Source organism: Dipodomys merriami, unplaced genomic scaffold (assembly GCF_024711535.1).
Source record: "Dipodomys merriami isolate MVZ:Mamm:240054 unplaced genomic scaffold, mDipMer1.0.p SCAF_99, whole genome shotgun sequence".
In the NCBI taxonomy this organism is placed as follows: domain Eukaryota; kingdom Metazoa; phylum Chordata; class Mammalia; order Rodentia; family Heteromyidae; genus Dipodomys; species Dipodomys merriami.
The window spans coordinates 4,470,095-4,540,927 of record NW_027206612.1 but is presented as its reverse complement, the minus strand read 5'-3'; the positions used below and the strand labels follow the sequence as shown (position 1 = coordinate 4,540,927).

Below are 70,833 nucleotides of genomic sequence, written 5' to 3'. Positions count from 1 at the left end.
TCTCCAAACGCCTCCAAAGGGAGTGGGTCTAGCACACCCCTGTCTAATACAGCTAATACCTCCTTCATCAATTACCTGGTCTAATGGAATAGAATTGAAAACCCAGAAATGAACCTACAGACCTATAGCCATCTAATCTTCAATAAGGGAGCTAAAAAAAATAGAATGGAAGAAAGACAGCCTCTTCAGTAAATGATGCTGGCAAAATTGGTTAACTACTTGTAGAAAACTAAAGCTAGATCCTTATATATCACCCAGCACCAGAATCAACTCCAAATGGATTAAAGATCTCAAAGTCAAAGCAGACACTCTGAAAACATTACAGGATGGAATGGGAGAAACCCTAGGGCTCCTTGACACAGGCCGAAATTTTCTTAATAGAGACCCAGAAACACAACAAATCAAAGAAAGTTTGGACAAATGGGATTGCATGAAGTTGCAGAGCTTCTGCATGGCAAAGGACATAGCTAGCAAGATCAATAGAAAGCCCACGGATTGGGAGAAGATCTTCACTAGCCATACAATGGACAAGGGTCTCATATCTAAAATATATCTAGAACTCAAAAAATTAAATCCCCCAACAACAAATCCTCAAAGAAACAACTGCCCAATAAATAAGAGAGCTAAATGTTGTAGTCATTAAAAAGGTTTATCCATTTCTGTGAGCCATAAACCCTTTAAATATAAATGCAGTTGCAGGTTTTAGTTTTTTACGTTAGTCGCACTTGGAAGCATTCCTCAAGTCTAATATCACAAGACATTTTTTTTTCCTAGAGCTGAGACTGAACTCAGGGCCAAGCAATTGCCAGGCAGATCCCCTTCCACGGAGCTCCACCCCCAGCCCCTTCAACTTTAACACCACCCTTTCCACAATGAGTTCACTGCTCTGGACCTGGGTTTAATTTTCTCCTTCCCTGTCACTAACATTTTTGCTATTCTCACGCATCAAGTGCCAGGAAGCAAAGGACCTGAGAAGCTAAAGGAATTAGCTAAAGCTAATTGTAGCAAATAGTTTAGCTGGGTGGAGTTTAGCTGTGTTCGTGCTAAATAAAAGTAGAAGGCAGTGGTCTCCAACTGGCGTTTTCTCGGAAGGTGTGGGGCTCCTGGGTGCTGAGGTCTATTCTGGGAGGCGCGGAGTTGCTGGCTGCAGGTTCTCTCGAGGGGAGGACAAGGCCTCGCGGAGCCCGGCCGCCACAGGACAGATGGAGCTGGCAGGTCCTGAGCAGCTCCCCCCGCCCGCCCCCCGGCCCGCGGAGGCTGGACAGACGCTGGACGGACGCTCCACCTGTGTCGGAATCATCCTACAACCTGCACAAGTAGAAGGATGGCCTGGGCTGTCCCCGCAGGGCCGCACCACGGGTCTCCAGGACCAGGACGGCACAGTGCTGGTTCTCTCTCCACTCTCGTTTCTTCCCGAGTGTTCTCAGTTCATGAAAATTCATGGAGCTGGAAACCTGGGCTGTATACAACTTCCTACCTAACTTCCTTTGTTTGCTAAAACTTCCTTGGAAAGTACGCCGGATTCTATCTATGTCGCCTTCCCTGGACAAGAACAGGACAATTTTAGCATCAAAAACAATAATAACCTTAAGGGGCGGTACACCCTTCCATTACATAAGGCATCATGAATGATTAATGATCCTCGGCAGCAGGTAAAATCAAATGATTCCTCAAACCTTTCTGGAGACACTAGAGAAACAACCCCTAATTTTGAAAAGGGAAAGAAGAAAGCATTTATCTATCCTGGCAGAATTGCACCTCAGGGAAACCAAATGCTTGATAAGGAAACATTTTCCCTTTATGGAGATACTTCACCTAAGAATAAGAATATGGTAATATTAAACCCACGGACTGGCCACACACGGCAAATTGATGCACTTCTTCTGTGACTCCCAAATTCTGGATCCCAGGGAAATTGCCACGACAGAAACACCAGGGCCAGTTCGATGAAAACATAAGGAACAGAAAGAAATACTTTAAAATTAAAACCAGAAATGAGAAACACAAATCACCCAGTCCCTCATGAAGGAGGAAACCCCAGAAGAGCCGTAGAGGATGCATCTGTCCAGAGCTTCCAGAAATCCAACCCAGAGCTCACCCCAGAAGTGTGACTTCCACCCGTGAGGCAGTTGTAGGGAGTGAAGAATGGCCGAGCATATGGTATTAGCTTCAAATTTGATAATACACTACTAAGTTTTAAAATCTTGTACAGAGGTAGCCTAGGAGTTCTAATTCAATTAGGTGATGTGCACAGGCTGCGTACCAGAGCATCCCCTGGTACATGGGAGCCGTAAAACCACACTTTTCCAAGTCACAGGAAACAGAGAGTACAATCGCACAGTGACAGAAAGAGGTGGCTCTGGGACGATGGTGGGCAGAGCATTCAGCGGCGGGGTAAGGGGAGGAGCAGAAGCTCCGTCATTTGTAGTCAGATCTAAGATACTCATCCCCGGCTACATAGAGATGGAATTCTCCATAAGAAATTCTGCAAAGCAGAACAACAAAATAAAGACTTTCCTGAGGTAGAGAAGTTATGTGCTTCAACCTTCCAACTGAAAAAATAGAAAGCTGCAAGTTCATCACAGCCAGCAAAGATCCGACCTGGTGCGGGTCAGGTCCCGCAGACCAGGAGCTGGGCGCAGAGCGCGGCCAGGCCTCGGTCACCGCCTCAGGGCGTGTCGGACAGCAGAATCACATGACCCTCAGATGCACATCCTGACTCCCCCCACCCCCCCACCCCTGCACCTAACAAGCGTCCTGTCCGGTCCATTCGTGGCAGCATCTCCATCATTGTCACCACCAGTGAGTGCCTCACAGGGCGTCCATAGGGACCCAGACAGTAGCATCATGTCATAAACGCACCATCATTTGTGGTTTCATTCCACGGTGGGAAGCAGATTTTCTAGGTCTATTCCCTGGAAAATGACTAGACCTAGAGCCATCAGATAGATATTTTATGTAGGAAAGTGGTTTCCTTCCTTCCTTCCTTCCTTCCTTCCTTCCTTCCTTCCTTCCTTCCTTCCTTCCTTCCTTCCTTTACTTTTTCTTTTTCTTTTTTTTTTTTTTTTGCTTAAACTCTAGGTCTGGGTGCCATCCGTGAGCAAAAGCGCGTATATGCAGGGATGGTTTCTCCAAGGACAGACTCAAGTGACTCAAAGAGAATGAGGTACTTTGCATTCATGATCATTTAGTTTGTAACAGTCTAACATCTTTTTTTGATTTATTTTGACCCATGGATGATTTAATAATATATTGATTAATCTCCAAGTCTTTGACAATTTGTAGTTACTTCCATTAGTCTTGAACTTAGTTCTTTTGTGATTGATTACATGATTCCAACATTTAATTTTGGTAAAAGGTGTTCAGCATATGGTCCATCCATATTCAGGTACGCACGTGGTGGTGAGTACTGAAGTTTTGAGTTTTATGGTTTCCATAAATCTCAATTAAGACAGTGGTTTGATAGTCCAACTCATTTTTATAGGTACTGGTTTTGCCTGCATGTTGTACTCTCAGATTGCTCACAGATTTGTTAGCTTTGTTAGTTTGAGTTCTAGCAATTTTTGCTTCCTATGTTTAGAACCCTCTCATGTTAGGACTTTAATTTTGTTGTCATAGTGAATAAATCATTTTATAGTATAGAACAGATATTTCTGGAATACTCATGGATCTCAATGTAGCTACACAGCTCTCTTTTCTTATGTATTTGTCGAATCTTTTTTCTCTTTTCAACCTGTGTCACTTAATAGCATATGTTTGGTTATTATTAGTTATCTAATTGAAAGATCCTTGGTTTTCAATTTGAGAGTTTAGTCTATTTTCAGTTGATACTGTACACTGCACACACTGAAGTCTAGCCCCTACCTGGACATCCTGTTTTTGTTCCTCCTTTCTTTCCCTGTTTGGATTTGATTGTGCATAATGTTTCCCTACCGACCTTTTGTCTGTCTTATTTTTCCCGTGATTTGTCTTGAGGTCCCCGCATTTTTAAAAAATTTTCAGCTTGTTTATTTTTAACATCTTTTCATATGAGCATACACTAATAGTACAAGAGTCTTGCTGTGATAATTCCACCGATTGACGATTCTTGTCTTTGAAGACTCGGGGCACGGAACGTGGGGGACTCTTGTGACACGGACTTCGGTGTGTCCCCACCTGTAATCATGCGATAGTGAAGTGTACTTTCACAGACCGCGCCACAGCTTACATCTTGCCTTAAATAATTTGCTACATTAGAAGAATTTCAAGCGTGAGTGTTCTAACTTTTCCTCTCATGGCCACTGTTGTTGTTGCCCACCCTTCTTCACCGCCGTCTTCCGTCTGGGGCGGTTCGTCTAGCAGATGTCATCAGCTGCAGAGCTGCGACCAGCCAGTGCTCCGACTCACCGTCTCCCACCACGCTATCTGCCCTTCACCTTCCAGAGATCCTTTTTCTAAATATATTCTAAGTTGAATCTTCTTACATTTCCAGTGGCATTTATTTCAGATTTCATTATTTTTGTGACAAAATGTCATCAGTCAATCATATCAACGTCTTCAGTGAGCAACACACAGTTTTTTCCAAACCCGGCTGTTTATAGGATTCCAGCTTGCCTGTCTGAAGCTCTTGCTTCAGTGGTCCTCGAATGGAGATTTCCTGGCTTCCTAGTCAGGGATTTGGTGCTTTCTGGACGTGAGGATTGGTGTTTTGGATCAATTTGGGTCATTTTCTGCAAACAGTTCTTCAGTTTTTATTTTTGTTTCCTTCTGAAATGTGGGTTATCAAGACCTCTCAGTTGTTGACTGCTCTTTCCATGTGTGCATGTGTGTGTATGTATATTTATTTTCATTTTCCTCTTCACATTGTACTGCCATTGAGAGGATGTATACAGATAGCCTTGACAGTTATCTGCTTCTACATAATCTGCTTGCAATAGTGTCCATGGATTCTGGTCCTGACACTTGGTATTTTAGAAGTGCAGTTGGCAGCCGGGCACCAGTGGCTCACGCCTGTCATCCTAGCTATTCAGGAGCCTGAGATCTGAGGATCACGGTTCAAAGCCAGCCCAGGCAGGAAAGTCCATGAGACTCTTATCTCCAATAAAAACCACTAGAAAACTGGAAGTGGTGCTGTGTCTCCAGTGGTAGAGCACTCGCCTTGAGCTGAAGAGCTGAGGGATAGCGCCCAGGCCCAGAGTTCAACCCCCTGGCTGACAACAAAAAAGAAAGAAAAAAAAGAAATGCAGTTGGTTCCGCTTCAGTTCCAGCTCTCAGCTGAAGTTGATCACTTTTTGGCCACTGTGCTCAGCCTGTCTGCTGTCCTCGTGGGATGTAGAGATCGCTCACGTGGGCTGCCGGGTCTCCAGCAGGAGGCAGCCCCGGTCCAGGCGTGGAGGTCTGGGGACTGTGACATGCTATGGGCTTCTGTATCCGGCAGCTGGAGAGTCAGGCTTTTCCCTTCCCACCTCAAGCTCTCTGCTCAGTGCTGTGAACATTCTTGCTTGGCCCCCTCAAAGAAGTCCTGTGTCTGCCGCGTGTGGACGGGGTGGGCTGTACTGAGGGGCTGGTGGACGGAGCAATCTGCACAGAGGGGCTGGTGGACAGGGCGGGCTGCACAGAGGGGCTGGTGGGACAGTGACCAGTGGACCTTCTTTTCTTTATAATTTCCAACAAAACTCACTTGAGAACAACAAGAAAGATATTAGCACCTCTTTCTACCTTCCCAACACAAAGTTTGGTCCAGTGGCGTTGGCCCAGGGCCTGTGTGACCTGGCAGTGGAGCGTGGCCCGAGGCAGGCACGGGACTCGGGGGTGGGAGTCCCGGTGTGCATCGGTCCCCTCCCAGACACGCAGGATGCTCCCGAGCCGCACCGTTCTTACAGAGGCCGTGCAGCCCCGAGGGACACACGGGTTCCTGCTGCTGCAGCCGTACCACTGGTCTCTAGGGACGTACAACGGCGCTACCACGGGTCCCTCACCAATGGGGTGGGAGCCAGGCCTCCACCATGAGTGGACACAGGCCAACGCTTATAGTCCTCCAGCCCACCAGAAGGGAACGTGGAAAAGGACCTGCCCTGGACTGTGATGCCTCTTGGTCTTACTTTAGATAGAGAGTTCACACATCAGGTAAAGTAGGGAACTAATGGGCACCTTTCAATGAAGCCTAGGGCCTGACCAAGCTCCAAAAACTGAGCACCAGGGGAAGGTGGGCCAGAACAGCATGAGCTCTCACTCGGAGCAGATGCCATGATCTCTAAACAGATTTGACAGGGAGTGCTGAACATAGCACGTGACTCCAGCGATCCACAGCCATGCAAAGACGTCTCCACTGCACACGGCCTCACATGATCCACAGCCGTGCAAAGACGTCTCCACTGCACACGGCCTCCAGCATCCACAGCCATGCAAAGACGTCTCCACTGCACACGGCCTCCTGCATCCACAGCCATGCAAAGACGTCTCCACTGCACACAACCTCACACAGCCATGCAAAGACGTCTCCACTGCACACGGCCTCACACGATCCACAGCCATGCAAAGACGTCTCCACTGCACACGGCCTCACACGATCCACAGCCATGCAAAGACGTCTCCACTGCACACGGCCTCACACCATCCACAGCCATGCAAAGACGTCTCCACTGCACACGGCCTCACATGATCCACAGCCATGCAAAGACGTCTCCACTGCACACAACCTCACACAGCCATGCAAAGACGTCTCCACTGCACACGGCCTCCAGCATCCACAGCCATGCAAAGACGTCTCCACTGCACACGGCCTCCTGCATCCACAGCCATGCAAAGACGTCTCCACTGCACACGGCCTCCAGCATCCACAGCCATGCAAAGACGTCTCCACTGCACACGACCTCCAGCATCCACAGCCGTGCAAAGACGTCTCCACTGCACACGGCCTCCAGCATCCACAGCCATGCAAAGACGTCTCCACTGCACACGGCCTCACACAGCCATGCAAAGACGTCTCCACTGCACACGTGGACACAAGCCCTCCAGCCAGTCAGCAGTGTCGGACCGCTGCAGAAATACTTGAGCAGCTTGGCAAAAATAGGTTTTAGTTATTTCGTTGTGAACAACGTGCTTCAAGTTGACGTACTCAATTTAGATTTCCAGTTTGTCATTTGTCACACATTACTGAAAATAAGTTACAACCAAATGTTCTCCGTCTTGGCTGCCTGGGGCACTCTCTGCACAGCCCTGCTTTTCAGAGATATGGCCACAAGACACAAGAACACGGACTCCTAGCTCCGGTTCTGATGGTCAGGCTGGTTCCCCTTTGACTGTGTAGGATGTGTTCAGAGTTCTCAAAAAAGAGATAATTGTGTCTACACCGCAAGGAGCCCCGGCTGCGGGCGGGTGGTCTGGGAGTGCCTGGAGGCCACCGATCCCGCGGGCGACAGGAAAGCACAGGAGCAGGCAGGCACACGCCTCTCAGCCCGGCGTCAGCTGCTGTCAACTGCCTCAGCCTCTACCACGGTCAGCGACTGAGATCCACTGTTGAACAAGAGGGTGAGAGACCCGAAGTGCCGGGGGGAAACCCCCACCGTCAGCGACTGAGATCCACTGCTGAACAAGAGGGTGAGAGACCCGAAGTGCCGGGGGGAAACCCCCACCGTCAGCGACTGAGATCCACTGCTGAACAAGAGGGTGAGAGACCCGAAGTGCCAGGGGGAAACCCCCACGGTCAGTGGGTGAGAGACCCGGAGTGCCGGGGGGAAACCCCCACCATCAGCGACTGAGATCCACTGCTGAACAAGAGGGTGAGAGACCCGGAGTGCCGGGGGGAAACCCCCACCATCAGCGACTGAGATCCACTGCTGAACAAGAGGGTGAGAGACCCGAAGTGCCGGGGGGAAACCCCCACCGTCAGCGACTGAGATCCACTGCTGAACAAGAGGGTGAGAGACCCGAAGTGCCAGGGGGAAACCCCCACGGTCAGTGGGTGAGAGACCCGGAGTGCCGGGGGGAAACCCCCACCATCAGCGACTGAGATCCACTGCTGAACAAGAGGGTGAGAGACCCGGAGTGCCGGGGGGAAACCCCCACCATCAGCGACTGAGATCCACTGCTGAACAAGAGAGTGAGAGACCCGAAGTGCCGGGAGGAAACCCGCCCTGTGCTGGAGTGAAAAGAGGAAATTTAGAGATGTCTGTGGCTCGCCAGGGGCAGAGACAGATTAAAAACCACCTCTTTGTGGCCTCTGTGTCTCTCTACACCTTGACAGGACAAGGTGGTCAGCCCGGACCGTGCTCAGGACCCTTCCGCTGACCCAGCCTTCCCCAGACGGGATGGAGGTCAGCCGGGGAAAGCAGCCCTCAGGACCTGACGTAACCAGATGACTGGACTGGACGTCCCAGGTGGGGTTATGGGGGGGCCCAGGGGAGCCGGGGAGGCCTGCGTCCCACGTAGCCAGCTCCACTCTGAAGCACAGGAGCAGGAGATTCTCCTCCCAGACCTCCCTGCCACATGCAGGGCTTCCGCTGAGCACCAGGAGTGCTTAGCAGACTGAGAGGGTGAGCGACAAGTAGGGCTCTGAGGACGGGAGGCCCCTTTGTCTGCACCACACCCAACGTCCACGAGCCTGTGCCACACCCGCCGTCCACGGGCTTGTGCCACACACACACCATCCACGAGCCTGTGCCACACACACACCATCCACGGGCCTGTGCCACACACACACACACCATCCACAGGCCTGCGCCACACACACACACCATCCACAGGCCTGTGCCACACACACACCATCCACGGGCCTGTGCCACACACACACACCATCCACGAGCCTGTGCCACACACACACACACCATCCACAGGCCTGCGCCACACACACACACCATCCACAGGCCTGTGCCACACACACACCATCCATGGACCTGTGCCACACACACACACCATCCACGAGCCTGTGCCACACACACCATCCACAGACCTGTGCCACACACACACACCATCCACGGGCCTGTGCCACACACACACACACCATCCACGGACCCGTGCCACACACACACACACCATCCACGGACCTGTGCCACACACACACACACACACCATCCATGGGCCTGTGCCACACACACACACACACCATCCACGGGCCTGTGCCACACACACACCATCCACGGGCTTGTGCCACACACACACCATCCACGGGCCTGTGCCACACACACACCATCCACGGACCTGTGCCACACACACACACACCATCCACGAGCCTGCGCCACACACACACACACCATCCACGGGCCTGTGCCACACACACACCATCCACAGACCTGTGCCACACACACACACACACCATCCACTGACCTGTGCCACACACACACACCATCCACGGGTCTGTGACACACACACCATCCACGGGCCTGTGCCACACACACACCATCCACGGGCCTGTGCCACACACACACACACCATCCACGAGCCTGTGCCACACACACACACACCATCCACGGGCCTGTGCCACACACACCATCCACGGGTCTGTGCCACACACACACATACCATCCACGGGCCTGTGCCACACACACACACCATCCACGGGCCTGTGCCACACACACACACACCATCCACAGGCCTGTGCCACACACACCATCCATGGACCTGTGCCACACACACCATCCACGGGTCTGTGCCACACACACACACCATCCATGGGCCTGTGCCACACACACACACCATCCACGGGCCTGTGCCACACACACACCATCCACAGGCCTGTGCCACACACACACACCATCCACGGACCTGTGCCACACACACACACCATCCACGGGCCTGTGCCACACACACACACCATCCACGGGCCTGTGCCACACACACACCATCCACGGGCCTGCGCCACACACACACACACACCATCCACGGGCCTGTGCCACACACACACACACCATCCACGGGCCTGTGCCACATACACACCATCCACAGGCCTGCGCCACACACACACACACACCATCCACGGGCCTGTGCCACACACACACACACCATCCACAGGCCTGTGCCACACACACACACACACCATCCACGGGCCTGTGCCACACACACACCATCCACAGGCCTGTGCCACACACACACACCATCCACGGACCTGTGCCACACACACACACACCATCCATGGGCCTGTGCCACACACACACACCATCCACGGACCTGTGCCACACACACACACACCATCCACGGACCTGTGCCACACACACACACCATCCACGGACCTGTGCCACACACACACACACCATCCACGAGCCTGTGCCACACACACACACCATCCACGGGCCTGTGCCACACACACCATTCTCACAACCCCCGATCTTCCCACACACACCATCACCGTGACCCCCAACCTCTCCAGCGGGATGCCGTGCTGCGCTCCAGTCTTTGCTGCTTTGGTGGAAGTGTGGTTTCTCGGTTGTGGCACTAGTACCATGTGGGTCTTGAGGAAACTCTCAGGCAACTGTGCTGCTTGGCCCTGTCCACTGTCTCGTATGACAAGGAGATTGCCGGTGCTGACTGCTGACCCTTGCCAGCTAGGAAGGCCTTCTGGAGTTGGGAGATCTCTTTGAAAGGTTGCTTTTGCTAATTTTACAGGAGGGCCTGGTGGCTGAGCTCAGGGCTGTGGCCAGTCCGGGGTCTGAGGGTTCTGGTCCTGTGCCTGGTGTGATCTACCCTGCCCGTCTCTTGCAGCCCAAGGAGGAAAACTCCGCAGACCTGGTCTGCTCTCCACAGGGGCCTGGCCTGGCATCGCATATCTCTTTACTCGACAACCGGAGCCTCTCTGTCCATCGCAACCAATTTGTACTGAGCCATCAAGGTGATTGATCACGTCACCCTGCTCCCAACGCCAACAGGGCTGCTTCTAGGGTGGAATTTTGGGCTTCCGGCTCCATCCGGCCCGGTTGCTCTCCGGGGAGACCCACATCCTTGCCCACCAGCTCTCGGCGTCCACCAGAGCCCACGCAGGAGCCGGACACTGCAATCTACCATGGCTACAACTGTCCCACCTTTTTCTCTCCTGGCATTCTGCCTCTCCCTGGTTTCTGCTGAGAGTTCCCCTCCGTGCATTGGCTAAGGGAGTCCCTGCCGAACCTTAGCTCTTAGTAAATGTGACTGAATGACTGGGAATGGCTCGGCCGCCTGAGGCTTCGGCAGGGGCCCGGGATGGCAGGGAGTGTGGGGCTGGCTCCGGGGGCTTGCCGTCACCCCCGCCCCTCCTTACGCACAGAGCTCTTCCTTTGCTGAAAATCTCATTAACTTCAAATCTTGGGAACTTCTGCCTCTGGCATCTACTTCTTACAGTTGAATGCAACCTTTGAAAAACACTCATCGCAGAGAACCAACCAAAGCTCCAGCAGCTTCTCCAGCCCCAAGAAACTGCTCAGCAGAGACAGATCTCAAGACAGAGGACTGAGGCCTCCTGATGGAGGTCTGAGCCTCACCAGGGGGGAAGGGCCTCTGGGATTGTTGAGGCCCCGAAAGGCCTTCCTGCCAGTGGCAAAGGCTGCGCATTTGAGGGGCAAACTGGGGAGGAGGAAAGCATTGCCCAGTTCTACTGAGCCCTGCGTGGCATGCCCCGTCACCGGCTGGGTGTGCAGGTGCACACGAGTGAAGGTATGTGAATGTGAAGGCGTGCAGAAGTGCAGGTGCACAAGTGTGGGTGTGCAGGTGCACAAGTGTACAGGTGAGCAGGTGTGAAGATGTGCAGGTATGCAGTTACACAGGTGTGCAGGTATGTGGGTATGCGGTGTGCAGGTATGCTGGTGTGCAGGTGTGCTGGTATGCAGGTGTGCAGGTACACAAGTGTATCGGTGAGCAGGTGTGCAGGTATGCAGGTAGGCAGGTGTGTGGGTGTGCAGGTATGCAGGTGAGCAGGTATGAAGATGTGCAAGTGTGCAGTGTGTAGGTACACAGGTGTGCAGGTGCTCAGTGCACAGGTGTGCAGGTGAGCAGGTATGAAGATATGCAGGTGTGTAGGTACACAGGTGTGCAGGTACACAGGTGTGCAGGTGCTCAGTGCACAGGTGTGCAGGTGAGCAGGTATGAAGATATGCAGGTGTGTAGGTACACAGGTGTGCAGCTATGTAGGCGTGTCAGTACACAGGTGTGCAGCTATGTAGGTGTGTAAGTACACAGGTGTGCAGGTGTGTGGGTATGCGGGTGTGCAGCTATGCAGGTGTGTAAATACACAGGTGTGCAGGTGTGCAGCTATGCAGGTGTGCAGGTACACAGGTGTGCAGGTGTGTAGGTACACAGGCATGCAGGTGTATAGGTACACAGGTGTGCAGCTATGCAGGTGTGTAGGTACACAGGTGTGCAGCTATGCAGGCATGCAGGTGTACAGGTGTGCAGGTACACAGGTGTGCAGCTATGCAGGTGTGCAGGTATGTAGCTATGCAGGTGTGCAGGTGTGTAGGTACACAGGTGTGCAGCTATGTAGGGGTGTAGGTACACAGGTGTGCAGGTGTGTAGGTACACAGGTGTACAGGTGTGCAGGTGTGCAGGTACACAGGTGTACAGGTGTGCAGGTACACAGGTGTACAGGTGTGCAGGTGTGTAGGTACACAGGTGTGCAGCTATGTAGGTGTGCAGGTACACAGGTGTACAGGTGTGTAGGTGTGTAGGTACACAGGTGTACAGGTGTGCAGGTGTTCAGGTACACAGGTGTACAGGTGTGTAGGTACACAGGTGTGCAGCTATGTAGGCGTGTCGGTACACAGGTGTGCAGGTGTATAGGTACACAGGTGAGCAGGTGTGTAGGTACACAGGCGTGCAGGTGTGCAGGTACACAGCTATGCAGCTATGCAGGTGTGTAGGTACACAGGTGTGCAGCTATGCAGGTGTGCAGGTACACAGGTGTATAGGTGTGCAGCTATGTAGGTGTGCAGGTGTGCAGGTACACAGGTGTGCAGGTGTGCAGGTACACAGGTGTGCAGGTGTGCAGGTACACATGTATACAGGTGTGCAGGTGTGCAGGTACATAGGTGTGCAGGTACACATGTATACAGGTGTGCAGGTGTGTAGGTACACAGGTGTGCAGGTGTGCAGGTACACATGTATATAGGTGTGCAGGTGTGCAGGTACACATGTATACAGGTGTGCAGGTGTGTAGGTACACAGGTGTGCAGGTGTGCAGGTACACATGTATACAGGTGTGCAGGTATGCAGGTACACAGGTGTGCAGCTATGCAGGTGTGCAGCTATGCAGGTGTGCAGGTTGTAGGTACACAGGTGTGCAGCTATGCAGGTGTGCAGGTACACAGGCGTGCAGGTGTGCAGGTACACAAGCGTGCAGGTGTGCAGGTACACAGGTGTGCAGGTACATAGGTGTGCAAGTGTGCAGGTGTGTAGGTACACAGGCATGCAGGTGTGCAGGTACACAGGTGTGCAGGCGTGCAGGTGTGCAGGTACACAGGTGTGCAGCTATGCAGGTGTGCAGGTACACAAGCGTGCAGGTGTGCAGGTACACAGGCGTGCAGGTACATAGGTGTGCAAGTGTGCAGGTGTGTAGGTACACAGGCGTGCAGGTGTGTAGGTACATAGGTGTGCAGGTGTGCAGGTACACAGGTGTGCAGCTATGCAGGTGTGCAGGTACACAGGTGTACAGGTGTGCAGCTATGTAGGTGTGCAGGTGTGCAGGTACACAGGTGTGCAGGCGTGCAGGTACACAGGTGTGCATGTGCTCTTCTCTATGCTTCAGATGCTCACTCCGAGCCACACGTCAGGCAGCCAGAGTGCTAGTGACAGCTATGACAGGTGCAGAGAAGCTGTCTTTGTTTCCGTGTTTATACTGTGTAAACTAAGTCAGTAGTGGTTTTCCATTATTTTGATAGCATGTAGTATTATTCAGGTCTTTCATTTTCAAAAACCAAATTTAAACAGATGCATCTGAGAGTATCTCCAGTGTATCCGAGAATTTATTTAATTTACAAATTTTATTTTAATTCCAAAGTACAAGCCTCAAAAATTCTTGCTGCCTTTTTACTGATCCTTGAGTGCAGCCTGCTCGTGTGTTTTCCTCTCCGTTTAGCAATTGGACTGTGCAATTTTGAAGGAAGAGCAAACAGTAGGAGCAAGCACAGTAAGAACCTACTGGATGCGTAAAGAGTCATCAAGAGAGTGGAGGCGTGCACCTGTGACTCCAGGCTGCCCTTCGGCGTGGCAGCCTTGATTATGAGCAGAAGCAGTTGGTAATATTTCAGCATCATCGTCTTTGGAAGGGATTGAGCGATTCATTTCCTCATAGGAGTCTTGCCCAGACACAGCCACAGTGGGCCTGAGCCATCCACAGGCACAACGCTGAAGAAGAGCATGCAGCTGATGACCAGCATCTGCTGAGCGGAGCATACTTCAGGTTGTGTGTTACACAGCATGACTAGGCAGGTGGCCAGCCCAGAGTGAGCAGGAACTATCACCAAGACTCCTTAGGGAAACGGAGGAACCAGGGGCAGCACTGTGAGTGCTCAAAGCGGTCAGGGGCGCGCATGCCTTCCTCCTTGGTCCTGCCTCCCTGAGCTGCAACTCGCGGCACAGAGGCCTCCCTCTGGCCTGCAGAGGGATTCTGCATCCCGAGGCCAGGAGACCTCGAAGGAGGAGACACCTGGGAAAAGGTCCGTTTGGATTGCAAGAGTGTTTGCCAAGGAGAAATCCTTACTTTGAGATGGAAACTGACACTCGGTTCAAAGGGGTGAGCATGCGGAGCAGAGACCTCCCTCTTGAGGATGAGGATAGCAACACGTCCTGTCTCCAGGCCTGGATGGTCACCTGTCCAGCAGCACGCCCTGTCTCCGTGGATGATCACGTGTCCAGCAGCACGCCCTGTCTCCAGGCCTGGATGGTCACCTGTCCAGCAGCACACCCTGTCTCCATGGATGATCGCGTGTCCAGCAGCACGTCCTGTCTCCCTGGATGGTCACCTGTCCAGCAGCACATCCTGTCTCCATGGATGATCACGTGTCCAGCAGCACGTCCTGTCTCCATGGATGATCGCGTGTCCAGCAGCACGTCCTGTCTCCGGGCCTGGATGATCGCGTGTCCAGCAGCACGTCCTGTCTCCATGGATGGTCACCTGTCCAGCAGCACGTCTTGTTTCCGGGCCTGGATGGTCACCTGTCCAGCAGCACGTCCTGTCTCCATGGATGATCGCGTGTCCAGCAGCACGTCCTGTCTCCATGGATGATCACGTGTCCAGCAGCACGTCCTGTCTCCATGGATGATCGCGTGTCCAGCAGCACGTCCTGTCTCCGGGCCTGGATGATCACATTGAATTAAGCAATCGAAGGCCCCTCCCCCCCATGTCAGAATGAGAGAGACCACTCACACTGAGGCAATTTGTTACTTTCATGCCAGTCCTGGGGCTTGATCTCATGGCCTGAGCCCTGGTCACTGAGCTCATTTGCTCAAGACTGGTGCTCTGTTACTTTAGTTACCAGAGATGGTGGCAGTGGGGGTGGTTTCCTAGACTTTCATAGACTTTCCTGCCCGGTCTGTCTGGCTTTGAACCGTAATCCTCAGATCTCAGCCTCCTGAGTAGCTGGGATGACAGGTGTGAGCCACTGGTGCCTGGCTGCTAAGTTGAATTTAACCAACCCAGTTAGTCCTCGCGAGTACTCCTTGTGGTGCAAACTCGCGCCTCTCCACAGGCCGCACTGTCGGCTTGCATCCACGGCGGCCACCCCAGCTGTTGGAAAGGGAGGAATGCTCCTCTCAGCACTTACATTCTGTCCATGGAAGGTGCCTCTTCCTCTCATGATTGGGTAAATAAATGCCTGGCAGTCAGACTTTCTCTCTGATCTGCCTACTGCACGCCACTTGCCGAACTTTCAGGCCTCCCAGAAGAATTGTGAAACACAATAAAAGTTTATGCGAGGGTGGTAGGCACTGGGCAAAACCAATCTACTTTTTGTTTTTAAACTCCTGGAAATGATATGGTTTGGAGGAACCATCTAAGTGAAAAATGATTTAGGTATCTTTTAATGGAAAAAAAGAACCAAATTTGAATTATCTGCAGTTAATTTAGTGCATGTCTTGCTTTATTTAATTATATACCAAAGCATTAGCATTCACCAAACAAGTGCTATTTTGCCCGAGGTTACAGTAAGCAGTTCCTTTTGTTACAAATTTATTATTACATTTATATTACACTTGGTAATTAGCTAATGGACTGTGTTTCCTATTATCATTAGACACATAATTGCTTAAAAGTAGAATTAACAGGGCTGGGAAGGTGGCTCAGTGGTAGAGCGCTTGCCTTGCATGCATGAAGCCCTGGGTTCGATTCCTCAGCACCACATAAGCAGAAAAAGCTGGAAGTGGCGTTGTGGCTCAAGAGGTAGAGCGCTCGCTTTGAGCTGAAGAGCTGAGGGACAGCGCCCAGGCCCAGAGTTCAGGCCCCACGACCGACCAAAAAAAAAAAGAAGAAGAATTAGGAGAATGAGTGAGTTAGGAATCCAGCCTGCCCGGCCACAGTCACCTGCACTCAAGTTATGAGCTGCAACTCTCCTTCCATGGGAAGTGTTTCCAAAACGTTAATTCTGGAAACGGTTTTTATTATATATAAAGGATTTTGTTACAAATATAAATTACTTATAGCATGTTACCAATTGTAAGTCTATTTGTTTTTGCTGTAAAATTGTAAAAGAGCTGGTGGCAGACTTCCTTAAGCTTTATCAGTCTAATGCACCAGCAGAAATTGATTTCACTGTTACTTCTCCCTACGTCTCTCCAGAGGCTGACAAGAGAAAAAATGAATTAAAATTCTTGATCATCTGCAATTTTCCATATATCACCAAGCAATAAAAACATCAGCAAAAAATTAAGGATTGTAATTTAGTCTAGTTTTATTACTAATGCATGAGAAATGCATTTAAGCAACTTAAATTAATAGCAAATGCGTTACACAATAAATTGTTGCTTTTTGCTAAGCCACATGTATGCATTTTATAACAGGTTGTAGCTTTTTATTATTTTAATACATAACTTTTCAGAGCACTGTGGACCTGCACCCAGACCAGCCACACTCCCATCTCTTCTCAAAAGCTCCACCTAACCTCCTCTCTGGCTACAGGCCTGCAGTCCTCTCTGCCTGGCCTCAGAAGCTCCATGAAGATAAATTCCTCTCTTCTGTAAATTAATAGCTCAAGGAAGAACAGGAATTTTCCAGTCTGAGTGGAGAGTTGTTATGTGCCTGCTTTTCTATGTGCTCTGCTAGTGACCTTCTTTCATACCTACCCCTCCACACACACACACACACACACACACACACACACACACACACAGAGTCAGCTGACCTTCCTCCATACCTACCCCTCCACACACACACACACACACAGAGTCATATCTACCCCTACACACACACACACACACACACACACACACACAGGTCAGCTGACCTTCCTCCATACCTACCCCTCCACACACACACACACACACACACACACACACACACACACAGGTCAGCTGACCTTCCTCCATACCTACCCCTCCACACACACAACAGCTCCCATCACTCAGGTCTGAGAAGAGCCTCAGGGATTTGTCTGAGCAGGTCAAGAACCCTTGTCCAAGCCCGCATTTCTCATCCTTGTCTTTTATGTGTGATCGGGAATCAGGCCGGGTCCATTCTCCTGAGTAGGTGAGACCCAGCTGTCCCTTCTGTAAGGCAAGGACAGAGTCTAGAGCAGAAGCAGAGCGTGTAACGCCTCAGGGCCTCTGTGCTGCCACACAGTGTCAGGCGGGGGCTGCTCCGTCTCAAGATGGCACCCGGTGGGCATTGGGGCCGGCTTCAACCCCCGGAGCGTCTCCAGTCTGTTCCCCAGGGCTCTGCTCTCATGTCTCGATCACGTGCCAAAGCTACCACTTCCTCCTGATGGTGTTGGCCAGCCTTTGCCAGTCACGCAGTACCTGAGAGCCAGTTCAACGGAGGAAAGGTTCATTTTGACGTACAGAGTCAGGGGTCTTCACCCTGGCACTGGGCCCGGATCAGAAGCTGAGGCAGGATTCTCACACTGGAGACGAGGGAGAGGCATGCTTCTCCTGTCACCGCGGGGCGACGCTGGCCCGTGCCCTGCTGTGCTGAGGATGGAGGTGCTCTGCTGGCTTCTGAGTGGCCAGCTCCGTCGCCACGGAGACTTCACCCTCCGCGGTCTCGTGGGAGCGCGGGAAGACCCTCGTGGCCTCCCCCGCTGGCAGCTGCCCGTCCATCGGCACCTCAACCAGAGCCACCACCCAGGAAGTCGGCCCAGTGAGAACGTGTGTGTGTGTGTGTGCGCACACGCGTGTGCACTGTGGGCAGGATGGGTCCAGGAAGTCGGCCCAGTGATAATGTGTATGTGTGTGTGTGTGTGTGTACGCGCACGTGCACTGTGGGCAGGATGCGTCCAGGAAGTGTGTGTGTGTGCACATGCGTGTGCACTGTGGGCAGGAAGTGTGTGTGTGTGTGTGCATGTGCTGCGGGCAGGATGCGTCCAGGAAGTGTGTGTTGCGTGCACATGCATGTGCTGCGGGCAGGATGCGTCCAGGAAGTCGCCCAGTGAGAACGTGTCTGTGTGTGTGTGTGCATGCGTGCACGCACATGTGCACTGTGCACAGAATCCATCCTGGATACCTGGAGCCTTGCGCCCTGTGCAGGCCCGGCTGGGGCTGGAAGCAGAGCGGGGATCCGGCCACCAGATCACCTTCTCACGAGGATGGGGCGGGCTGGCCTTCGGGTCTGTGCTGGGAAGAGGGACAGTGCGCTCACGCTGTGAGTCCACATTCCCCTGAAGAGTGTGCTGTTTCCTTCTTCTCTCGGCCCAGGATCGCAGCTGTGTGTTCGTGCTGCTGTGTTAAGCAGTGTTATAGAAAGGGACCATGTGGGGCCTTTCCAGGGCTGCCGAGCCTGGCCTCGCCGGCGTCTCAGGTCAGAGCAGCTCCTGCTGATGGCGTTGCTCTGCTCTCCGCGGGTGCTCCTCCCCACATATCCCAGAACTGGATACAAATCCACGTGTCAGAACAGCGCTCTGCCATTCCACCCATCCTCCCTCGGGAGCCTCCCCCAGCGCCGCCCGGGTCCACCGGGGCTCACTCACAGCCCCACGATGGCCCCCAGTCGGAGATCAATGCCTGCAAAACGATTTCCTAAACAGTTCCCCGACAGTGCACGCGGGCGAGACGTTCCTGGCAAGTGGAGGCAGGGAGCGCTGTCCTGTCCTTCCCACACCCCGCCCATCTTCCTTCCGTGAGAGAGTTTAGCCCGTTTTCCTTCCTTGACAACTGCTCAGATACTTGGATAGCCGGGGGACACTCGAACCGCATACCTGGGCTCCAATGTGGTATTGTCCTTTTCACACACACTTGCGTCTCCTAGAGCTCTGCACTGTGATTTGTCACAACCACGCTCATTCGTCCTCCAGGAGGAACTGTGGTCAGCCAGGTGCAGCTGGACCCTGTCCACACCAGTCTCACTGTAGAGTGACCAGCTTCCTGCAGGCTCCCTGGGGATCAGGCTCAAGGTCGCCCTAAATTAACCTCTGACTCGTGGGTGCCCTCACCTGCTGGTGTGTGTGACCTCAGTCCCCAGATCCTCCTAGATTTCAAACCTGAGCGTCCCGGGCCGTGGCTCAGTGAGCAGTGCTCCCTAAGCCGGCCTTGCAGGAGTCCCGCTAGCCTGAGCTCAGAAGGCCGAGACAGGGCGCATGCAGGGCTGGCAGCCAGGGCTGGACGCTCACCGGACAAGGGGCGCTCCTGTCATGGCCACCTGCTCGTCTCCAGGAGTGAGCCGGAGAAGCGCAGGCCTCTCTCCCCAGCCCGGCCACTCCCGAGGGTGAGTGGTTTCAGATTTGTTTCTTTTATCCAGCCACGAGGCACGCACACTCCTTCTGAAGGTTATTTTGGCGATTCTGTTCCCGCACTGCCTCTCTTGGGGTTTTCCAAAGCTGGCAACACCGCCCCAAGCCCTGAGTGGAGGGTGTTCCGGCTGCTTCCGCAGCCCGACTGTCTGCGCCCGCGGTGCGTGCGCGGTGCAGCGTGTGTGGCTCAGCCAGGCGCCCCGAGCGCCTCCCTGCCCGTGTTGCCCTCTGTCCATGCCTCGCTGACCGCCTGGGACTGCAGCTGATGTCTGGGATGAGGATATGCCACCGCCGGGCAGGGGTCTCAGCGTCCCCCCCCCCCACACCTCATGACTCACACCACGAGTTCTCCCGGCCGCCCTCGCCCAGCCTGGTATCCTCGGCTTTTCCGATGGGCGCCCATCCTCCGAAGACAGCACCTCTGCGAACACCTCTACGCAGGACTGCCTTGGCAGCCGGGCACCCTCGCACCCAGGCCCCGACCAGCGCCTTCCCTCTGTTCCACGGGAAAATTGTGGCACAGGAACACGGAGGTAAGAGCTGAATTATTCCCACTTGGACGCCAAACCCTCCGCGAGGGGCGGGGCACACGGGGCCGTTCTGTGAGGCAGCAAGCAAGCAAGAAGATGCTGTGACAGGACCAGGGCTCAGCTGGCTTCTTGGGAGCTTTCTTTCACCAGGATCGCCCCTCACGGAGCTGGCCTTGTCTACTGAGTGCACGTGTGAGACCCGACGCTGGGTGAGGCGTGCGCTGGGAGTCGGGGCATGCGGGCGCCGGGAGTCGGGGCGTGCGGGCGCCGGGAGTCGGGGCGTGCGGGCGCCGGGAGTCGGGGCGTGCGGGCGCCGGGAGTCGGGGCGTGCGGGCGCCGGGAGTCGGGGCGTGCGGGCGCCGGGAGTCGGGGCGTGCGGGCACTGGGAGTCGGGGCGTGCGGGCGCCGGGAGTCGGGGCGTGCGGGCGCTGGGAGTCGGGGCGTGCGGGCGCGGCCTCCTACCCTCTGAGTCTGTGAACTCGCCGCGTCCCGTCGCGTCAGGGTGGAGCTCAGGCTCTGCCGGTGAGGGCTGCCAGGGGGTCGTCACGTCTAAGTGTGCCCAGACCCACGCCCTGGCGCTCTGCGACCTCCTCCTGGGAGACTTCATTTCAATGAGCAACAGACCTGTGGCTGTTAACGCGAAGGACAACAGCATTTTTCCTGATGTGTGTAGAACACTCCCAACACGAGGTATGGCGCTTAGTTGAAAGTTGTACAGATCCTCTGTATTCTGAAGCTGGCCTGACTGGGCATGACGCTGGCGTGGAGCAGGCCAGAAGGTGAGATCAGCTCTCCACCGTTGCCTGGAGAAGAAGCTGCGAGCGGCGCCTCCCACAGGGGCCACAGACACAGACAACAACCGGTAAGCCCGCAAGACACCTGTCTCTGGGACTTACACCAGCTGAGCGTACTTGGAGGCCAGACACAGTCAAATCAGACCACCTGGGGCTGGCGGAGGAAGGCCTGACGGACATTGGGCTGGGTGGGGGGAGCCTGTGCAGAGACACACCTCCCAGACCGGAGGACGGGCCACGCTTGTCACCAGCCTGGCCGAATTCAGGTTCCACGCCTGCAGCCCCCAGGGCCTCGTTCAGGGTCGGGCAGCATTTGGGGTTACAGCCCAAGCTGGGTGCTATCCAGAGACCATGACTTTGCTCTCCTAAGGACACCCTGGAGGCAGCTGCCCAGCGCAGGGAGAGGCAGGGAGGAAATCAGCTAATCTCCCCAGAAAACAGCCACGGGCCTGCGGGGCCCCACGCCTTGGCACCCAGGCTCTGGATAGAAGTCTTCCTTTACCAGGAAGAGACTGACTCTGGCTACTCACTAACACGGAGCATCTCTATTCTTTTTACACCTGAAATCTTATGGATGGGTGTGTTTTCAGTGGATTAGCTGGCCATTCTCTAATAGACTTAAGGGAAAGTTTTATTTCAATTTTTAAACTGGTGTTTTGCCTTCCCCCAGACCACTCGGTGCACACATGTGAGTGTGGCCGTGAGCGTTTGTGGCCATGAGCTCCAGGGGCTGGGGTGGGTCTCCTCTGCACCCCTCCTGGGCTCCAGCCTGGACAGAGGCCTGCTCCCCACTGAATCAATGCATCTGGCATTGACAGAAGTGTTTGCAAACTAAGCATCAGAAGCACTTCTTCTGCACATGCCGGGCATCAATTAAATATGTCACCGTTAGAGGCTTCTCACTAAGAAATTTCAGTTCTATTTTTAGGCCCTACCAAAGCTATAGAGAGAGATAAAACCACACAGTGATGACCCATGATTGTCTTCTGTGGCTTTCATCTACCACTGCTGCTCAGAAATTGGCCATTTTCTGGCATTCTCAAGAGACATTAAAGAAAAATGTTTAATCAAAGGAAGGTGGTTACAACTACGGCTCTAATCAGCATTTAAGACTTCCATTTTGTAACCAGGTAAGTAGCTTGCACACTTGTTTCTTTGTAAACGGACAATGGAGCTATTATTTGTCTAACTGCATTCTAGAATTGGCATTTTCTAAACATCAAGTAGTTCTGCGCGAAGTGGTTCCGATGGCTGGTGCTGCATAATGCGTCTGGCCCAACTTCAAAAGTGAAGAGAAATACACACGTGCATCAAGTCTTCAGGAAAACTCAAGTTGCCTGCTCTGGGAACATGGCCGTCTTCTGCTGCAGGGGTGGAGGAGGAAGGCCTGGGAGTGGCTGGCGCTATCATTAGGGTCCGGAACCCTCCCTCCACATCTGCGTCCAGGGCCAGGGCCAGAGCCTCCCTCTGGGCGAATCCTCCCTTGCGTCTGTCCCTGCCAGCCCGGGCTGGCCCGGCTCTGCTCAGAACCTTGCCTGCCGCACACACCTCTCAGCGCCTGTGCCCGGCTCCCAGAGGCTGGCAGTGTGGACTCCACCAGCACCAAGCACCACTGAAGAGAAAGTCAAGCCAGAGGAAAACACATGAGCGGGCCCAACCTCCGTGGTGGCTGTGGGGACTCCCAACAGATCGGTCAGAGCGATCTTCCCTGGGCAGCGGGTGGCCTGCGTCTCATCAGCAGCGCTAGTTCTGCCCACCTTGCTGATCTCCTCCGAAGACCGGAGGCCCTTTGGCGCGTGTCACAAACCAGGAGGCCCGCCCAGGCGCGGGTGGAGTTGTCCCGTGAGCCCTTCCGCAGCCTCCTGAGCGGGTTTGCCCTGCTCTGAGCTCCGTGTGGAGCCCACGGGGGACCAGGACTCCACCCTGCGTCCCGCAGCACCGTGTTCCCAGCTCTCAGATGTGCCAGAGGACCGCCCCGCCCCACACACTTGCTTTTGGGCAGTCCTACGTCCTTACCAAGATGGCTAAGGGGGGTCTGTGGGCACCAGGATGGGCCGGGGCCGCCGTGACCAAGACTCCCGGGTTTCCACCAAGCCACCGCGTGTGTGCTGCCCTGCAGCACCTGCCAACACTTGGGAATGAAGCGCCCGCTCTGACGCCCGGAGCCCGTGTGACTTGGTGAACAGGTCTCTGAGGACAGAGACCAGAGGGCAAGGTGGGGACCTGTGTGGCACCACGGCCACGGCCAGCGAGAGGCTGGGACGGACCTCAGTCGCGGGAGGGGAGCCGGGAGGGGGCCACGGCTGGATTCTGGACTGAGGTTACAGCTGGGACGGCTGGCATGTTCACTGTGGGGGTTCAGAGCTGGAGGCTGCAGCCAGCCAGACCCTCCCGGGGCCTGGGGTCCAGCCCAGGGGACGCCCTGGCCCCTCTGCCTCCTTACTCTCCCTGCTTCGCATCTACCTGTCCAGACTGGAGCGGCCCTGCTTCCTGCCTCCATCCAGCCCCCCGAACAGTTGTTTTCTGGGATCTCGGCTGGATGAAGGGCAGAGTCCATCTGACTGCTTTCAGAGTCCTTCAGAAACTCCGAAGCCACATCTGGACCTGTTGACCATCTTGGGTCAGTTGTGGGCCCCTGGGCCTCACCTCGACCATAGAAGGAAGACAAACACAGAGGAAATGTCCTGTGCCAGGGACCAGCGCCGCACGGCCTGCCTTCTGCTTCCCCTGAAATCCTTCCTGAGGCCCCTCCGTCCCTCCCAGGGCCCATGGCCACCTCAGAGCTGCTGCCTGAGAATTCAACAGCGCCCAAAGCAATGCTACGCGCTCTCCCTTCACTGTAAAAGTTGACGTGCTATTTTCTTTGAAAGTTCTACTTTATTTGGATATTTATAAGATTTCATTTCAACTATAATTGCTTTATGGATTAATTATCACAATGATCATATGAATATTTAATATAACTTTATGTGTTTACCGAGAGTATCTTGGAAATTAGCTACCATGTATCAGTAGATATGTGAATAATTTATATTCATAAATGCAGTTGACTTTCATTAGCAACAACCAATGAAAATATGTGAACATATTACTAAAAATGTCTCTACTGGGAGCTACTCAAAGTGATTGTTTATATAAATATTCAAACAGTCTAAGTGTCTGAAAATTACTTAGGTAAAAATTTCTTTGCTAGGAAGCTCGATATTCTAGGTGGTTTTAAAGTCATCCCCATGTTTTCCATTTCTCTGGCATTTGCTGTTCCTGGTCGCTGGCATTCCGTGGCTTGTGTGTGCCGAAGGCCCTTGGCGTGAGGAGACACCACCCACCGGGAACACTGACTCCATCTTACCCTCTCCCTTCTGCTCCTGCTCCAGTTTGGACTCAGGATGATTCCCAGAGGAAGGCACAGAGGTCGGCTGCCCACGATCCATCCGAGCGACCGTTCTCATACATAGCGATGCTGTCCCGGTGTTCTCTTCCACACTCCTGGGTGTGGATACCACTGGCTATGGTGTAGAATGTGGGAAAGTCTGTGACTCAAGTCACAGCAGGGGGCTGGTGCTGTCAGGAAGGCCCTGGAATGCTACTAGCGTATGCAGGCAAACGAGTCCTGGCCTGAGCTTTGCAGATAACTCCTGTTACCCGGCCTCCAGGTGCCCAGCGCTCCCACCGGTCAGACATCCCCCTGTTGACCTCTGCCACGCGGCGTCTGGCACGGGTCCTGGACTACGGGAGGAGGCTCAGCAGTGCTGGGGCTGCTGTGCCGCCCTGGCCCTCCCTCCTGCTCACGGCACCCGCACTGTCACCCCTGAGGTGAGGTGAGCCAGCGGGCCCAGGGACTGGACAGGGCCAGCGCTGGCCACATGGGGGGCTTGTCCTTTGAAGGTCATGCTGGCTTGGACTCTGGATCTGGGATGTATGTAACATCCATCTTCCTGAAGGAAGCTGGGGGTGGGGGTGGGGGGTTTCCCCACCGAGGAGGTGAGGCCTGGCCCGTCTGCCCTGTCCTGGGGTCAGTGCCGTGTGTCTCCACACACAGCTGCAGTGAACTGCTCTAGTGCACTTCATGGTGGCCGGTCCCACTGTCCAGACGAGGTGAGGAGGATGCCAAGATGCTATGTCTACGGCTCAGCCTGGAATTCCAGGCGGAGAATCTCCCAGGAAAAGGCCACGTGGTGCCGATTCTCCTTCGAAGCACAAACCTCCAGCAATTCCTCCTAGCCTCACCCCTGCCCCACCCCTGCCCTAGCCCCACCCCTGCCCCACCCCTGCCCTAGCCCCACCCCTGCCCCACCCCTGCCCCACCCCTGCCCTAGCCCCACCCCTGCCCCTCCCCTGCCCCACCCCTGCCTCACCCTGCCCCACCCCTGCCCTAGCCCCACCCCTGCCCCACCCCTGCCCCACCCCTGCCCTAGCCCCACCCCTGCCCCACCCCTGCCCTAGCCTCACCCCTGCCCCACCCCTGCCCCGCCCCTGCCCTGCCCCACCCTTGCCCCTCCTCCTGCCCCTGCCCTGCCCCACCCCTGCCCCTCCCCTGCCCCACCCCTGCCCCTCCCCTGCCCCTCCTCTGCCCCTCCCCTGCCCCTCCTCCTGCCCCTCCCCTGCCCCACCCCTGCCCCACCCCTGCCCTGCCCCACCCTTGCCCCTCCTCCTGCCCCACCCTTGCCCCACCCTTGCCCCTCCCCCTGCCCCTCCCCTGCCCCTCCCCTGCCCCTCCCCTGCCCCTCCCCTGCCCCTCCCCTGCCTGTGCCTGGCCTCAGCTCTCGGCCCTCTCTAGGTGTTTTTCCTTTACTGTTCTCATTCTGAGAGATGACGTGTGCTTATATTCTGTCACAGGAGCTCCAAGGAATTCAGACGCCTTTTCTGTGGAGGAGAAGGTAATAAGTAAGTACAAACCCCACGTTGCCAGGAGAGACCCTGAGGCGGTGGAGCGGACTGCTCTGTGTGAGCGCAAACGCCTCCGTTCCGCCCGGCGGTGACGGGCTTCCTCGCGGCTTCCGGAAAGGATTGCTCGTCTGCCACAAACCCCAGGTGCCCCTGCCCTCCAGAGCCGGTCGGCCGGGCAGTTCTGGCTCAGGCCTCGCTCTGTGCCCGGCAGCCCCGCATGGGGACTGTCCTCCACAGCGCTGGGCAGCTCTGGCTCAGGCCTCGCTCTTCACCTGGCAGCCCTGCATGGGGACCTGTCCTCCACAGCGCTGGGCAGCTCTGGCTCAGGCCTCGCTCACTCTTCACCTGGCAGCCCCGCATGGGGACCTGTCCTCCACAGCGCTGGGCTGGGCTGTCTTCCTGCGTCTGCACAGACGACCACGGAGCACTCGCTGTGAGTGCAGCGCTGGCGGCTGAGCAGACCCCGCTGGGTAGGGGAGGTCGGACAGGGCACAGGCGCGTCCCTGCCCTGCTCATCACCCCCACAGCCGTGACCGCCCGTCCCGAGAGCGTGGTGGACCACGGGCCAGGCCAGCTGCGGACAGCCCAACACTCAGCCAAGAAGGAGGCAGGCTGGGAAGGGGAAGGACACACAGGACAGGAGTGGACACAGAGCTGCGGTGGAGAGCAGAGGACAAGGCTGGCAGCACCAGCAGGGCTGTGGATGGCTGCTGGGGGGCACGGTGTGCTGGGGGGGGCTGGGGGGCGCGGTGTGCTGGGGGGGCCGGGGGGCGCGGTGTGCTGGGGGGCTGGGGGGCGCGGTGTGCTGGGGGGCTGGGGGGCACGGTGTGCTGGGGGGCTGGGGGGCACGGTGTGCTGGGGGGCTGGGGAGCGCGGTGTGCTGGGGGGGCTGGGGGGCATGGTGTGCTGGGGGAGGGCCGGGGGGCACGGTGTGCTGGGGGGGCTGGGGAGCACAGTGTGCTGGGAGCTGGGGGGCGTGGTGTGCTGGGGGGCTGGGGGGCGCGGTGTGCTGGGGGGCTGGGGGGCGTGGTGTGCTGGGGGGCTGGGGGGCGCGGGGGGCTGGGGGGCGTGGTGTGCTGGGGGGCTGGGGAGCGCGGTGTGCTGGGGGGACTGGGGGGCGCGGTGTGCTGGGGGGCTGGGGGGCGTGGTGTACTGGGGGGGCTGGGGGGCGCGGTGTGCTGGGGGGACTGGGGGGCGCGGTGTGCTGGGGGGCTGGGGGGCGCGGTGTGCTGGGGGGCTGGGGGGTGCAGTGTGCTGGGGGGGCTGGGGGGCACGGTGTGCTGGGGGGGCTGGGGAGCGCGGTGTGCTGGGGGGGCTGGGGAGCGCGGTGTGCTGGGGGGGCTGGGGAGCGTGGTGTGCTGGGGGGGCTGGGGAGCGCGGTGTGCTGGGGGGGCTGGGGGGCGTGGTGTGCTGGGGGGCTGGGGGGCGCGGGGGGCTGGGGGGCGTGGTGTGCTGGGGGTTCTGGGGAGCATGGTGTGCTGGGGGGGCTGGGGAGCGCGGTGTGCTGGGGGGACTGGGGGGCGCGGTGTGCTGGGGGGGCTGGGGAGCGCGGTGTGCTGGGGGGGCTGGGGAGCGCGGTGTGCTGGGGGGGCTGGGGAGCGCGGTGTGCTGGGGGGGCTGGGGAGCGCGGTGTGCTGGGGGGCTGGGGGGCGCGGTGTACTGGGGGGGCTGGGGGGCGCGGTGTGCTGGGGGGACTGGGGGGCGCGGTGTGCTGGGGGGCTGGGGAGCGCGGTGTGCTGGGGGGGCTGGGGAGCGCGGTGTGCTGGGGGGGCTGGGGAGCGCGGTGTGCTGGGGGGGCTGGGGAGCGCGGTGTGCTGGGGGGGCTGGGGAGCGTGGTGTGCTGGGGGGGGGCTGGGGGGTGCGGTGTGCTGGGGGGCTGGGGGGCGCGGTGTGCTGGGGGGCTGGGGGGTGCGGTGTGCTGGGGGGCTGGGGGGCGTGGTGTGCTGGGGGGCTGGGGGGCGCGGTGTGCTGGGGGGCTGGGGGGCGCGGTGTGCTGGGGGGACTGGGGGGCGCGGTGTGCTGGGGGGCTGGGGGGCGCGGTGTGCTGGGGGGCTGGGGAGCGCGGTGTGCTGGGGGGGCTGGGGGGCGCGGTGTGCTGGGGGGCGCAGTGTGCTGGGGGTTCTGGGGAGCATGGTGTGCTGGGGTGGCTGGGGGGCGCAGTGTGCTGGGGGGCTGGGGAGCGCGGTGTGCTGGGGGGTGGGGGGCGCGGTGTGCTGGGGGGCGCAGTGTGCTGGGGGTTCTGGGGAGCATGGTGTGCTGGGGTGGCTGGGGGGCGCAGTGTGCTGGGGGGGCTGGGGGGCGCAGTGTGTTGGGGGGCTGGGGGGCGCAGTGTGCTGGGGGCGCTGGGGAGCGCGGTGTGCTGGGGTGACTGGGGGGTGCGGTGTGCTGGGGTGGCTGGGAACCCCAAGCCTGTGCGGCCCGGAGAGCAGGCTCTGGAAGGCTGGTGCGGGGTTTGGACGCATCTCCCACATGTTGGCAGAAGACCGCCGTCAGGGTGCGCCGCGGAAGCCCCCAGAGCCTCTGTGTCCACTGCTACTTTTCTCTGACATCTGAAAGTATTTCAGTGTAAAATGTTAAAAAAACAAAAAATACAGTAAGGCGTTTAGAATCTCTGTGGCATGGGAGGAAAAAAGTTGAAAAATTTAAACACTCAGATAAAAATAAAAGCATGAAAACAAATTCCATTTCTAACCCAGGAGACCAGAAATGGCGAAGAAGTAAAATAATGCAGCAGCGAGAGGAATAGTGCGGTAATCAATAAAGCTAATTCTTGGGTTTGTGGAAAAGCTACCCAACTGGATAAGTGAGTAATTGATTTAGCTGAACATCACAAAAGAGGCGAAGTCTCAAAACATCTACAGAACAAGACAGAAGCCGAGCGGCCAGGCAGCTGCGGGAACGGAGGTGGGTCAGGGTTCGAGGAGGGCTGAAGAGGACCAGCGGGCTCAGAGTGTGTGGCCTGTGGGCAGAGCACCGTGAGCCCCATACGCATGCCAGGTATAAATGCTTGGGTATAGATTCGAACTCAGGATCCTATGCTTGTATGGCTGACTTCCTTACTCAGCTGGTGCTGAGAACAGAAGCAGAGGGCAAAGGTCTCCTTGGGAGCAGCTGGAATCAGAACACTAAAAAGAACAAAAGAAATGGCTTCAGTATCATTCAAGCTTCCGAACATTTGTAAGAAAAATATCTAATAGATTCAAAAGGTACTTTTAGTGCTTTGATACAATAGAATGCGTTGGAAAGGTACTTAAATTACATTACAACTATAATTCGGTTTTTATAATAAATTTTCAGCTGAACTTTGTTCATTGGTCTAAAAATACCTTCTTCTGAAAGCCAATGTCATCAGCATCTTTACATAAAATTTTTAAGGGATCATGATGAACATTTCTCATTTAAATTTTAAGTGAAACGGCAATATTTTTCCACTGCTTTCTGATGGTCATATTTAGACCTAGACCTGACTCAGTAGAAATGCTTTTGCAATTTGTAATTTTGAGAAATATGAAAATCAAATAGGAAACACTTTATCTTCTTATGTTCCTAATCATGCACAAAGCCTCAGCTTCCATTTACTATTTGAAGTAGGCTATCTGAAGGCTGATAGCTATGCTGTTGTCTCTCCCGATTGTTCAGGGAAAATGGATTTAATGATCCGATACCTGGAATCCCGTGAAGTAGAACCAGAGAGCAGAAGAGGCGTCTGGGCCTCACAGGGCCTGCTGATACTACCCTGAAGACCGCAAGGGACAAGCCATGCCGAGTTCTGAGCCGCTCACATGCATCCTGACATCCACACCACCGACCGCTGCAGGACCTTCTGCGGGAAGCACAGGAGCCAGAATCGAGCGGACAGAGAGCGACACAAAGCACAGAATGGTGCTTTCTACTCTGCCAAATTGTCAACCATTTTTTAAAAAGCTCATCTCTACTAAAAGGTTCATTTACCTTTCAGTGTTGAAAGAATATAAGATGGTAGTGACAGACCTTTGGTAGTGACAGACCTCTCACACTAGCACACGCGCGTGGGACAGGTGTGTTATTCTTCGTCACGTCGAGTTTTGCTGAGCAATGAAATACCTGTGCCATCCCTCTCCACAAAGCAAACACAGAGAGAATTTCACTGTTACCATTTCTAACAAATATGCACCACTTTAATTCCTAATGAACGTCTACCAGCCTAATTCTTCACGAACATCCACCGGCCTTAATTCCATATGAATATTCACAGTCTTAATTCCTAACAAAACTCACTAACCCTAATTCCCAATGAGTGTCCATTAGCCTTAATTCTCAATACGCATTCACAGCCTTGATTCCTAATGACATTCACAGATTTGATTAATTCATAGCCTTAAGCCCTAATGAAAGTTCACTACCCTGACTTCCTAATGAAGGTTCACCAGCCTTGATTCCCAAGGGACACTCATCGCCCGATCCTTCCACCGCCTGGAAAATCTCGCCAACTTCATTTCTGTGAGTTTCTCAGAGAGAAATAAATGACAAAGTTTTAAATTCCATAGCCAGCTGACTACATTTCATAGACGGAGTAGTTGACTTGTTCATGACCTAAACACAATTTGTCTTATTTTACAAGAATAAACTATTTCCCACTAGTTTAGCAAAATAACAGGTGTGAATTCCCTCACAAACTACAATCAAGTAATACCTGATCTTGAAGGTTGAGGTCAACGGTTGATCGTATGGACGGAACATGTGACTCTTCAGGTCAGACAGTGCTTTAGAAGGTCCAGTCCTTGTTCACAGAAGCATGTCTGCCAGGACCCTCGCCTGTCCAGGACCCCCATCCAGGACCCTCGCCTGTCCAGGAACCCCGTCCAGGATACCCGTCCTGGACTCTCCATCCAGAACCGCTGTCTAGGACCCCCGTCCAGGACCCTCCATCCAGGACCACCGTCCAGGATGCTCCGTCCAGGACCCTCCGTCCAGGACCACCGTCCAGGATGCTCTGTCCAGGACCCTCCATCCAGGACCACCGTCCAGGATGCTCCGTCCAGGACCACCGTCCAGGATGCTCCGTCCAGGACCCTCTGTCCAGGACCCCGTCCAGGAGGGGCTGGCTTCCCAGGAGAGCTTGTGAAGGCCACCCCAAGTCCCCTACCAGCTGTAACGTGCTTTCCACCTGTCCACCACAGGTGACAGGGACAGCAAGATTGCTGGGCTGATCATTCTCCAGACTCAGAGGAAGTTGTCCCCTGGAGGAGAGGCTCTGCGTACTGTCAGCTACCTGGGCCCTGAGTCTGTGACACAGCCCAGCAGTGTTTCAGCAGCGGACACCATCAAGTACAGCCAGGGCCACAGACTGCGTTCCCGTGACGGTGCTGCAGCCCCAGCTCCCCGGGGAGCAGAGCCGCCATCCTCAGGCAAGTGACGGCTCCTCTGACCTGCTCCCTGATAGATTCCGAGTCACCCGAGGATAGGGTGGCCAGCCTGGCACCCAGGGTCCCCGTGATCAGTGCTGCTCACCAGTGACCCGAGACACCATCCAGCATGGGTGGATCAGCAGAGCTGATCTGGCTGAGGCCGAGCTCCAGTCTCCAGTCCACTGGTGATCCGACTGCCCTTGTGGAAATGAGTATTTGATCAAGAAAGAAGGAGGCAGGGGCTGGGAAGTTGGCTCAGTGGTAAGAGCACTTGCCTTGCATGCCTGAGGCCCTGGGTTCGATTCCTCAGCACCACATAAGCAAAAAGAAAAAAGCAGGAAGTGGTGCTGTGGCTCAAGTGGTAGAGCGCTAGCCTTCAGCTGAAGAACTGAGGGACAGCGCCCAGGCCCAGAGTTCAGGCCCACGACTGGACCCAAAAAAAAAAAAAAAAAAAAAGAAGGAAGCAGTTAAGCTGTGCGTGGAAACACCAGCCCACCTGTGTGAGCAGGGCCTTCCCACTGCCAGAGGCCTGCTCTGCCACTGTCTGCAGACTGAACGCCACCCAAGAGAAGAAGTCAGCCAGGAAGAGGACTGTGCTTTGCGGACTTGAAAACAGAACGACGTGACAGGGGACAGTCAGGGAGATGCCACCGGTACAGGGTCCAACTGTACAAGGTCCCGGGGGACCCTGTCACACCAGCACATGTCATCCTGTCACACCAGCACTGAGACATCCTGTCACACCAGCACCGTGTCATCCTGTCACACCAGCACATGACATCCTGTCACACCAGCACCGTGTCATCCTGTCACACCAGCACCGTGTCATCCTGTCACACCAGCACCGTGTCATCCTGTCACACCAGCACCGTGTCATCCTGTCACACCAGCACCGTGTCATCCTGTCACACCAGCACCATGACATCCTGTCACACCAGCACATGACATCCTGTCACACCAGCACATGACATCCTGTCACACCAGCACCGTGTCATGACATCCTGTCACACTAGCACATGACATCCTGTCACACCAGCACCGTGTCATCCTGTCACAGCAGCACATGACATCCTGTCACACCAGCACATGACATCCTGTCACACCAGCACATGACATCCTGTCACATCAGCACATGACATCCTGTCACACCAGCACCGTGTCATCCTGTCACACCAGCACATGACATCCTGTCACACCATCACATGTCATCCTGTCACACCAGCACCATGACATCCTGTCACACCAGCACCGTGACATCCTGTCACACCAGCACCGTGTCATCCTGTCACAGCAGCACATGACATCCTGTCACACCAGCACATGACATCCTGTCACACCAGCACCGTGTCATCCTGTCACACCAGCACCGTGTCATCCTGTCACACCAGCACCATGCATACCGTCTTTCTGGACTGCTCCTTACGCTCAGGTCTCTTTGCCTTTGGTCTCCTCAGCACCTCATAGATGAGACCCTACATTCTTCTTCGGTGTCATCTGGGCATATTCAGTGTCTCCCGGATTGTTTTTTATTATTAAATCTTACCTGACTGTAAAGGGGATCTGCAGAGGGCTTACCATTACATACGTAAGGCACTGCGTACATTTCTTGTCAAACAGTGCTACCCCTCCCTCGATTTCTCCCATTTCCTCCCCCCACCAAGTTGTAAAGTTCGTTTCCAACAAAGTGCTATCACTGCTGCGTTGGTTCACCCTGGCCCTTTGTCTCAGCATTTTGTGATTCCCCTTCCATTCCCCAAATCTGATCAACGTAAGTACAAGACACAGGTGCCAAAATCAAAAGTGGTGACAACAGAGGATAAAACAAAGGGGGAAAGTTAAAGAAAAAAGGAATCACATTTGGCAATAAAACTTTAGCTAAGGTTTTGTGAGCATCACAGGAATCATGCAGGCCTTGCTCGGGTCACTCCAGACTCTTGTCCTGAAAGGAAGAGGCCAGGGTCATGTCTGCCAGCTCCACACCAGGCCTCACACACAGCTGGTACACAGGGAGCTGCTTATGTTAACTTATTACCAATTAAAAATAAATATTCACTTGTGTTTATTTTTGTAAGGTAAACTCATGAATAAACAAGCATTTTAATGGCAGTGAATCTTTCCTTCCCTCCCCTCGATGTACATGAGCACACTTTACAATTCCATTCAAATAAAAGATTTGTGGAGAGTAAATAAATGTGACTATAAACAAGCATTTCTTCCCTTTAGAGTCAGAATTACCTGACTCTACTCTGGCAATATTTCATCCAGTTTAGTTAGTATGTAGTGTTCATTGATGGATTTTTACTATCATACATTTGCTGTACAAAGTGGGTGTAATGGTAACATTTCTCTGTCCAGTGTTGGAAGGAGAGTGATGCTGGATGCATAGGATGAATTCAGTAGCGATCTTCTCTTCCTGTTTTATGGAAGGGTTTGAGGACTTCTGTAAGAACAGAAGATAGAATGTGGCAGGGAGGCTGTCTGCTCTCTAGGTTTTCTTTGCTGGGAGAAACCTTATTACTGCCTCAAGTCTATTGCTTGTTATAGATCTATTGAAGTGGTTTATAGCTTCTTGGCTCTGTTATGGTAGGCAAATTGTATCTAGAAATGTATTATTTATTTTCCAGATTTTTCATTTTATTTGAGTATATGTTTTCAAAGTGTTCCTACATAATCCTTCACATGCCTTTGATGTTTATTGGGATATTCCCTTTTTTTTTATCTCTAATTAATGTGAATCTTATTCCTTCTTTTGGCCAAATTATCTAGGTGTTTATAAATCTTATTTATTTTTTTAAAAATCTAATTTTTTTTGCCGATTTTTGTATAGTTTTTTTTTAACTACCATTTCATTCATTCCTGTCTTAATCTTTACTGTTTCCTGCTATCTGATAATTTGGGGTTTGGCTTGCTCCTGTTTTTCTGGAAGCTTTAAGAATTTTGTTAAGCTATTTATCATTTATTTGGTTGTTTATTATATGGAAACTCTCTACTTTTGATATGGGCATACACGAGTATAAATTCTCCTCAGCATTCCCTTTGCTGTATCAAAAAGGTTTTGATACTTGATTTTCATTAGATTCCAGGAACTTTTGATTCTTCCCTTTATTTCTGTAGTTACTTACCATTCAATGATATGTTGTTTGGGCTCCATTTTTTTGTTATTTTCTTTGTCATCTTTTGCTGTTGAGTTCTACTTTAATTCCATCATGGCATAAGAGAATACAGGGACTTACTTTCATTTTCTTGTATTATTTAAGACTCGTTTTAAATCTTAGACTATGGTGTATTTGGGAGAAGTTCCCGGGACTGCAGAGAGGAATGTTCATTGTATAGCTGCTGGAGGAAATGCTCTGCAGATGTCCACTAAATACATGTCACCCCCGATGACTTATTTTTGGACCTCATGAAAAGGGGCGTGTGGGTGCTGAAGTCACGCTAGAATCCCATTGGGTCTGTGTGCTCACAAGTGTCTGTGTGGGTGCTGAAGTCACGCTAGAATCCCACTGGGTCTGTGTGCTCACAAGTGTCTGTGTGGGTGTTGAAGTCACGCTAGAATCCCAGTTGGGTCTGTGTGCTCACAAGTGTCTGTGTGGGTGCTGAAGTCACGCTAGAATCCCATTGGGTCTGTGTGCTCACAAGTGTCTGTGTGGGTGCTGAAGTCACGCTAGAATCCCACTGGGTCTGTGTGCTCACAAGTGTCTGTGTGGGTGCTGAAGTCACGCTAGAATCCCATTGGGTCTGTGTGCTCACAAGTGTCTGTGTAAGGAAGTGGGTGCACCGCTCTCTACCTTCAGGAGTGCAGTTTCCCCGTGATCAGTCGTTCCCTTTAATAGTAGGATGCCACCTTCTTCGTCTCTTCTGACAAAGGTTCACTTAAAGCCTGTTTTATCAGACATGACTGTGGACAGTCCTGACTACTTTCCAGGCCCATTTAATTGGAAGACCATTTCCTGTGCTAATCAGTGAGATGTGTTTCTTGTAGGTATGTTTGGGTCTTGCTTTTTCACCCAAGTTGCTGTGCTGTCTTTACACAGAAGGTTAGGACATTGACAGCTGCAGTGGCCTTGAAAGGGACTCAGGTTTACCCTCATTTTGCTGCTGTCCTTTCCTTGACTGCTCTTTCCTGCATCTGACAGCTTTGTGTTGTATTCTACGGATAGGATTCCATTGTGTATCTTCTGCAGTGCTACCTTAGTGGTATAAATTCCTTTAACTGTTGTTTATTGTGGAATGTTTTTATTTCTCCCTCAAATATAAAGAATAGTTTCACTGTGTACTGAATCTAGGCTGTTAAGTATTATTTTTAGAGTTTGAATTATGTCCTTCTATAGAGTTTGCATTGCAAAATCAGCTGTTACTCCTATGGGATTTCCTTTGTAATTATTTGTGTCTTTTTTGCAGTTTTAAATACGCTCTTCTGTATATCTAGGCTTTTTTACCTGTAATGGGTCTGGGGGAATTATTCTCTCATCCTGCCCATTTGCAATTCTGTAAGCCTCACCCACAGGGATGACCTATTCTCTCCCAAGGTTGATGTTTTCTGAAGTTGATTTGTTGACTGGGTTCTCAATACCTTTGGTTTTATTTCTTCTCTTTCTCCTAAACCCATGATTTATAGGTTTGATCTTTTGATGTCATCTTGGGGATGTAGCAAATTTTATTTAAATCCTCTTAGTGCTTTTAAAATATCTTTGGGTGTTTGATCCAGTTCCTCTGCTTTTCTGCTTTTGCTTCTATTCCCCCTCCTTTTTCCACCTTTTTCTGCTCTATTAGCTAAGATTTCTACCTGAGTTCTTTTATTTGGGTGACTGTGGTCTTCTTTTCCAGGATTTCAATTCATTTTCAAGATTTGTTTATCTTCACTGAATTCTTCTTTTGGATCCTGCATTGTCTTATTTATTTTATCTAGCTATTTGTCTAAAGTTTCTAGTTGTTTGTGTCCTCTTTGAATTTCTTCAGCTATTAAGACATCAGCTCCTTTATTTTATTGAACATTCTTGTCCTTATTTTATAGAGCTCATTGTTTGAACTTTATCTTCATTGTCACTTAAGTCCTTTGATGTTTCCCTGTGATCTGAGAAGAACACAGTTAACACTAACTGGAGGGAGATAGTGGTTATTCTCCTAATGAATAATACTAGATGCTTGGTTATAAAGGGGGGCAATGGCAGGGACACGCCTAATTGAAGAGTTTACTGAAGAAATCACTTGGTGCCATGGTAGCTCCCAAACCTCAGTTTCTAGGCTGATGATGGCACGTCCCTGCTCTCCACTACCTGGTATGACTGGCAAACCCAGCACACACAGCAAAATGTCCTGTGAGCCACTGAGCCCGACTGCTCCTACTCCCAGCTCCCCAGCTCCCCAGAGCCACTGAGTCCCAGAGGCCCTGTCTGACGAGGCTGATTCGCTGTCACTGTCTGGGACACAAGAAGCCACACAGCGCCCTTCCCTGGCCCAGGCTCGCCTCCCACAGCAGCGTGGCCACTAACTCACAAGTCCGTGAACTGGGACTCACGCTTGAGGTTGGCATGGGCCTCTCTCAGAGAGACGATGCCTTACAGTCTCCAGCTTCCCTTCCCTGCCGGGAGGGCCAGGGACCAGTGCAATGGCTCTTTGCTGCTTTACTTCTGTCGGGACATTTTCTCTTCAGTATCTATCTTTCTCCTAAAAAGTACTCACCAAATATTCTGTCATCCTAAGATTCATAATTCATAATTTCCACAGCAAGATTCTATGGCACATTAAATCCACACGTTATTCAGGGGAACTTCTGAGTGGCTTTCTCGCTAAAAGCCAATGAGCAACACGTTTAATGCTTAGTTAAAATGCCTTCGTATTTGAAATGCAAATGCAAGCAAGTGTTTCTACTGGCTCTTCCACGGGTACTTTTCACTAATGTGATGTTTCGGCTTCTAGAGCCCAGGGAATCTGCTTAGGAAATGTGAGCAGCCCTGAAGAGCTGGGACTCAAACTCCTCCCGCTTAGAGCTCATGCAGAGCTCTTCAGAACAATACCCCTCGGTGCTGAGGGCTGGATTCTTACATCGGTGGAACTGGTTTTCCCTCTAGCCACCTGCAAGGTTACTTTGTCTCCATAAATAATCCACATAACTGACTTTGATCAACTATTCACCTTGAAGACACAGGTGTTGGGAAGGGGTCTTGGACTCCTGTGTCCCACCAAGCCAGCGGTATTTCATTGACATGAACGACAGCTTTGGCCAGTAAATCTACTCACCGAATTATGCAGTGAATTCAATATAGCTCTTGGAAGTCCTTTAAACGTTCTTCCATTCTAAAATATAAAGCATCTCATAAACATGAATAATCTCTCTTTCCATTAATGTGTCATGACATTCATCTTTGTCCATTAAGAAAATGAGTCACCTGGCAACACAGCCCTGGGGTGAACGGCGGCCATGTTCTGAGGACGCCAGCACTGGGGAAGCGCCGGACCCAGGAGAGGACAGCGTGAAGCACTTTCCAGGCCACCGCATGGATTCAGGATTATCTGTAGTGAGCGAGGGAGGCTGCTCCTAGCTCAGCCGAGTCCTCTCGGCAACTGTGGTCAGCTTCCTGCGGCCGGGCTGTTTGCCTCGGGGACCCCAGCCCGCCTTCAGACCAGCTCTGCCACCCCTCCTACTGACGCTGTCCCAGACACCCCAGGAGGACCCGGTGGTCAGGCTGGTCTGCCCCGGCCGCCAGACAGAGCTGTCAAGGCAAGGCTTTGTGGGAAACAGCGTAGGAAAGGGTTTACAGGGGCTGGAGTCACAACGTGCCACAGATAGGATCTTAAATTTCATTTCTCACAGTTCTGGAGGCCAGAAGGCTGAGATCTGGAGTCAGCCAGGGTAGCACCCCACAAGGCCTTGAGGAAGGGGTCTGCCTGGTCACGTTCTGTGGCTGCCCTCTGCCCTCTGCCCTCTGCCCTCATCTCGCCCATCGGTGCATGTCATGCTGTGCCTTTGGGTAAGGACACCGTCACTCTGGAGTGGAGGCCGGGCTCATTCTCGTATTACCTTCGCTCCTCTTCAGGATGGTGCTCCAGGTAGGCCACACTCTGATGTACCTTGGAGAACACATCAACATCAACGCAGGGACATGGAGGCCCCGCTCACCGCACACAGGAGGAATTTTGGCAGAATTCAAACCCCAGGCTTGGGGTTCAGTGGGCTCCCGTGTGAGTGGGAGTCGGCCAAGGAGGGGCAGGAGGAGCTGTTAACCGACAGGCGTGTGTGGGTAAAGCCCCAGAAGAAAGGTCTCAGGGCGGGCAGGGACAGGTCAGCGGTGCCAGGGGGTGGCCTGGCCACCTGGGCCAAGATGGACTCGAGAGACACTTGAAAGCAAGCAGGGCGGTGCCCTGCCAAGCGCGGCCCCTCTCATGGGCACTGGAAGCCCGGCCTCTCCGCCCCGGCTCCTGTCTAAGGTGCAGCCCCCTCCCCCACCCAGAGGTTCTCCAGCCCCAGAGCCCCAGGGCCAGCCTGGGGGGGACCCCATTCAGATGTGCAGTAGGCCACTTGAGAAGATGGCTCCCGTTGTCTTTCCAGCTGCTACAGAGAGACGCGCTGCCTTCCGTTCAGAGCGTGGTCAAGTTCAGTGTGGCCACCGATCGCAGAGTGCTCCTGGCGGTGTCTCCCCAGGCTGGGCTCTCCACCTCGGCGACGAAGCTGAGGTTTCCCCGTCGCGCCCCAGCCTTCTTCTGTCTTTTCCCTGGACCCCCACGGAAGTCCAGGCTGAGCTGGATTCCCAGTTCGCAATGCTCCTGCTGTCCTGTGTGAAACCCACAGCCTCCCCGCCCACCATGGGCTGGACAGCGCGGCCGCATGCGTGCCGGCTGCTGTAGATCTGAGCCCTTCAGGCCCTGGCCTGCGCTCTACATGCCCTGCACAGGGCCTGGGGTCAGGGCCTGACCCCAGCTCGGAGCACGCCGCATCATGCAGCGCAGTACGCCTCTCTCCACCCCATGTGAGCCTGGCCAGCGATGTCAGCCTGGCAGAGAGCACACCGCGCACATCCCACCACCCCGTCCAACGTGGACACAGAAGATCCCACCACCCACGTCCCACGCAGAAACAAGATCCCACAGAGGAGCCTTCATGGTTCAGCGGCTTTGTTGGCAGGATGAAGGACTCAGCAGCAGGAACTCCAACAATGCGCGGCAGACGCCGGCAAGGAAACGTGGAGATGGGACTGGTCCGGCCTGTGCCGCCTGTGCCGCCTCGGTTCACCGCGGAGACGTTCTCTTGTTGAAATGGCCCTCTCCTTTCAGGTCCTGATCATTCTTGAATCTTGTGTGACCCCCACTGGGAAGCCATGCTGTCAGGTGTGACCCCAGATGCCCGTTGAACTCGGAGGAATGCCTCAGTCCAAACTGCCCGTGGGCACTCTGAGTTCACCATGCAGACGGTGCACCACCTTTCCTGCTCCAGTATGTTCTCTGGGAGACCAAAGGCAGGATCCCATAGCCCCTCAAGACCTCTGCGGAGGGGCTTGTCCTGCGACTGCCTTCACTGCCCGGCGCCATTGCTGGGTCCTGGCTCTGGAGGCTGCGGCCGTGCAACGCGGGCCGACGTGGAGCTGCAGACAGGTGGGGGCCTGGGTCTCCTGCCGGTGTCTCCCGCCCTCCCCTGTGAGCACACGCCGTCTCCCGCCCTCCCTGCTGAGGATGGATCATGCCCACATCCCTGTGCAGTGGTCATGAGCCATCTGGGGCAATTAGGATGGAGGAGCAGAAGGAGCAGACTCGGAATGGGCACACCACTGTGTGCAAGCCTGGGAATGTCTCTGTGTGTAAAGCCTGGGGGATGTCTCTGTGTTTAAAGCCTGGGGAATGTCTCTGTGTGTAAAGCCTGGGGGATGTCTCTGTGTAAAGTCTGGGGAATGTCTCTGTGTAAAGTCTGGGGGATGTCTCTGTGTGTAAAGCCTGGGGAATGTCTCTGTGTGCAAGCCTGGGGGATGTCTCTGTGTTTAAAGCCTGGGGAATGTCTCTGTGTGTAAAGCCTGGGGGATGTCTCTGTGTAAAGTCTGGGGAATGTCTCTGTGTTTAAAGCCTGGGGGATGTCTCTGTGTTTAAAGCCTGGGGAATGTCTCTGTGTGTAAAGCCTGGGGGATGTCTCTGTGTAAAGTCTGGGGAATGTCTCTGTGTAAAGTCTGGGGGATGTCTCTGTGTGTAAAGCCTGGGGAATGTCTCTGTGTGCAAGCCTGGGGGATGTCTCTGTGTTTAAAGCCTGGGGAATGTCTCTGTGTGTAAAGCCTGGGGGATGTCTCTGTGTAAAGTCTGGGGAATGTCTCTGTGTAAAGTCTGGGGGATGTCTCTGTGTGTAAAGCCTGGGGAATGTCTCTGTGTTTAAAGCCTGGGGGATGTCTCTGTGTTTAAAGCCTGGGGGATGTCTCTGTGTTTAAAGCCTGGGAATGTCTCTGTGTGTAAAGCCTGGGGGATGTCTCTGTGTTTAAAGCCTGGGGGATGTCTCTGTGTGTAAAGCCTGGGGGATGTCTCTGTGTGTAAAGCCTGGGGGATGTCTCTGTGTTTAAAGCCTGGGGAATGTCTCTGTGTGTAAAGCCTGGGGGATGTCTCTGTGTAAAGCCTGGGAATGTCTCTGTGTGTAAAGCCTGGGGGATGTCTCTGTGTTTAAAGTCTGGGGGATGTCTCTGTGTTTAAAGCCTGGGGGATGTCTCTGTGTTTAAAGCCTGGGGGATGTCTCTGTGTAAAGTCTGGGGGATGTCTCTGTGTGTAAAGCCTGGGGAATGTCTCTGTGTTTAAAGCCTGGGGGATGTCTCTGTGTTTAAAGCCTGGGGGATGTCTCTGTGTAAAGTCTGGGGAATGTCTCTGTGTTTAAAGCCTGGGGGATGGCTGCATCTGTGACACGCTTTGGGGCAAACACACTCAGGATTTCTCACACTTTGGAGCTGAGCAGAAACCTTGAGTATCTCAGTGTGATGACGTCTGTCTGCAGAGCTCAGAGGGAAGGGAAACAGCAAGTGTTCTTTTGGAAAATCACATCTTTAAGAAAATGTAGTTTCAAAAGGACCGCATTGGTTAAACATGTGAAAAGGCTTAGAGAAAGGAGTTCCGTGAATTCTGAGTGGGCCTGTTGGCGTTGGTGTCCTGGGCTCTGGCTTGAAGCCGCGTTGATGCTGTGGGTGACGGATGGTCCGGGAAGCAAGAGCGAGGAGCGCTTTCTGTGCATCCGACGAGCAGCCCCATCCAATCCTAATGAACATCTGTCCTCTACGCCTCTGTGATGATTTGCTCGCAGGTCACTTCTCAAGTCTTTGCATGTCTGAGCACAGTGTTCAGTCTGTGACCAAGGCTCCCTATCTTGCCCAGGCCCTCACATCTCTGTCTGTGTTGCTTCTGATTGCCTGTCAGGGCACTTTTCAGGGCTCCTTGGTCTCAGCCCTCAGACCTCCCCAGATGCACCCTGGGAAGCGATCTGTGATGAAAATGTCCCTCCTGCGGTTCCAAGACTCCCCTCCCTCCTCTCTGCACCTGCCTCTCTGGTCCCTTCCAGGTGGCTCAGCAGGACAGGAAGCTGGCCAAAAATATCCAGTGGTCAAGGTCAACCCCAAGGTCAGCACAAAGAACGGGAAACTGGATGTGCATCTGAAAGACAGCCCAGTCCAGTGTTCCCAGAAACCAGAGCAGACTCTGGGCGGGGGGGGGGGGCTGTTCTGGGTGAGAGGGCGCTGGAGGCCAGGGCTGGGGACCCCTGACCAGCTCTGAGAGCCAAGTGCTTTCACCTACTTAGTATGAAGATCAATTTTGAGCAGTCCACCTGCACTCAGGCGTTTGTCAGTCTCTGAAGACTTTATATCTGTATGAGCATTCAATTTTGCTAATGATTTAGATTTAAGAAGGTAAGGGTAAATGAGTTGAAACTACATAGAAGATCAACTTTACTACTTTTAATATCAAATGTTCTAAGAGCAAGAACCGCAGCCGTCCAGAAAGAAGTTTTAAGGTAAGAATTTCGCTGAAGTAAATAAAACATTTTAGCCTAAGGTATAGCAGTGATGTAGAGGAGCTCACGAGATCTTATCATGAAAAGGTATGTCTGCAATTGCCGGTTTACCCTTCCTGTCTTGCCCTGTGCCCACTGCCCCTTCCTGTCTTCCCCTGTGCACTGCCCCTTCCCGTCTCCTGTGCCCACTGCCCCTTCCCGTCTTCCCCTGTGCACTGCCCCTTCCCACCCCCTGTGCCCACTGCCCCTTCCCGTCTTCCCCTGTGCCCACTGCCCCTTCCCGTCCCCTGTGCCCACTGCCCCTTCCCGTCTCCTGTGCCCACTGCCCCTTCCCGTCTTCCCCTGTGCCCACTGCCCCTTCCCGTCTCCTGTGCCCACTGCCCCTTCCCATCCCCTGTGCCCACTGCCCCTTCCCGTCCCCTGTGCCCACTGCCCTTTCCCATCCCCTGTGCCCACTGCCCCTTCCTGTCTTCCCCTGTGCTCACTGCCCCTTCCCGTCCCCTGTGCCCACTGCCCCTTCCCGTCTTCCCCTGTGCCCACTGCCCCTTCCCGTCTTCCCCTGTGCCCACTGCCCCTTCCCGTCTCCTGTGCCCACTGCCCCTTCCCATCCCCTGTGCCCACTGCCCCTTCCCGTCCCCTGTGCCCACTGCCCCTTCCTGTCTTCCCCTGTGCCCACTGCCCCTTCCCGTCTTCCCCTGTGCCCACTGCCCCTTCCCATCTCCTGTGCCCACTGCCCCTTCCCGTCTTCCCCTGGTGCCCACTGCCCCTTCCCGTCCCCTGTGCCCACTGCCCCTTCCCGTCCCCTGTGCCTACTGCCCCTTCCCGTCCCCTGTGCCCACTGCCCCTTCCCATCTTCCCCTGTGCCTACTGCCCCTTCCCATCCCCTGTGCCCACTGCCCCTTCCCATCCCCTGTGCCCACTGCCCCTTCCCGTCCCCTGTGCCCACTGCCCCTTCCCATCTTCCCCTGTGCCCACTGCCCCTTCCCGTCCCCTGTGCCCACTGCCCCTTCCCGTCTTCCCCTGTGCCCACTGCCCCTTCCCGTCCCCTGTGCCCACTGCCCCTTCCTGTCTTCCCCTGTGCCCACTGCCCCTTCCCGTCTTCCCCTGTGCCCACTGCCCCTTCCTGTCTTCCCCTGTGCCCACTGCCCCTTCCCGTCCCCTGTGCCTACTGCCCCTTCCCGTCTTCCCCTGGTGCCCACTGCCCCTTCCCGTCCCCTGTGCCCACTGCCCCTTCCCGTCCCCTGTGCCCACTGCCCCTTCCCATCTTCCCCTGTGCCTACTGCCCCTTCCCATCCCCTGTGCCCACTGCCCCTTCCCATCCCCTGTGCCCACTGCCCCTTCCCGTCCCCTGTGCCCACTGCCCCTTCCCATCTTCCCCTGTGCCCACTGCCCCTTCCCGTCCCCTGTGCCCACTGCCCCTTCCCGTCTTCCCCTGTGCCCACTGCCCCTTCCCGTCCCCTGTGCCCACTGCCCCTTCCCGTCTTCCCCTGTGCCCACTGCCCCTTCCCGTCTTCCCCTGTGCCCACTTCCCCTTCCCGTCTTCCCCTGTGCCCACTGCCCCTTCCCGTCCCCTGTGCCCACTGCCCCTTCCCGTCCCCTGTGCCTACTGCCCCTTCCCGTCTTCCCCTGGTGCCCACTGCCCCTTCCCGTCCCCTGTGCCCACTGCCCCTTCCCATCCCCTGTGCCTACTGCCCCTTCCCATCTTCCCCTGGTGCCCACTGCCCCTTCCCGTCTTCCCCTGGTGCCCACTGCCCCTTCCCGTCCCCTGTGCCCACTGCCCCTTCCCGTCCCCTGTGCCCACTGCCCCTTCCCATCTTCCCCTGTGCCCACTGCCCCTTCCTGTCTTCCCCTGTGCCCACTGCCCCTTCCCGTCTTCCCCTGGTGCCCACTGCCCCTTCCCGTCTTCCCCTGTGCCCACTGCCCCTTCCCGTCCCCTGTGCCCACTGCCCCTTCCTGTCTTCCCCTGTGCCCACTGCCCCTTCCTGTCTTCCCCTGTGCCCACTGCCCCTTCCTGTCTTCCCCTGGTGCCCACTGCCCCTTCCCATCCCCTGTGCCCACTGCCCCTTCCTGTCTTCCCCTGTGCCCACTGCCCCTTCCCGTCCCCTGTGCCCACTGCCCCTTCCCGTCTTCCCCTGTGCCCACTGCCCCTTCCTGTCTTCCCCTGTGCCCACTGCCCCTTCCTGTCTTCCCCTGTGCCCACTTCATGTCTGTAGGAAAACGGCACAGCTCAGCTGTTCCACCAGCCACTCACTCCTGGCCCCCACCTGGATTCTTGAGCAGAGGGCCGGAGCTGGGGCAGCCACCTCTGCCGCTAGCCGCTCCAAGGGATTCTGGCATGCTTTGGGATCTAGTCAGCTGACCGTGAGAACTCCCCAGGGAAACAGGTGGCTGGGGCTAAAATCATGAGAAAGAAACTTGAAGCCACGTTGACAGAGCAAATGAGACAAAGCGGCTGTGTTGGCAGAGAATGACTCTGTTATTCTGGGTAAAGTCTGCACACCAGATTCACAAGTACGTGCGTGTGCGAGCGCGCGCGCGCGCACACACACACACACACACACACACACACACACACGGCACACTGTGGGCCAGATGGTTCTATTCTGCTGTGTGATTCAAGTTCATCCAGGTTTGAGGAACCCAAAAGCTACGGGAGGCTGGACAAGATCTATAATCTAAGACAGGACACCCATTTCCACCAACCGCAGGGCTCTGGAATTAAACATTACACGAGGTCCTGGATGACGTCTTACTGAAATTCCCGCAGTGGCACTAGACCACTGGACGGATGTTGCCCTTCCCACACCTAGAGGAGGGCAGATCTAGCAAATGGCATTTGCACTTTCTTAGACACAAGTTGCCTCTCCTGCCACTTAACACACAGTGCTAATCAACAAATAGACTCCTGGGGATTAGGGGTGGCTCAGGGGTAGAGCACTTGCTTAGTACACAAGCTGGATTTAATCCCTAAATTCTCTGGTTCTTTCCTATTTCCAATTATTCAGTTTCACCAATGATCACATTTTATCAATGATCCCAATAATTCTATGACTTTTAATTTGACAACTCAGGCCAGAACTGAAGCTCTGTTCCAAGGAGTAGGCTGACAGACAAGTGTCAAGGTGAAGGAAGTCAGAATTCGGGGTAAAATACAAAAGGCAGGTAAGAACGTTAGAAAGAAAGCACTGCTGTCAGGCCATTATTGAAGACAATGCCGAGCCGGCCATGGGACGGGTCCTCGGGGCCCTGTGGATAGGGGTTTTCACAGAATGATCACCTCACACTGACGTTTGGAATCTGTGGATGTCTGGCTGGTGATTCTGAGAAGCCATCTGGCATCCGACCCTCAGAGAGTCAGGTCAGGAGCCCGAAAGGCGAGGTGGAGTTGAAGGGACAATGCCAGCACAGAGCCCTGCAGACTGGAGCCAGGGCGGGCATTCCACCGACATTAAAGCTGTCTTCTGGGGGAAGCAAGAATCAAGTGACAACACATCCTGCCTGATACACGCGCTTGGCTAGTTTAGCTCTGTCACCAGCCAAATAAAAGTCACACCAGAAAATACTTTGGAGCCTTCTCGCTGGTGCCTACATTCGACATTTTGTAAGCCTCTGTGGAAGCTATATTTTTGGCTGAAAAGTTACTTAAAATGTTGAAGCAAATAAGACACAAATTCTTCAAGCATAAACTTATTTAAAGTGAACAGCCCTGTTTTAAAAGTAGTTATGTCTCTAGAGTGGTTTTTCAAGAATAAGTAGCTTTTTGATTTATCTCCAGATTCTGCAGGTAAAGTTGCCTTCTTGGATGTTCTGGCTGGTTTTACTCATTTATTTGACAAGAATTCTCTGAGTCCCGAGTGTGTGAAAAACATTTTGTTTAATGCAATCAATGAACAAAGCACAAGTTCTTCGTTTAGGTTTTAGGATGTAGAGGTAGGTAGCATCCAAATGTCAAAACAGAAACAGAAGGATAAATAAACTCAGAGAGAGAGGAATCCACTTCCAAGAGTATAGAAAAGGGAATTTCTCTCTGGTAGAGGTGCCTTAAGCAGGGGTTGTGATGTGAGCCACATGTGTGATCACTTCAAAATATGTGATGGATGAATCCAGTTTTTAGTATAGTTTCTATTGTTTGTGTTGCTACTTACACTCCTGATTTTTAAAAAACATTTTATTGCCTTATTGTGATCCTCTCACTTCAGACTTAACAAATTGCTTTAGAAAAACATGAAGATAGAAGTCCCATCTGTCTACTGATTTGTCAAATATTCACCATGAATTTTTGCTGGTCTTGTGTTGTGCTAATGAAGGGAGCTCTAAAGATGGACAGATGGATAAAAGACCCACAAGACTTACAGTTCCTTGAGTAAATCAACACGTAAGTGGACAGCTACAGCACAGATGAGATCTGCTAGTCAGTTCTCAGATGTCTAAGGAATTCTGCATGCTTTCAGCAAAGATGGCCATCTCTGTGTTCAGAGAACGTGGAGGAAGAGAAAAACACGTGTTCAAGGATCACAGCCCTGAGAGCAGCAAGCCTGGTGCCCTGGTCCCTCCAGCCCTGAATGCAGGCGTGTGCTACAGACACCCTGCTGCTGCGGTCAGGAATACACACCCCTGCTGCTGCGGTCAGGAATACACACCCCTGCTACCTGTGGTCAGGAATACACACCCCTGCTGCTGCGGTCAGGAATACGCACCCCTGCTACCTGCGGTCAGGAATACGCACCCCTGCTACCTACAGTCAGGAATACACACCCCTGCTACCTGCAGTCAGGAATACACACCCCTGCTGCTGCGGTCAGGAATACACACCCCTGCTGCTGCGGTCAGGAATACACACCCCTGCTGCTGCGGTCAGGAATACACACCCCTGCTACTGAGGTCAGGAATACACACCCCTGCTGCTGCGGTCAGGAATACACACCCCTGCTACTGAGGTCAGGAATACACACCCCTGCTACCTGCAGTCAGGAATACACACACCCCTGCTACTGAGGTCAGGAATACACACCCCTGCTACCTGCGGTCAGGAATACACACCCCTGCTACCTGCAGTCAGGAATACACACCCCTGCTACCTGCAGTCAGGAATACACACCCCTGCTACCTGCGGTCAGGAATACACACCCCTGCTACTGAGGTCAGGAATACACACCCCTGCTACCTGCGGTCAGGAATACACACCCCTGCTACCTGCAGTAAGCACCAGGGGCTCAATTTCCCTCATCACCATCTCCAGAGTGACCACTTCCTGCAGATTTTATGAGATTTAGACGGGAATGAACACTAAGTATGTGATGATCTATTTGCTGAAATGAGATGCCCTCAGCTCCTATTCCCAAGGCATGTGTGTGCATGTGTGCACATGTGTGTGTGCATGGGTGTGTCTAATTTGTACTCATCCAGGCATTGAACTTAGGGCCTGAGAGATGTCTCTGAGCATTTTGCTTATGGCTGGTGCTCTACCACTTTAGCCACAGCTCCACATTGGCTTATTTCTGGTGAATTATTAGAGAGACTAGTCTCACTGACTTTCCTGGTAAAAGTCAGCTTGGGCTGGCTTTGAACCACAATCCTCAGATCTCAGCCTCCCAAGTAGCTAATATTACATGGCAAGATTTATCTTCTTTACACATTACCCATTTTTATATGCTTTTTTATATTTGTATTTTTGTACTTTGGGCAGCCGTGGTAAATTCATAGAGGTACTGAAAGGTTAAAGTTTGAGGCAGTGACCACCACGTGTTGCTTGTTTCTGTCTAGCAAAGCAACACGTGGTGGTAATCAAAACACCTGGTTGATTGTGTGCCTTTATAAGACCTGCAAATCCTGAGCTTGGGGCTCTCCTCCTGGGCTCCACTGTGTCGGAGGAGGCCCCAGCTGCAGCCCGTTTAAATAAAACAGCTGTAGAGTCTGACTCTCGGTGATCTTCTTGCCGAGGGGGGTCCTGCGACCTTGGCATAACAGTACAATATGTATGAAATGATTGTTTATGTACTCAACAGTTTCCAGTAATACACGTGACATTTTTTAATATGTGCATTATATAGAAGAAAAAATTCACATTAATTGTTGTATTTGCAGGAACGATCTTAACATCGAAGTAGGCACAGCAATGTAATCACTGTTTGCCTACCGATGGGATTAAGCTTCTGAGATCCAGCCCGTGGGAAGCGCGGATTCCCGCTGAAGGGGTGGATTCAGCTCGGCTGGCCGCAAGCGCCCAGCTTTGGCTCTGTCCTGTCTTCCTCACGGGTCACCTCTGGCCTGTCACAGGGCAGTGAGTACACAGACGGTCTCTGAGCCTGGGGTGTCGGGGAGATGAGGCCTGAGCGCTGGCTGCGGCTCACGGTGCGGGGGTGCGGGGTTGGGAGCATGGCAGGAGGCCTGCTGGCGGAGGGCTGCCGCGGGCGGAGGGCGCAGGCTCAGGGCTCAGGTCGCAGGGCTCAGGCCACAGGGCTGAGGTCGCAGGGCTCAGGTCGCAGGGCTCAGGCCACAGGGCTCAGTTCGCAGGGCTCAGGGCTCAGGTCGCAGGGCTCAGGCCACAGGGCTCAGGTCGCAGGGCTCAGGTCGCAGGGCTCAGGGCGCAGCCGCAGGGCTCAGGGCGCAGGGCTCAGGCCACAGGGCTCAGGTCGCAGGGCTCAGGCCACAGGGCTGAGGTCGCAGGGCTCAGGGCTCAGGTCGCAGGGCTCAGGCCACAGGGCTGAGGTCGCAGGGCTCAGGTCGCAGGGCTCAGGCCACAGGGCTGAGGTCGCAGGGCTCAGGGCTCAGGGCTCAGGTCGCAGGGCTCAGGGCGCAGCCGCAGGGCTCAGGGCGCAGGGCTCTGGCCGCAGGGCTCAGGTCGCAGGGCTCAGGCCACAGGGCTGAGGTCGCAGGGCTCAGGGCTCAGGGCTCAGGTCGCAGGGCTCAGGGCGCAGCCGCAGGGCTCAGGGCGCAGGGCTCAGGCCGCAGGGCGCTTCCTGGCTGGGAAGTCAAGTGGAGGGGGTGCTCACATCAGCGCGGCCCCGCCTGGTGGGGGGGTGTCGTCGGCTCGGCGGCCCGAGGCCCCGCGCAGGGGAAGCAGCCCGGTGGGGCCGAGCCCCGTCTGTGGTTAGAAAACGGGTCAGCAGCACGAGGCCCCGGGCACGGTCGTTTCCAGGCCGGAGACGGGCCGAGGGGCCGGGCCGGCCGGGCTGGGGGGGACGGGGAGGGGGGAGGACGGGCCGGGAGGGGGCGGGGCGCCGGCGGGGGGCGAGGGCGTCCGTGCACGGGCGAAGCCCGGCTGGGCAGGACGATCTCAGCCAGGCAGGCGATGGCCCCCGGGGCCCCCGGCTGTCCCCGGACTCGGGGAGCCAGCCTCCTCCAAGCTCCCTGCACCCCGCCCCCGGGGAAGGCTCCTGGGACCCCCCGATCGCCGCCCTCCCGCCCCAAGGGGCGCAGAACTGCCGGAAGCTGGCGGAGCGCCAGGATGTGGGCGGCGCTTCCCGGTGGGAGGAGCTTCCGGTGGGCAGAGCTACAGAGTGGGCGGAGCTTGCGGAGGGCGGGCTGCGTGGCGGGCGGAGCTTCGCGGAGGCGGAGCTGCGGGAGGTGGGCGGAGCCCCGCCGCCCGCCCCGCCCCCGCGCCCTGCCTGCCCAGTCAGAGCGCCTGGAGAGCCGGGCGCCTTCAGAGCCAGCGCGGGAGCGCGGCCCCGAGCGCCACGGCCCGCGCGCACGCCCTGCCGCCCGGCGGCGATGAGCGCCGAGGGACGGCCGCCCCTGGCCGCTGCCTGCGGGCGCCCCGGCCGCCTGCTGGTGCCCGCGCGGGTGAGTGGCCTCCGTCCCCCGAGTCTCCGCCGGTGCGTCTTCTCCCCGGTCTCCGCGCCCCGCGCCCTCCCCTGCCCGCGGCCGGTGCAGCGGGCTTGGGTCCCCCGCGCCCCGCCGACCCCGGGTCCCCCCGCGCCCCGCCGACCCCGGGTCCCCCCGCGCCCCGCCGACCCCGGATCCCCCCGCGCCCCGCCGACCCCGGATCCCCCTCCCTGCCGACCCGGCCCCCGCGCCCCGCCGACCCCGGGTCCCCCCGCGCCCCGCCGGCCCCGGATCCCCCCGCGCCCCGCCGACCCCGGATCCCCCCGCGCCCCGCCGACCCCGGATCCCCCCGCGCCCCGCCGGCCCCGGATCCCCCCGCGCCCCGCCGGCCCCGGATCCCCCCGCGCCCCGCCGAACCCGGATCCCCCGCGCCCCGCCGAACCCGGATCCCCCCGCGCCCGGCCGACCCCGGATCCCCCCGCGCCCCGCCTGCCCCGGATCCCCCCGCGCCCCGCCGGCCCCGGATCCCCCTGCGCCCCGCCGATCCCGGATCCCCCCGCGCCCCGCCGACCCCGGATCCCCCTCCCTGCCGACCCGGCCCCCGCGCCCCGCCGACCCCGGGTCCCCCCGCGCCCCGCCGGCCCCGGATCCCCCCGCGCCCCGCCGACCCCGGATCCCCCCGCGCCCCGCCGACCCCGGATCCCCCCGCGCCCCGCCGGCCCCGGATCCCCCCGCGCCCCGCCGGCCCCGGATCCCCCCGCGCCCCGCCTGCCCCGGTTTCCCCCGCGCCCCGCCTGCCCCGGATCCCCCCGCGCCCCGCCGGCTCCTCCCCCCGCGTCCCACCGGCCCCGGATCCCCCCGCGCCCCGCCGGCCCCGCGGGAAGCCTGTGGGATTTCCTCTCGGCGCTCCCCGTGTTCGAGGCCCGGTGCTTCTCCTCGGGGCGGCGGCGCGCCCGGCCGCGGTCCGGAGAGGTCGGAGGGACCCCGACGGCCGGCGGGCCCTGGCGGGCAGGGCCGGCTCCGCTGGGCGCCTCCCGCGCCCGCCCCCTGGCCCGGCCGGCCCGCCCGCTCCTGCCCTCCCGCCCTGGTTTAAACAACCGGAGGAGCGCAGGATAAACCGACCAGTGGCCTCGCACCGCTGCCGAAAGTTCTGGGAAACCTACAGTTGCTGCCTACAGTGTAACCGAAGGTTCAGGAAACGGACGAGGACAGCAGCTGCCCACTCGGTCTGTCCTGCTGTCCACCCCGGCCTGTGCCGCTGTCCATCCTGACCCGTCCCACTGTCCACTCTGCGGTCCACCCTGACCTGTCCTGCTGTCCACCCTGGCCTGTCCCGCGGTCCACCCTGGCCTGTCCCGCTGTCCACCCTGACCTGTTCCGCTGTCCACCCTGACCTGTCCCAGTGTCCACATGCTGTCCACCCTGACCTGTCCCGCTGTCCACCCTGGCCTGTTCCACTGTCCATCCTGCTGTCCACCCTGACCTGTCCTGCTGTCCACCGCAGCCTGTCCCACTGTCCACCCTGCTGTCCACCCTGACCTGTCCTGCTGTCCACCCTGGCCTGTCCTGCTGTCCACCCTGGCCTGTCCCACTGTCCACCCAGCCTGTCCCGCTTTCTACCCTGACCTGTCCCGCTGTCCGCCCGGCCTGTCCCGCTATCTACCTGACTTGTCCTGCTGTCCACCCTGACCTGTCCCACTGTCCACCCTGCTGTCCACCCTGACCTGTCCCGCTGTCCACCGCGGCCTGTCCCAGTGTCCACCCTGCTGTCCACCCTGACCTGTCGCTGTCCACCCTGGCCTATCCCGCTGTCCACCGCGGCCTGTCCCAGTGTCCACCCTGCTGTCCACTCTGACCTGTCCCGCGGTCCACCCTGGCCTGCCCCGCTGTCCACCCTGCTGTCCACCCCAGCCTGGGCATCTGTGGGCCCACTGTCCTGCAGGTATTCTCAGGGCACCTTCCTTGAGCTCACCCCTGCACCCTGGCCCGGGGAGTGGTGCACCTGTGGAGGCCCTTTTAGAGTGTGGAGCCCTCTCTGGAGACTTTGCTGGGGGGACCTGCAAGTTCTCAGGGAGCCGCTGGCCTGAGCCGTGGCAGCCTTGACCAGTGTGAGGTGTCTTGATTTTTAAATTTATGTTCCACAGATACGGATATGGTTTTTTGTTCAGGTGTGCCATTCCATGAGCTATTCCCACACTATCTTTAAATTTTGTGCAACATGTGGGTGTTTCTATTTTCATGCATGTAATACAGTTACCCAACTCTTGCAGCGCGGACTCAAGAAAATGTATTTTAATTACTTAGGGGGGGAAAAAAAACTTCAGATAAAAGCGCAGAAGCTCTGGAGATACTGGCTGTCTCTTGTGTTGTGCTGTGAATTTTAAACTGGCCGGCCTCCCATGGTTAGCGGTTGTGCATTTTGGAGTGGTTGTGCATTTTGGAGTGGTTGTGCATTTGGGAGCGGTTGTGCATTTGGGAGCGGTTGTGCATTTGGGAGCAGTTGTTCATTTTGGAGCGGTTGTGCATTTGGGAGCAGTTGTTCATTTGGGAGCAGTTGTTCATTTGGGAGCGGTTGTGCATTTTGGAGCGGTTGTGCATTTGGGAGCGGTTGTTCATTTTGGAGTGGTTGTGCATTTGGGAGCGGTTGTGCATTTGGGAGCGGTTGTTCATTTGGGAGCGGTTGTGCATTTGGGAGCGGTTGTTCATTTGGGAGCGGTTGTGCATTTGGGAGCAGTTGTTCATTTTGGAGCGGTTGTGCATTTGGGAGCAGTTGTGCATTTGGGAGTGGTTGTGCATTTTGGAGCAAGTCTTTATAACTATGGTGATTATACTAGAGGAGTTGAAGTGGTTCTTCAGACTTGACCCTGTTGATGAGTTTTGGCAACACCTTCATTTTTATTTTTTTAAGCTTCTAATTAGCATGTACTGGCTGTATATATATATATATTTTGGCATATATTGGTTGTATAAGATGGAGGGGGCAGTGCCCTGGTGACATTTCCATGCGTGCATACAACGTACCCTGTCAGTCTCACCCCCTCTGTCGCTTGGCGTGTGTTTGAATAAATGCGTGGAGCTACATGTTGATTATAGCACTAGAATATGGGATGCAAGGCTTGTGCTGCGTTTACTGCCTTTTTTAGAATAAGAAGCTTGATGATGTGAAATACTCCATCAAACTGTCCTGGGAGACAACAGTTGTCACCGCAGATTCCAAGTGTTTCAGTAAACATGCAGAGCACTCTAAGAGCCAGACTCTGGCGCCGGACTTTTGAACCGAGGTGTGTGTTCTACTATGTGGTAAAGTGTGGGATAGATAACTTAAAATGAATCTGTTAAGACACAGATTTGCGGGTCCATCTTACAAACATGAATATTGACAGCGATGATTTTGTTCATGGCCCTGCGCTTTGAAGCATCATAAACCTTGAATAGTCAGTGATTTCTTTTATAACCATTGGGCCACAGCCTTGCAAAATCCCCAATTTTCTTACCAATAACTACACTTAATATTATTGAGCCTGTATGGCTGTGTAATCAAAAATAACACAGAGATGATATTGGGTCCATTATATTTCTTTTGCAAAAAAAAAAAATTAGAACACATTGCATGGTTGTTCATTTCAATCATGTGAATTTGTCCAGGCCTGACATCTCCAGTTTTTCCTCTCTGAAGTAATTCTGGGTGAAGCAGGTCCCAGTGTGATCTTGACAGCCTCTGTGCATTTGTGGTTCTCACATGGGGGAGAATTACCCATCCAGTGCCCTAAGCGGCTCTCCCCACTGCCCTGGCTAGCGATCCTAGGGGGTGGGAAGCTGCTGCCGCTCATGAGCCTGCCCGCCCACAGGTGGTGAGAGGTGAGCACTTCATGATGTAATCGTCCATCCAGAAGGGGGTCTCCTGCGTAGGGTTTGGAATGTACTTCCAGCTCCTGAGAAGTCGAGCCTTGGTTTCATGTGTCCATCATGTATTCCTGGTTCTTGCAGACATGTTTGAACTGTAGTGTTTCTGTTGATGTCTGTACCATCGTAAGCCAAATTTGCACAGTTTGACCCTGGCAGTTCCCTGAGGAGACAGGCCAGAGCTAAGTTAGAAAAGTATGCTTGTTTCTGAGAATATCAGATATCAGAACTGCCTACATATAGCTAAAGATATACGGGGGGAGGGAGGAGGGTTTTTATAGCTATACATCTGTGTAGATTTCAACTTCAAGTTCCTATGACGGCCATGCAATGCACTTTGAGAGAGAGGTGGTGGCATCGCAGAGCCTGTGAAGAGGGCGCCCAGAACACGGGGCCTCTTGTGATAAAGTGGGTGCAGGGGCTGGGAAATCTGGAGCCTGTGTCACGGTTGGAGCACATGGTCTTGCCCGGTAGAGACGGCCGCTCCATGGTACGTTGTGTGGCACCCTGGAGGGCGTGCTGAATATAGGCCAGTGCCAGAGAGCCCGAAGGAACTCCGAAGCCCGTGGGCCTGACTCACCTGTGGGCAGGGAAGCCCGTGGGCCTGACTCTCACCTGTGGGCAGGGAAGCCTGTGGGCCTGACTTGCTCTCACCTGTGTCTGTTCGGGGACATTCCAAGGTCTCTTTGATTTTCCGATACCAACCACCCTTAGCAGCCAGCTCCATTTACGCGTCCTGGGGGGGTAAAGTGTGAGCATGTGGGAGGACTAAATCTGTGCAGTATCTGTCTCAGAAACCGCTATCTAATTAGACGCCAGAGGTGTTTGAATCTGAAAGTGCAGCAGGCAGATGGCTGTTTATTTTCCTGCTTTTGGGGGAAGGCGACCGCTGGAACTTCAGGGTTAAACTGGAGCCCACTCCTCCCCTCTCCCCGTCCATGGTTGGTGTCCATGGTTGGTGCCGGGCCCTGTGGCTTGAGACCAGGTTGGGTTGCTGCCACTAGGCAGCGCTGTTCCCGCTTCTCAGGCCAGAGGCCGCTAATCCCTTCTATTTCTGCTCTAAGCTCTCAGATGCTGATGTGGTCCCATCCAGGCTGACCCTGTGTCCCAGGGGATGTCAGCAGTGCCCCCAGAGAACTGACCCGAGGAGAAGACTCTTGAGATGCCCCCAGGGATGGTGACCTCTGCCCCCCAGGGATGGCGACCTCTGCCCCCATCTTGGTTTCATTCCAAACAAACAGGGCTGTGATTAGATGCATTTTGATTAAGGAACAGGTAGGGATTTCAGGAAGACGGCTAATCTTCAAGCAGCTGTACGGTGTGAGGTCTTGCTTTTACCATAAACAGGCACAACGGCAGAGACCTCTGGCTCCAGCCTGTCTGAGAGTTCATTTTGTGTGACTCGGCTTAGCTCTGCTAGAAGCCAGGCACAGGTGTCAGGTATTACTCACATAGTGCTGTTTATTTAAAGAATAGCACTATTCTAAACTGTCAGCATTTTGAGTATTAACTCAGTTTGGACAGGCACCCAAATCCATTTGACATCGGGGTGGATATCACTCGATCATGGCACCGAATTGGATTGCTATAAATACGGTCTCGTGAGGTATTAAGTTGTCAGGTGTGTCGTTGTGCTCATTGTCCATCCTTTTGTGGACTTGTTTTTCCTGGCACTGGGTTCTGGATCCTCGTCTCAGGAGGCAGATGCCCTTCTTGCTCCTACCAACTTTATTTCAGCAGGAACTACTAAGATTATATTAATGAGAATAATTTAAATGGCAAACACTAGGTGAGAATTGAATTCCATTTCTAGAACCAATGCTTTTAGCAGGCAGAAATTTGGATGGCCATACATCATTGTAGGTAAAAATACAGCTACAGGAATGTACCTAGATTCCATAGTAGATTTTTTTTTGGCCAATGTTAGGAAAAGAATATACAACTATGGTCTAATGATCAGTTATCTATCAAAGCTAAGCCTTTTCCATGGAAATGCAAATGGTTTGCATCTGGCTGTATTTCCACGTGTGTTGGATGGTGTAGCCTTGAGAAGCTGAGCAGGCGCAACAGCAGCCTTTCTAAGAGTGGGAGGAAAGGCAGGCTCCCGCCTCTGACATGTCTCCCCGAGCTCCCTCGCCGTGCCTCCTTGGTCCACTAGCTTCTCTAACGGCCTCTGAGGACGGGGTGACCCCAGGCCGCCGTGTCTGCCTCTGCGCTCGGGGGTCACTCCTGACGGTGTGTGTCCCAGCCTCTGAGGACGGGGTGACCCCAGGCTCCCAGCTCCAGGCCGCTGTGTCTGCCTCTGCGCTCGGGGGTCACTCCTGACGGTGTGTGTCCTAGCTTCTGAGGACGGGGTGACGGGGTGACCCCAGGCTCCCAGCTCCAGGCCGCCGGGTCTGCCTCTGCACTCGGGGGTCACTCCTGACGGTGTGTGTCCCAGCCTCTGAGGATGGGGTGACGGGGTGACCCCAGGCTCCCAGCTCCAGGCCACTGTGTCTGCCTCTGCGCTCGGGGGGTCACTCCTGACGGTGTGTGTTCCAGCCTCTGAGGACGGGGTGACCCCAGGCTCCCAGCTCCAGGCCGCCGGGTCTGCCTCTGCGCTCAGGTCTCACTCCTGACGGTGTGTCTGGGGATGGGGTGACGGGGTGACCCCAGGCTCCCATCTCCGGGCCACTGTGTCTGCCTCTGCGCTCGGGGGGTCACTCCTGACGGTGTGTGTCCCAGCCTCTGAGGACGGGGTGACCCCAGGCTCCCAGCTCCAGGCCGCCGGGTCTGCCTCTGTGCTCGGGGGTCACTCCTGACGGTGTGTGTCCCAGCTTCTCTTCTGCTTCTCTTCCCCTTGGGTTGCTGCCCAGCTCCTCCCTGCTCTGCCCCCACGCCTTGGTGTGTGGAAATGCCCTGGGAGGTCATGAATCTGCTACCTACAGGGAATCGGATGATTCCCTGCCAGGATCCCTGCCAGGCAGGGATCAGATGACCCCAGAGCAGCCTACGCCCCTGCACGGCCAGCTGCAGCTCCGCCGGGCCCGGAACACCTGGCTGATCCTTCCTTACAACCTGGAACGGGGCTTTCCTGTACGAGGCTGGTGTCGCCACACGGTCGTGCCCTGACGAGTCCGCGCCTCCGGAGCCGCTGGCTGGGTGGGTTCTTTTTGCGGCCTCTGAGCTGGGCAGTCTTCTTTGCTGGCCACTCACCCAGCCCTGGTGATCTCTGGTTTCCCCTTTACCTGGCTGATTCCTGGTTGTGATCGAAGCCCTGGCCTCCTCCCACTGCCTGCTGTGTGCAGGTGTGCACTGCAGACCTTCCTCTCTCTCTCTGTCTCTCTCTCTCTCTCTCTCTCTTCTGCAGCCCTTCCTCTGTCTCTGTCTCTGTCTCTGTCTCTGTCTCTCTGTCTCTCTCTCTCACCCTGGGGCTGTGTGCACTGCCTTGCTGTGTGCAAGTGTACACTGCAGGCCTTCCTCTCTCTCTCTCTTCTGCAGGCCTTCCTCCCTCCCTCCCTCCCTCCCTCTCTCTCTCTCTCTCTCTCTCTCTCTCTCTCTCTCTCTCTCTCTCTCTCTCTCTCTCTCTCTCTCTCTCTCTCCCACCCTAGGGCCATGTGCATGTTTAAGTCCACCATGGCCTTCAGAAAAGACCATGTGGTGACATAAAGACAATGGCTCTGGGCTGGGAAGGTGGCTCAGTGGTAGAGCACTTGCCTTGCATGCCTGAGGCCCTGGGTTCAATTCCTCAGCACCACATAAGCAAAAAGAAAAGCCAGAAGTGGCGCTGTGGCTCAAGTGGTAGCGCGCTAGCCTTGAGCTGAAGAGCTGAGGGACAGCGCCCAGGCCCAGAGTTGAGGCCCCACAACTGGCTCTGAGCCAGGGGTGGAGCGAGGTGAGACCTGGGATGTCAGAGCCATGGGTATGAGCCAATCTGTTTGTACTTACTGAGTGAACATCATGTACCGCGGTGAGAAAGTCTCATTCTGCTTCTTGAACAGATTATTTGGGTTTAAATAAAATTATGTTTTTTACTTTTTTTTTTTTTGTCGGTCGTGGGGCTTGAACTCTGGGCCTGGGCGCTGTCCCTCAGCTCTTCAGCTCAAGGCCAGCGCTCTACCACTTGAGCTACAGCGCCACTTCCGGTTTTCTGGTGGTTTTATTGGAGATAGGAGTCTCATGGTCTCTCCTGCCTGGGCTGGCTTTGAACCGTGATCCTCAGATCTCAGCCTCCTGAGTAGCTAGGATTACAGGCGTGAGCCACCAGCGCCCGGCTGTTTTTTACTTTTATAGTAGCTAAATTTTAATCTTAGGCATCAACATAACTATTAGTGGTAAAATGTAATTTATTCTTTTCCTCATTTCTACGCTGCTGAAGATTATTCTTAATGATTTCCCTTTAGGTAATTGTACTTTACCACATGGCTCTATCAGTTGGCGTTTCACAATGTAATTATCTTGAGTTTCATTATGTTTTCAGGAATGTGAACTTAGGTCTCATGCCATGAACTGGGGTATTCAGATCCCAGATGGGCCAGAAGTGGTCCATTTAGAGATGTATGCTGGTGTTGAAACAGCCCGGGCCGTGTGCTCTTGGTGCCGGGAAGGAAAGCCTGCTTGTCCTCTTCACTCTGTCATGATGACAGCAGGATGGAGAAATCCAGCTTTGGTCCTGTGCCCTCAGAGATCCTAGCAGTGGAGCTGCTCCCTGGGCAAGGGGGCTGGGGCAGGGGTGAGAAGCCCCAAGGTGGCAGCACCGGCCGCGTTTCACGAGGCGGCGAGGTTTCAGTGGTGGATTCAGCACCGTTTAGAACAAGTGCTTTGCAACAGTTTACACACAACTGACAGAGCAAGGATTGAGCTCTGCCCGCTGTGCTGGGAAGTAGCAACACAAACGTGGAGCAGGCTGCTGCTCCCCGACACTGGACTCCCTGGTCCTAAGCACGCAGCGTGGATGGTTGCAGTGTGGCCATGGGTTTGCCCATCCCGTGACCAGGCTCCATCAGGAATGTGTTCTGGTTCTTCTGAGACATCTGGGTTTGGACAAAAGCAAATGAAGGACACACATTTTAAGGCTGCTGTAAGGGAAAGGAGAAGGCTTTACTTGTCCAGATGCAGACTGTGAAGTAGCAGGGGAAGCCCAGCACCTGTGGAACCTGCTGGTAAGGCCTGCGGGATGGGGGTCAGGGGGCACCTGTATGACGTAGGGGACAGGGAGGAGTCAGGGGGTATATGTAAGGCCTAGGGGACAGGGCGGGGTCAAGGGGCATCTGTATAACCTAGGGGACGGGGAGTGTTCAGGGGTCATGTGTGCAACATGTCAGTCACAGGGGCACACAGCACATGTATGCATCATGTCTCACCCATGAATGTACACAACTGTCTACATATGTGTGGACACAACACACACACACCTATGTATGCACATCCCCACCTCAAATGTGCCACTCACCTGTGAATTATGTGTGTATATGCCACGCACATACACGTGAATTGTGCATGAATATGCCACACAGACATGTGAATTGTGCATGTATATACCAGACACAGACATGTGAATTGTGCATGCATATGCCAGACACAGACATGTGAATTGTGCATGTATATGCCACACAGACATATGAATCGTGCATATACATGCCACACACATGTGTGAATTGTGCATGTATGTGCCACACCCCTGCATGTGAATTGTGCATGTACATGCCACACACAGTATTGTGAATTGTGCATATACATGCCACATGCACATGTGTGAATTGTGCATGTATATCCACATACATGTCAGCTGTGCACATATATGCCTGCACCAACAACGCACATGCATGTGTGTGCACATGCAGAGCTGGGCATGGTTGGGCTTCTCACAGGTGCTGGTGCTGGCATCACTGCAGAGATGGCCGTGGCCAGGGAGCGGGACACCCAGGGCCTTCCCTGTGGACGAGCGCTGGAGGGCTGAGGCGCACGGAGGGGACCGCTGGAGATGACGCAGGCACGGGTCACGCAGATGCACCGTGTCTTGTGCTCTGTGGGGCCGCATGGACAGGCTGTGGTGTTCACTGTCATTCTCCTTTAAAGTAACAGTAAAGCCAGACGCTTTATTCAGTCTCATAATGTTAAGTAAAGAAATGTAGGAAATCAGACAACTGCAGACAGGAGATTGGTGATCCAGGTCCTGACTTCTGGTCTGAAAAAAAAGAGGGAGATAATTGGAAAACCAGAATGCTTCAAGCAGAGATCAGAAAGCCCGGTGCTGACCCCCTCCCCAAGCCTGCGTGGGGTAAACACACTCCTCCACCCATCGGGCAGTGTGGCTGGCCGATTCTGGCCTATCTTGCAGGATAGCCAGGGTTGTCTGCTCCTTCACCTTAAAACTGGCCCAGGGCTGGGTCATGGCAATTCCTCTAGAGCAGATGCTGAATCGCCAGCCATTGCTAAACCGTCCTACTTCATCTGTGTGACTAAGATCAAAACACACACCCACACAAATATGCTTCACCACTTGAAAGTAATTAACATTAACATGGGGATTTTCTAGACATGAGTTGGGCACTTTGAAAATGCAAAAAAAAATAAAGCTTTATGTAAACTGAAATAATGTATGAAATTGTAAAATATGTTAACACAGAAAGTCTACTTCAACAGGCCAGAAGTACAACATGCTAAAAAAGATAACCATGTACATAATGCTCCATTTTCTAGGCACTAGCAACCATTTGGTGAAAGTACTAAAAGGCGAGTAGGTGGTTCTTACATTACCTGGAGAATTTTGGTACTTGTGCATGGTTAGACGGCTCAGTCCTGACATTAAGCAGATGTATACATAAAGGAGGTAATGACATTAGTTACTAAAAACTTACTCCCAAGGATCAGCTCCTAAGAAGTATTTACCCAGAGACGAAAGCACTCAGAATATACCAACTGTGATGCTAGCTTCTGCAGGTAGCTAGCGTGGTTTACTCCCTGGTCTACTTCTTGGCCATGCTGCATTCTAATTAATACTAGATGCCTGCTGAAAATTAAGTCATAAATTAAATTATTTCCATTTCAAACTATAGAATTAAAAAAAACTCAAACATGTTTTATTAGCTACGGAGGTAAGTCAATTGGAAAGTGACTTGTGAAAATTTTAACAGCTGGGAAAATCTACATGTGTGTTGTTAGAATTATCACTTCATCTGCTTAATTTTGTTTCAGAAGTGACTCTCTCATTGTTACTAGAAAAGTCTCCATGTCCAGTTTTCTTTGTGACCTGGAGCTGAAACTGCCCATCCTGACCCAGAAAGGCTTTGCTGTTCTTGTGGCACACATTACCTTGTTCCTGGAGTCTAGCGTCACACAGCGATGTCCCTCTTAAGGAAGGTCTAAAGAGATGAGCAACTCCATCGTGACTGTAACTTTTTTTGTTTTGTTTTGGGTCCGGTTGTGGGGCCTGAACTCTGGGCCTGGGCGCTGTCCCTCAGCTCTTCAGCTCAAGGCTAGCGCTCTATCACTTGAGCCACAGCGCCACTTCTGGCTTTTTTTTTTTTTTGCTTATGTGGTGCTGAGGAATCGAACCCAGGGCCTCAGGTATGCAAGGCAAGCACTCTACCACTGAGCCACCTTCCCAGCCTGTGACTGTAACTTTTAAGAGGGCAACTTTATAAAAGAAATTGCTCACTAAAATGAGTCTTCTTGTAATTGTACTTAGTCTTTTAATCTGCACGTAGAACTTAACAAAAGTGCTTATGGTTACATCTTTAAGGTGTCACAGTAACAACTTTTGGAAGTCCATATGTGATTGAGCTCTAGCCCACATTTCCTTCTCTCTTCCACGGCTTTGTCTTTAGAGTTCCAGTTGAGATCACAAAGAGAAGAGAGTCAGTGTTTGCCATTTTACTGTGAGAAATCCTCTCACACAAACCCTCCATTTCTGTGCTGTTTCGTTTCTGGAAACAAGCTCTAAGAGGAAGGTGTGTCCCCGAGTCAGTCTGGGAGACTCTTAGAGCCGCCCATGTGGAAAGGACAGGAGGGAAAGAGGGGCGAGCGGACCCCGGTGGGGAGGGGTGAAGCTGCCACACGCCTGCATGTTCTGCTGGGAGGAGCCTGGGATCTGCCCTCAGGGAAGGCATACTTCCAGCACGGAGTATCTCTCGAATATGTCACTTTGAACTGCTCCTTCTCTGCTCAAACACCAATGACCAGCCTCTCCTCTTCCCAGACACCCCATCAGCCTCTGCCCAGACACCCCATCAGCCTCTACCCAGACACCCCATCAGCCTCTACCCAGACACCCCATCAGCCTCTCCTCTGCCCAGACACCCTGTCAGCCTCTGCCCAGACACCCCATCAGCCTCTGCCCAGACACCCCATCAGCCTCTGCCCAGACACCCCATCAGCCTCTGCCCAGACACCCCATCAGCCTCTCCTCTGCCCAGACACCCCATCAGCCTCTGCCCAGACACCCCATCAGCCTCTCCTCTTCCCAGACACCCCATCAGCCTCTGCCCAGACACCCCATCAGCCTCTTCCCACACACCCCATCAGCCTCTACCCAGACACCCCATCAGCCTCTACCCAGACACCCCATCAGCCTCTCCTCTGCCCAGACACCCCATCAGCCTCTCCTCTACCCAGACACCCCATCAGCCTCTGCCCAGACACCCCATCAGCCTCTGCCCAGACACCCCATCAGCCTCTCCTCTGCCCAGACACCCCATCAGCCTCTGCCCAGACACCCCATCAGCCTCTTCCCACACACCCCATCAGCCTCTACCCAGACACCCCATCAGCCTCTACCCAGACACCCCATCAGCCTCTCCTCTGCCCAGACACCCCATCAGCCTCTCCTCTACCCAGACACCCCATCAGCCTCTGCCCAGACACCCCATCAGCCTCTGCCCAGACACCCCATCAGCCTCTACCCAGACACCCCATCAGCCTCTCCTCTGCCCAGACACCCCATCAGCCTCTCCTCTGCCCAGACACCCCATCAGCCTCTGCCCAGACACCCCGTCAGCCTCTACCCAGACACCCCATCAGCCTCTTCCCACACACTCCGTCAGCCTCTACCCAGACACCCCATCAGCCTCTCCTCTTCCCAGACACCCCATCAGCCTCTGCCCAGACACCCCATCAGCCTCTACCCAGACACCCCATCAGCCTCTTCCCACACACCCCATCAGCCTCTTCCCAGACACCCCATCAGCCTCTTCCCACACACCCCATCAGCCTCTTCCCAGACACCCCATCAGCCTCTTCCCACACACCCCATCAGCCTCTACCCAGACACCCCATCAGCCTCTGCCCAGACACCCCATCAGCCTCTCCTCTGCCCACACACCCCATCAGCCTCTCCTCTGCCCAGACACCCTTCCTTTCCCTGGCACCCTCTGCAGGGGCATCCAGATCTGGCAGCAGCCTCTTCTGCTGCAGCGAGGACTGCTTGTGAGGGGCTGAGGGCTCCAGGTTCCCACAGACCCACTGTGTCCTGTGTGCCCCTAGGGGGACGTCTCCTAGAAGAGCCAGCCTGCCTCTGCTCACAGTTACTCCCTGCTCACAAGCACCAGGGGGTTATGGGTGTGTGCCTTGAGTGCCCGGCCCTCAGTTCTACAACTTTGCGTCTCACCTCCAAGTAGCCTGTGACCATCCCTACTTCTGCTTTCCTCTGTTACCACATCATCCACATCTTAATCCCGAACCTTTTAATCAGACACCTGCAAGGTGGCTGCTGCATTAGTTTACATGTGGAGAAACTGAGCCAAAAGAAGTTAAATAAGTAGCACAAATCAGTCACTTAAGTTTAGGGCATGACTGTAGGGGCTGAAGTTTACATCTTAATCTCTTTCCGCATCTGTAATGACTTCACTCTAGGCTGCTTCTCATGTGCTGTTTTTGCTTCTGCGTGGCCTGTTCTGTCGTCCCAATTTTCATAGGCAAGGTTTGTTTTGTTTTGTTTGTTATCTGAGAATTGTGGCCATCTACAGGATGCACAATCAAAGTACAGGAAAAGAACAGCTGTGTTCTCTGTGGTAACAGGCATCCATCCGCGAGCAAGTGGCCAGGAGGGAGATTTCGAGCTTGGGTGGACTTCATTTACATGTGGTCCGCTCTCTGTCTTAGATTTTGCTGTGTCTACTTTCTCTACTTGCTCTTTTTTCAGCCTGCGTAGAGGCACATTACACACATTGATGTGTGCCCCCATGTACACCCATGTATATGCACATGTATGTACATAACCATGCAAAGATGCACACGTGCGAACCAGGCATACTCGATGCAAGAGAAAGCCCCTCACATGCACACACATGTACACATGTACAACCAGATATTCAACACATAGAGATACATGTGTTCTTTCCAGTTTGTACACAAGGCACACACATGCAAGCCTACACGTGTACACCTAGAGATGGACACCTGCACAAGGTATTGATGATTTCCTTGGTTTCTAGCCAGGAGACTTGTGACTTTTGCCAGTCTGTGAATTGCTAAGAGAGCTTGCTTGACAAGCTTGAGTAGGTTAATATGGACTCATGCTTGTAGGAACTAAATCTTACTTTCCACATTAGGTGGGAGAGAGAAAACCAGCAGCTTCTAACCCTATAGCAAGCATTCACATGTGTGTGACACAGCACCTGCATCTACCAACTGACTACTGCCCTGCTTGTCTAAGACCTGAGCAGCAGGGACAGAGAGTGACCTGGCCTGCATAGGCAGAACCACCTCTCAAAAATGTGGTTCAGGAAACACCTGTTAAAAAACATACACACACAGCACTCCCTCAGGAGCCTCAGCAAAGTAATACGGTATTTCATGACTACTGTACAATTCAGTCCCTAGATATCTGCTCTAAAATGCTTACCAGTTGACCAGTTTTCCTAGTACTCTCTAGAATGCCAAGAACACTTTCTTTAAGCAACACAATCTGTGCTTTAATTAGAGTGGACTGCACTTCATCTTCTTCACCGTAAGAACAAGCCCAGGGAAGCCATTGCCTCCCAGGTGTCCGTGGGGTCTCTGGGGCTTTTAAGGATTTGCAGGCCTTTTTTTTAATGTTTTTTTTTTAATTGTGAAAATACCATACAGAGGGGTTACAATTACATGAGCAAGATAATGAGTACATTTCTTTTTATTATTATTACTGTGAAGATACCACACAGAGCGGTTACAATTACATGGGCAAGATAATGAGTACATTTCTTATCAAGCATTGTAGCCTCCTCCTTTGTTTACCCTTCCCGTCCCTTCCCATCCCCCCCCCCACCAAAGTTGTAAAGTTCATTTTTCCACATAACGACTTGTACATCTCATTGTTGCAATGGGTCCACCTGTATTCCTATTTAGACGATTTGTTTTTTTCCCTTCCCCTCCACAAATTATACCAACATCAAATACAGTGACAACAGGGGTTATACTGTGGGGGAGGGACATACAAAGCAACAAAGAAATCATCTTATAAATATGTTAGAAACAATAGCAAGAAAAGCCATTTGAGTCCGTACCTTGGGGTTCATTTCACCTCACAGGAACTTACCTGACCGTTTCTTCTCTTCTCAGACATACACTTTTTTTTTTTTCCTTTATAGATACAAGTGTTAGATTCCGCCAGGTGCCCAGCTGCTTTCTGGGACTCGGGGCCTCCTGGCAGCCTGTGCACTTCCTCTGGTGTTCTCTCTTTTGCCAAACGGTGACGGTTTCTCCAAGCAGCTGTTGGAGGCTGTCTTCTACCCAGGACACGCGTGTTGAGGCCACTGCCTGCTGTGCCCTTCACCCACCTCCCAGAGCACCTTCCGGAGATCTTCTCTTTACGAACATAAGCTTGCTTTTGTCACTGCCTTCTGCGAGCCTCAGGAGCTCACGAGGAGGGTGTGGGTTGTGCCAACCTGGAGAGGGGCTGGCACGCCACATTGCCCACCACGCCCGCCCTGTTTGAGAATGAGCGGGGGGGGGGGGGGAAGGGCCCGGGGAGCTGGGGCTCTGATGGACGTGTGCTGTGCGAAGAAAGTAAGTCACGTTTCCCTAAAATGATTTAAAAAAACAAGTAAAATATACTTTCCTCTTCACTCTTCTTCACCGAACTTGGTTTCTCAGAAAAAGAACGAATAGGTCACACATCTAAACTCAACGCTGTTTTTTTCTCTCTCTTATTTCTTGTCTGTGTTCAGTGCTCGCCTGACTTGATATTAATAATTCTCTAAGACAATGAAGACACATGGTAGCTGTGATTCAGTATAGCTTACACCTTACTTTGTGTTAGAGAGAATGTTCTGTGCACTGTGTGTGCAGTGGACCGGGGTGGATAATTTTTTCATATACCCACCTGACTGCTGTTCTGATCATGTGACTCGCTTTCCCGTTGCCTTGAGCTCTCCAAGGAATCGGCGCATCTTGTGTGGGGCGTCCGTTAGCGATATTAGTCTGGGATGGATGTGATGCTGGGGGTCTTGTAGGAAAGGCGGGGTGGGCGTCTGTGAGTGAGGCGTGAGCTGGGCCATCAGATCAGCGGAGAAAGCCATGTTTGTGCAGGAGGTGGACACTCGCTCTTCAGCCCATCTCTCTCTTGCAAACCATCCAGGTCACATTGTCTGACATTAAAGCAGAAGCGGCCTTGGGCTGAAGATGTCACCCTTGAGGTGACCCTAGGCCAAGCACCAAGAGCAGAGCGAAGAAGCTTAGAGCAGGATGCCCGCCAGGCCCAGGGCGCCTAAAATCCACGTGCAGAGTTCGGTGGCTGAGGGGAAAGGGAGTCACACAGCTCAAAGGAAGGAATGCATGGCTTTTCTAAAATAGGAATGAGGACCTTTGCTCTTAACAACATCACGGACTCACTCTCCTGATGCTGACAGGAAGGAGTGTGTCACAGCACTCACAAGGTAGACATGGATGCTTTTCTCTCTTATCATAGCTTTCCTCCTGCCTCTGGTTTACCCAGAAGTCATTCCCATCACCACAGCGTCAGGAGCCCAACATGAGCCAGGGTTTGTGTCTTTCGGCACCGGATGGAGCGGGCAGTTCCTGCTGGTGTTCAGATAATTCGTTCCTGAAGGCGGAGGACACCAGACGGACATCTAACTTTTATTCATGGTTATAGGTTCTCTCACCGACTTCACTGAAAATCTAAGCATCAGTTTCCAATGACATCACCTCAGAGAAATGGCTCAGTTTCCTACATGATGCATGATTTAACTATAGTCATCAGATGGAGGAGGGCAGAAGTGAGTCCCATAGTATTTTAGAAAACGCCCTTAACGCAGCACCTTAGTCCTGACGCCACAGCCGCCGCAGGCGCCCGCGAGACCGGGTTGTGCGGGCGTTTGTGTGATACACAGGGCCTTCCTCTCAGAGAGCTCCTCGTTCACGTCACTTTCCACAGTCCTGTTACGAAGTTGCCTTCGTGTTCACGCACTGAGATGACAGGCAATTTTTGTCTCTGCAGACAGCACCCTGGGCGTGCTGAAACTGCAGGTGGGGTGGGGTGCAGCTCTGGGGGTGACGCACCGGCCCTGCCCAGGCGAAGGTCCAGGCCGCTGTGAGGCCTGCGCTCCTGCGGCCAGTGGGCAGGGGTAGATTGCCTTGCTTGCCACGGTGGAGACGCGAGTCCCTCTCAGCTTACTGCGGCTGTCCGCACGATCAGAGGTCCCTGAGAGGCTGCAGGCGAACGGCCCTGGACCTCAGCTCTGGGGGAGGGAGCTGTTCCCTGGGTGGACTAGCTGGCAGGCATTCCTCAGGGTCCAGTCAGAGGGCACAGCAGCCGTGGTAACTTTCTGTCACGGGGCAGGTGTCCCACGCAGACGAAAATCATCACTGAGTAGGATATACTGTTTAAAATTCTTATTCTTTTGAAATAAATGATTGATCAACACTCTGTACTGAACTGGAAAATACGATATTTTATTTAAAAATGGAAAGGCATTACTAGAAGTACATCAGCAGAAGACATACATCCTTTAAATTCATATTTTATTTAAAAATGGAAAGACTACTAGAAGCAGATAAGCAGAAGATATACATCCTTAAAATTCAATCAGTGATATTAAGAAAACTAAGATTTATAAGAATACAAGTAAAGGCACGGGAGGGGTGGCAGGCTCAGGAGACAGAACGCAAAGCAGATATTGACACCAGAGAGACTCACGACATGGGAAAGAAACAAGAAAGCTACAGTTGTGCACTTTCTTGGTGTGTGTTTATTTCTGCCACCCTCAGAGACACACCACTGATAACAGGAATTTATAAAATATATGAGAAAGGAGACTTCAGTATCCTCTGCAGAGAAATGTGAATGAGCGGGAAACCCAAAATCTTCACCACCCAGACTTGTTTCTATGAGACACAGACTCCGCCGTATGGGAGCAGCTGATGAACACGGGTTTTCCCTTACCAGCTTGTGCTTCACATGTGCAGGCAAAGACAGATACTGAAGTGCACATTAAAATGCACTGCAAACTCCTTTGTTAAACTACTTTAAGATAATACTGAAAGAGTTATTATAAAAAAGAAAAGAAAGCAACCAGCACGTGGCCGCTGGGTCCTGGCAGACGGCACCGGCCTGTCCACTTTGGATCCATGTAAGCCAGTTTACTTGTGGCCGCTCTGTTGAGAAGCTGTGTGCTCGGCAGTGTGCAGCCCTGTGGTCTAACACACTCCTCTGTGTGTGCAGCCGCCACCAACGTCTAAGTCTCAGCAAAGCCCAAACCCATGAAATGGCCAGGAGTGACCCTGCAAACCCCCCTCCACTCTGTCTGCACCTGCTGTTCTGACCACGTTTTACTTACGTGTAGTCACACATCGGTCTTTGGACTGACTCCTTTTGCTCTGTATAATAATTTCAGGTTTTATCTACAGTGTAGCCATGAGAAGACATCTTCGTTATTACCTAAAAGATTCCTTTGCCATTCACGTTTTGCCAATCTCTTCAGATGAGTTGGTGGACTTAGAGCTTTCTAGTTAACTATGTCAAATAATGGTGCGATACACATCTGTGTACACACCTTGGTGTGGCATGCATTTCCACTTGCACATAGCCCAGCTGTTCTAGAAATTTGTTTCCCTCTCAATGAAATTCCTAAACTAAGTATTGCATAATCTGGTGTGAGGAGAGCTGACCTGAATCCAGAAACATGGCAGCCACCAGGGTGCCAGGGCTGCACCAGGGCGGTGGCAGGGCAGCTGGGTGGTGACAGGGCAGCCGGGAGGTGACAGGGCAGCCGGGAGGTGACAGGGCAGCAGGGCGGTGACAGGGCAGCAGGGCGGTGACAGGGCAGCAGGGCGGTGACAGGGCAGCAGGGCAGCAGGGTGGTGACAGGGCAGCCAGGAGGTGACAGGGCAGCCGGGTGGTGACAGGGCAGCCACAGGTGACAGGGCAGCCGGGAGGTGACAGGGCAGCAGGGCAGTGACAGGGCAGCAGGGCAGTGACAGGGCAGCAGGGCGGTGACAGGGCAGCAGGTTGGTGACAGGGCAGCAGGTTGGTGACAGGGCAGCAGGGAGGTGACAGGGCAGCAGGGCAGCAGGTTGGTGACAGGGCAGCAGGGTGGTGACAGGGCAGCAGGGTGGTGACAGGGCAGCCACAGGTGACAGGGCAGCAGGGAGGTGACAGGGCAGCAGGTTGGTGACAGGGCAGCAGGGTGGTGACAGGGCAGCAGGGCAGTGACAGGGCAGCAGGGCGGTGACAGGACAGCAGGGCAGCCACAGGTGACAGGGCAGCAGGGCGGCCACAGGTGACAGGACACCCGGCGGTGCAGGGCTGCACCAGGCAGCACCAGCGCGGTCCGCCCAGAGTGCCAGGGCTCCTGTCTCTGCTGTCCCCAGGACACCCTCGTGTTGGTTATTGTTTTCTCGTGAGTGTGGGCTGACATCTCACATTGCTCTGACTTGCGCTCGCCTGGAGTCATGATGGAAAATGTCGCCTCCTCCTTGGTCCGCTGGCTTTCCCACACTCTCCAGTCCTTCCTGTCCGCTGGCTTTCCCACACTCTCCAGTCCTCTGCTCACGTTGGCTCAGTTTTCCTTGTTGGTCATGCTCTCGTGTTCTCTTACAGATGTCCTCTTGTTCTGTAGGGTTCTTCTTTTCCTAGATGGCATCTTTTTGGGTTGTTGTGGACTGGACCAGGACTGAGTCATCTTGTTCCTGCTGAGCCTGGCCACATTCCTCCTCCTCTTCCTCCTTCAGGGAAGGATTGTAATTTAGGTGATGTCCTCTTTTATTTTGCTGTGTTTATTCTGTGTCACATCTAACACACATCTAACACAGACCAAAGGTCATGCAAGTTTATTCCCATGTTATTTGTTCCTGAAACTTTCTCTAGTTTGAACTCTTGGTCTGTTACAAACATCCATTTGACCCTTTTTGGTGGTTCTGAAGTAAACTTTAGGTGTTTATTACATGCAGTTTGCATTTAACCTGGCAAGTCTCTGACTGAGCTTCAACTATCTACAGCTCATTGTGAAGCTTGGACCACAGAGGTGAACCACAGCATCTGGCTTGACACTTGAGATGCAGTCTCTAAATGTTTGCCCAGGCTATCTTAGGGCCAGGCTCCATTGCTGGGATTATATGCACAAGCATCTGACCCTTGAGTATTTCTTTTCTACTGAGGATGAGGTATATACATTCATTGTTCAAATGTGTGTATCAAGTGCTGTAATGCCACAAGTGAAAAGTCTGTTCTTTTCCCCTCTGGATTATTTGGCCATCTCATTGAAAAACGAATGCCCATATCTGCTGTGGCTCATTTCTGGATCTTCACTGTGTCACTCGAGGTCACGCCATCTCCATTTCTGGGCCCTTTGCTGTGAATTTTGAAGTTGGAAAATCTGAGCACTGTTCTGCCCGTAC

General features: G+C 54.1%; 2 protein-coding genes across 2 annotated transcripts; both read left to right on the top strand.

The window, feature by feature from the left end:
* The first annotated feature begins 42,461 nt into the window (after positions 1–42,461).
* LOC138822137 (proline-rich protein 36-like) lies at positions 42,462–44,585 on the top strand. The gene has a single exon (XM_070014692.1). It carries the CDS (start codon positions 42,462–42,464, stop codon positions 44,583–44,585), a length of 2,124 nt encoding a protein of 707 aa, XP_069870793.1.
* Positions 44,586–46,828: 2,243 nt separating this feature from the next.
* LOC138822136 (uncharacterized) lies at positions 46,829–51,407 on the top strand. Its single transcript, XM_070014690.1, has 3 exons — positions 46,829–46,969; positions 49,642–49,938; positions 50,019–51,407. Exons 1-3 carry the CDS (start codon positions 46,829–46,831, stop codon positions 51,405–51,407), a joined length of 1,827 nt encoding a protein of 608 aa, XP_069870791.1.
* The last annotated feature ends 19,426 nt before the right edge of the window (positions 51,408–70,833 follow it).

What these genes read in the sequence shown, in the direction of transcription:
- LOC138822137 (XM_070014692.1), top strand. Translation starts at nt 42,462, where the DNA reads ATGTCTGCAATTGCCGGTTTACCCTTCCTGTCTTGCCCTGTGCCCACT.
- LOC138822136 (XM_070014690.1), top strand. Translation starts at nt 46,829, where the DNA reads ATGGCCATCTCTGTGTTCAGAGAACGTGGAGGAAGAGAAAAACACGTG. An exon ending in ACAGACACCCTGCTGCTGCG is followed by an intron (nt 46,970 to 49,641) that starts GTCAGGAATACA and finishes CCGGCTGGGCAG; the next exon opens with GACGATCTCAGCCAGGCAGG. An exon ending in CGGAGGCGGAGCTGCGGGAG is followed by an intron (nt 49,939 to 50,018) that starts GTGGGCGGAGCC and finishes GGGCGCCTTCAG; the next exon opens with AGCCAGCGCGGGAGCGCGGC.